Source organism: Mesocricetus auratus, unplaced genomic scaffold (assembly GCF_017639785.1).
Source record: "Mesocricetus auratus isolate SY011 unplaced genomic scaffold, BCM_Maur_2.0 Super-Scaffold_100011, whole genome shotgun sequence".
Taxonomy (NCBI): Eukaryota; Metazoa; Chordata; class Mammalia; order Rodentia; family Cricetidae; genus Mesocricetus; species Mesocricetus auratus.
This window is the reverse complement of record NW_024429195.1, coordinates 27,576,904-27,648,992: the sequence shown is the minus strand read 5'-3', so window position 1 is coordinate 27,648,992 and position 72,089 is coordinate 27,576,904. Positions and strand designations below refer to the sequence as shown.

The following is a 72,089-nucleotide window of genomic DNA, read 5'->3' as shown; positions in this document are numbered from 1 at the left end:
GACCCCAACCCAGCAAGCCCAGCTTCAGGTTAGATTGGGTCTCAGGCGGGGACCGCCCGCCCAGCCCCCATCCCCCTCCATCTTCGGGCCAGCTCCTGGCTTCCAGAAGAGCCGCCCACACAGGAAGGAGATCAGCCCCTCCAAGACCCCAACCCAGCGAGCCCAGTTCAGGTGAGATTGGGTCTCAGGCGGGGACCGCCCGCCCAGCCCCCATCCCCCTCCATCTTCGGGCCCGCTCCCGGGTTCCAGAAGAGCCGCCCACACAGGAAGGACATCAGCCCCTCTAAGACCCCAACCCAGCGAGCCCAGCTTCAGGGAGCCCAGCTTCAGGAAAGACATCAACCCCTCCAAGACCCCAACCCCAGGGAGTCCAGCTTCAGCATCCCCAGCTTCAGCTGCAGTAAGGAAGGAGACCAGTGGAGACGGAAAGACCCCACCAGCACCCACTGGAAGAAGAGATGGGAAGAAGACAGAATAAGAGATCACTCAGCAATAGAAACACCAACATGACCCCACCAGAATCCAGGGATCCAACACCAGCAAGAACTGAAAAGCACTACATAGAGGAAGAAGAGGAGACAGACCTTAAAAATTATTTCATGAAGATGATGGAGACCCTCAAAGAAGAAACGAGGAAATCGCTTAAAGAAATAGAAGAAAAAGCAAACAAAAAAATCCATGAAATGGGGGAAAAAATTCAAGAAATAAACAAATCTCTCAAAGAATCTAAAGAGCACCAAGAAAAATCAACCAAGAAAATTAAGGAAACAGCTCAAACAGTTGAAGGATTGAAAGCTGAAATAGAAACGATAAAGAAAACACAGAATGAAGGGATGCTGGAAATAGAAAAGCTCGGTAAACGGTCTGGAACTACAGATGCAAGTATCACCAATAGAATACAAGAGATAGAAGAGAGAATCTCAGGTGTTGAAGACTCATTAGAGGATATAGAGTCGTCAACCAAAGAAAATCTCAAAACCAACAAATCCTTAACACAAAATATCCAGGAAATATGGGACACCGTGAAGAAGCCAAACCTGAGAATAATAGGTATAGAAGAAGGTGAAGAAATTCAACTTAAAGGTACAGAAAACATATTCAACAAAATCATAGAAGAAAACTTCCCTAACCTAAAGAAAGATATGCCTATGAAAGTACAAGAATCTTACAGAACACCAAATAGGCTTGACCAGAAAAAGAAGTCACCTCGCCATATAATAATCAAAACATCAAACCTACAGAGTAAAGAGAAAATATTAAGAGCAGCTAAAGAAAAAGGCCAAGTAACATACAAAGGCAAACCTATCCGAATTACAACTGACTTCTCAATGGAAACGATGAAAGCCAGAAGATCCTGGTCAGATGTCCTACAAACGCTAAGGGAACAAGGATGCCAACCCAGACTACTATATCCAGCAAAGCTCTCAATTACCATAGATGGAGAAAACAAAATATTCCATGACAAAGCCAGATTTAAACAATACGTATCCATGAATCCAGCTCTATAGAAAATGCTAGAAGGAAAACCTAGAGCCAAGGAAGATAACTACATTCACAAAGACACAGGCAATATATAATCATACTTTACAAAACACCAAAAGAAAAAGGGAGGAGAAACTACACAAAATAACTTCACTAACAATAAATCAAGCGCAAACAAGGATCACCAATCAATGGTCATTAATATCCCTCAATGTCAACGGCCTCAACTTGCCTATAAAAAGACACAGACTAGCAGAATGGATACGAAGACAGGACCCTTCCTTCTGCTGCATACAAGAAACACATCTCAACACCAAAGACAGACGTTATCTCAGAGTAAAGGGCTGGGAAAAGATCTTCCAATCAAACGGCCCCAAGAAACAAGCGGGCGTAGCAATCCTAATATCTAACAAATTAGACTTCAAATTAAAATCAATCAAAAGAGATGAAGAAGGGCACTTCATATTCATCAAAGGAAAAATACATCAAGATGAAGTCTCAATTTTAAACATCTACACCACAAATACAAAGGCACCTACATTCGTGAAAGAAACATTACTAAAGCTCAAAATGCACATAAAATCTCACACGCTAATAGTAGGAGACTTCAACACTCTGCTCTCACCGCTAGACAGGACCTCCAGACAGAAACTTAGCAAAGAAACAAAAGAATTAATAGAAGTTATGACCCAACTGGGTTTAACAGACATCTATAGAACATTCCACCCAAATACAAAGGGATATACCTTCTTCTCGGCACCACATGGAACCTTCTCTAAAATTGACCACATAATAGGAAACATAGCAAATCTCCACAGATACAAAAAAATTGGAATAACCCCCTGCATCTTATCAGACCACCATGCATTAACATTAGAATTCAACAATAACACAAATCGCAGAAACCCTACAAACTCATGGAGATTGAACAATGCACAATTGCACCATCCCTGGATAAAGGAACAAATAAAAAAAGAAAATAAAGACTTCCTCGATTTCAATGAAAATGAAGACACAACATACACAAACTTATGGGACACTTTGAAAGCAGTGCTGAGAGGAAAGTTTATAGCACTAAGTGCTTACATGAAAAAACTGGAGAACAGTCATACTAGAGAATTAATAGCACAGCTGAATGTTCTAGAACAAAAAGAAGCAAACTCCCCCAGGAGGAGCAGACGCCAGGAAATAATCAAATTGAGGGCTGAAATCAATCAAGTAGAAACCAGGAAAACACTGAGAAGAATCAATGAAACAAAGAGTTGGTTCTTTGAGAAAATCAACAAAATAGACAAACCTCTGTCCAAACTAACCAAAAGACAGAGAGAGAACATGCTAATTAACAAAATCAGGGATGAAAAAGGGGACATAACAACGGACTCTGAGGAAATCAAGAGAATCATCAGGGCATATTTTGAAAATCTGTACTCCACAAAATTTGAAAATTTAAAGGAAATGGACAATTTCCTGGATAGATATCACTTGCCAAAACTAAATCAAGAACAGATAAATAATCTAAACAGACCTATAACCCCTAATGAAATAGAAGCAGTCATCAAAAGTCTCCCAAATAAAAAAAGCCCAGGCCCAGATGGCTTCAGTGCAGAATTCTACCAGAAATTCAAAGAAGAGCTCATTCCAATACTCGTCAAAGTATTCCACACAATAGAAGCAGGAGGCTCACTGCCAAACTCTTTCTACGAGGCTACAATTACCTTGCTACCCAAGCCACACAAAGACACAACTAAGAAAGAGAACTATAGACCAATTTCCCTCATGAACATTGATGCGAAAATACTCAATAAAATACTTGCAAACCGGATTCAAGAACACATCAGAAAAATCATCCACCATGATCAAGTAGGCTTCATTCCAGGAATGCAGGGATGGTTCAACATTAGAAAATCTATCAATGTAATCCACCATATTAACAATCTGCGAAAGAAAAACCACATGATCATCTCACTAGATGCTGAAAAAGCCTTTGACAAAATCCAGCACCCCTTCATGATAAAGGTCCTAGAGAGATCAGGGATAACAGGAACGTACCTGAATATAATAAAAGCAATATACAGTAAACCAACAGCTAACATCAAACTAAATGGAGAGAAACTCAAAGCAATTCCTCTAAAATCAGGAACAAGACAAGGCTGTCCACTCTCTCCATATCTCTTCAATATTGTACTTGAAGTTCTAGCTACAGCAATAAGACAACAAAAGGAGATAAAGGGGATACAAATAGGAAAAGAAGAAGTCAAACTTTCACTTTTTGCAGATGATATGATAGTTTACATAAGTGACCCAAAAAACTCCGCAAGGTTACTCCTAGAGCTGATAAACACCTTCAGCAATGTGGCAGGATACAAGGTAAACTCAAAAAAATCAGTGGCCCTATTATATACAGAGGATGAAGTGACTGAGAAAGAAATCAGAGAAACATCACCTTTTACAATAGCCAAAAACAGTATCAAATATCTGGGGATAATGTTAACCAAGGAAGTGAAAGACCTGTATATCAAGAACTTTGTGTCTTTGATGAAAGAAATCAAAGAAGATACCAGAAAATGGAAAGATCTCCCATGCTCTTGGATTGGTAGGATCAACATAATAAAAATGGCAATCTTGCCAAAAGCAGTCTATAGATTCAATGCAATCCCTATCAAAATTCCATCACAATTCTTCAAGGACCTGGAAAGAACATTAATCAACTTTATATGGAAAAACAAAAGGCCCAGGATAGCCAAAACATCCCTATACAATAAAGGAACTTCAGGAGGCATCACCATACCTGACTTCAAGCTCTATTATAGAGCTATAGTCCTGAAAACAGCTTGGTATTGGCACAAAAATAGGCATGTAGACCAATGGAACCGAATCGAAAGCCCTAATTTTAACCCACACACCTATGAACACCTGATTTTTGACAAAGAAGCTAAAACTGTACAGTGGAAAAAAGAAAGCATCTTCAACAAATGGTGCTGGCATAACTGGGTACTGGTATGCAGAAGACTGCAGATAGATCCATGTTTATCGCCTTGTACAAAACTTAAGTCCAAATGGATCAAAGATCTCAACATACATCCAGCCACACTGAAACTTTTAGAAGAGAAAGTGGGAGATACTCTTCAACGAGTTGGTACAGGAGACCACTTCCTAAACATAACACCAGTGGCACAGGCACTGAGATCGACAATTAACAAATGGGACCTTCTGAAACTAAAAAGCTTCTGTAAGGCAAAGGACACAGTCAAAAAGACAAAAAGGCAGGCCACAGAATGGGAAAAGATATTCACTAACCCTACATCTGACAGAGGGCTAATCTCCAAAATTTATAAAGAACTCAGGAAACAAGTCTCCAAAACACCAAAGGATCCACTAGAAAGGTGGGGTACAGAGCTAAATAGAGAATTCTCAGTAGAGGAGGCTAAAATGGCCAAGAGACACTTAAGAAAGTGCTCAACATCCTTAGCCATCAGGGAAATGCAAATCAAAACAACTCTGAGATACCATCTTACTCCTATCAGAATGGCTAGAATCAATAACACCGAAGACAATTTATGCTGGAGAGGATGTGGAGAGAGAGGAACACTCCTCCACTGCTGGTGGGAATGCCGACTCATACAGCCTCTTTGGAAATCAGTATGGAGATTCCTCAGGAAAATGGGAATTAATCTACCACTAGACCCAGCAATTCCATTCTTAGGCATTTATCCAAATGAGGCAGGTTCATACAACAAGGGCATCTGCTCCACTATGTTCATAGCAGCATTGTTTGTAATAGCCAGAACCTGGAAGCAACCTAGATGCCCCTCAACTGAAGAGTGGATAGAGAAAATGTGGTACATTTACACAATGGAGTATTACTCAGCAGAAAAAAACAATGGAATCTTGAAATTCGCAGGGAAATGGATAGCACTGGAAGAAACCATCCTGAGTGAGGTAACCCAGTCGCAAAAAGACAAACATGGTATGTACTCACTCATATATGGATTTTAGATATGGATCAGGATAGTGCCAGTCTGCACTTCCACAGATAGAGAGTCTGGGAAACAGGAAAGAACCTAAAAGATATGCATATATGCATAGTACCCAAGAGAAGAGGATGGAGACAAGATCCTCTGAATGGATGGGGAACACGGCGAGGGGTGGGGGGGAGTGGGACCTGGGAAGAATAGAGGGGGTAAAGAGGAAGGGAGTTGGTCATGGGGGAACAGAAAGTTGAGGGGTTGGGGGTAGAATAGGGGGAAGAGGGAATCATAGGATCGAAGACAGATCAGGCACCAGAGTGACCTCCAGTGATCTAAAGGTATAACACCAATTGGCCAGCTAAGCAATAGTGGAGGGACCACCTCGAATGCCCATTCCTGATAATGAACTTGATGTCTATAACCATCCGGGAGCCTTCATCCTGTGACTGATGGAAGCAGAGGCAAACACACAATCACTGAACTGAACCCAAGGAACCCAGTGACAGAGAGAGAGGAGCGATGAGCAAATTGGCAAAGAATGGGCTGGCAAAACCAGCAGAGACAGCTGATCTGAACAGGGGAGTGCTCTTGGACCCCAGACCGACAGTGGGGAGGCCAGCATGGGACTGATCTGGACCCCCAAATGTGAGTGTCAGTGAGAAGGCCTGGGCAACCTATGGGGCCCTGAGCTGTGGATCAGTGTCTATCCCTGGTATACAAACTGTCTTCATGTGCCTATAGCACAAAGAGAGATGCTCTCTCAGCCTGGACTCTTAGGGGAGTGCCTTGACCCTACCAAGAGTAAAATGACAGACTCTAGATATCCCCTATGTGGAAGGATTTGGCAATAGGGTGGGAGGGAGGGGGGAAGGGGAGTGCGGGAGGATGGGAGGGAGAGGGAACTGGGATTGACATGTAAAACAAGCTATTTAAAATTAAAATAAAAAATGATAAAAAAAAGAAACATACCTCAACTTCAAAGACAGACTTTACCTCAGAGTTAAGGGTTGGGAAAAGATTGTTCAATAAAATGGACCCAAGAAGCAAGCTGGTGGAGCAATCCTAATTTCTAAAAAATTAGACTTCAAATTAAAATCAATCAAAAAAGATGAAGAAACTCATTTTATATTCATTAAAGGAAAAATACATCACAATGAAGTCTCAATTCTGAACATCTATGCCCCAAATACAAAGGCATCCACATTCATAAAAGAAACATTACTAAAACTCAAATCACACATAAAACATCACACACTTACAGTGGGAGACTTCAACATCCCACTCTCACCACTAGGCTGGACCACCAGACAGAAACTTAACAAAGAAACAAAGGAACTCACAGAAGTTATGACCCAATTGGGTTTAAAAGACATCTATAGAACATTCCATTGAAACAGAAAAGAATATACCTTCTCAGCAACACAAGGAACCTTCTCTAAATTCAACCACATACTTGGTAACATAGCAAACCACAACAGATACAAAAAATGGAATAACCCCCGTATCTTATCAGATCACCATGGTTTAAATTTAGAATTCAACAACAACACACATTGCAGAAACCCTACAAACTCATGGAAATTGAACAATGCTCAATTGCACCATTCTTGGATCAAGGAAGAAATAAAAAAAAAGGAAATTTACTAGAATTCAGTGAAAATGAAGGCACAACATAACCAAGCTTATGGGACACTTTGAAAGCAGTGCTAAGAGAAAAGTTCATAACACTAAGTGCCCACATGAAGAAACTGGAGAATAGTTGCACTAGGGAATTAACAGCACACCTAAAAGCTCTAGAAAAAAAGAGGCACACTCACCATGGAGGAGTAGATGTCAGGAAATAAATGAACTGAGGGCTGAAATCAATACAGTAGAAACAAAAAATACAAAGAATCAATGAACCAAGAGTTGGTTCTTCAAGAAAATAAACAAGATAGACAAACCTTTGTCCAAACTAACCAGAAGACAGAGAGAGAACATGCAAATTAACAAAATCAGAAATGGAAATAGAAGGGGGACATAACAATGGACACTGAAGAAATCCAGAGAATCATCAGGTCATACTTTGAAAACCTGTACTCCACAAAATTCAAAAATTTAAAGGAAATGGACAATTTTCTGGATAGATATCACTTACCAAAATTAAATCAAGAACAGACGAGCAATTTAAACATACCTATAACCCCTAATGAAATAGATCGGTCATCAAAAGTCTCCCAACCAAAAATAGCTCAAGACCAGATCGTTTCAGGGAAGAATTCTACCAGAAATTCAAAGAAGAGCCAATACCAATACTTCTTAAAGTGTTCCACAAAATAGAAGCAGAAGGGTCATTGCCAAACTCTTTTTTTAATTTTTTATTTAAATTAGAAACATGAATGTTTTACATGTAAATCCCAGCTCCCTCTCCCACCCTTCCTCCCTAATCCCTCCACCAGCCCACCCAGACCCCCCAATCCCCACATCATTCCCCCAGGGAGGGTGAGGTCCTCCTTGCAGGGATCTCCAAAGTCTGTCATTTCATCCAATGTAGGACCTAGGCCCTTCCCCATGTGTCCAGGCTGAGAGAGCCCCTCTATTTGGAATGGGCTCCCAACGATCATTCATAAACCATGATAAACACTGATCTACCCAAGGCCTCAGTGATGTCTGTGGCCTCCTCACTGAGACTACATTCATGGAGTCTGGATCAGTCCCCCTGTTGGCCTCTCAGGCATCAGTCTGGGATTCCAGAGCTTCCCCTTATCCGGTCTTTGTGGGCTTCACCATCATGGTCTTGACCCCTTTGCTCATCATTCCTCCATCTCTGTCACAAGGTTCCAGGAGTGCAGTTCAGTGTTTAGCTGTGGGTATCTGTCTCTGTGACTGATGGAAGCCAAACTCGTTTTATGAGGCTACTATTATGTTGGTACCCAAACCACACAAAGACCCAAATAAGAAAGAGAACTATAGACCAATGTCCATCAAGAACATTGATGCAAAAATACTCAATAAAATACTGGCAAATCAAATCCAAGGACACATCAGAAAAATCATCTACCATGATCAAGTAGGCTTCATCCCAGGGATGCAGGGATGGTTCAACATACGGGAATCTATCAATGTAATCCACCATATAAACAAACTGCAAAGGAAAAAACCACATGATCATCTCACTAGATGCTGAAAAAGCCTTTGACAAAATCCAGGACCCCTTCATGATAAAGGTCCTGGAGAGATCAGGGATAACAGAAACTTACCTTAACAAAATAAAAACTATATACAGCAAACCAACAACAACATCAAAGTAAATGGACAGAAATTCAATGAGATTCCTCTAAAATCAGGAACAAGACAAGGCTGTCCACTCTCTCCATACCTCGTCGAATTTGTACTTGAAGTTCTAGCCAGAGCAAAAAGACAACAAAAGGAGATCAAGGGGATACAAATTGGAAAAGAAAAAGTCAAACTTTCACTACTTGCAGAAGATATGATAGTTTACAGAAGTGACCTGAAAAACTTCACTGATAAACACCTTCAGCAAAGCAGCAGGATACAAGGTTAACTCAAAAAAATCAGTAGCCCTATTATATAAGATGATAAATTGGCTGAGAAACATCACCCTTTATAATAGCCATAAACAGCATCAAATATCTGGGGATAACATTAACCAAAAAAGTAAAAGACTTGTATATAAAGAACTTTGAGTCTCTAAAGAAAGAAATCAAAGAAGACACCAGAAAATGGAAAGATCTCCCATGCTCTTGGATTGGTAGGATTGACATAATAAAAATGGCAATCTTGCCAAAATGCAATCTACAGACTTAATGCAATCCCTATCAAATTACCGGCACAATTCTTCACAGACCTTGAAAGAACAACAATCAATTTTATATGGAAAAAACAAAAGACCGAGGATAGCCAAAACAACACTGTACAACAAAGTAACTTCCAGAGGCATCATCATCCCTGACTTTAAGTTCTACTATAGAGCTATAGCAATGAAAACAGCTTGGTATTGGCACAAAAATAGACAGGTAAACCAATGGAATTGAATTGAAAACCCTGATTTTAACCCATACACCTATGAACACTTGATTTTTGACAAAGAAGCTAAAGTTATACAATGAAAAAAGAAGGTATCCTCAACAAATGGTGGTGGCATAACTGGATATTGGCATGCAGAAGACTGCTTGTCTATCGCCATATACAAAACTTAAATCCAAATGGATCAAAGACCTTAACATAAATCCAGCTATACTGAAACTCTCAGAAGAGAAAGTGGGAGATACTCTTCAGCAAATTGGTACAGGAGACTGCTTCCTGAACATAACACCAGTAGCACAGTCACTGACATCGACAATGAACAAATGGGACCTCCTGAAACTGAGAAGCTTCTGTAAAGCAAAGGACACAGGCAACAAGGCAAAAAGGCAGCCCACAGAATGGGAAAAGATATTCACTAACCCCATATCTGACAGAGGGCTGATCTCCAAAATTTACAAAGAACTCAAGAAGCAAGTCTCCAAAACACCAAAGGACCCAATTAAAAAGTGGGGTATAGAACTAAATAGAGAATTCTCAATAGTGGTGTCTAAAATGGCTAAGAGCCACTTGAGAAACTGTTTAACCCACAGAAACAGTTGACCTAAACAAGAGGGAGCTCTTGGACCCCAGATTGATGGCGGTGTGGAAAGCATGGGACTGACCCAGACCCCCTGAATGTGGGTGTCAGTGAGAAGGCCTATGTAATCTATGGGGCCTTGGGTAGTATTCATCCCTAGGGTACAAATGGACTTTGAGTGCCCATCCCACAATTAGGGATGCTCTCTCAGCCTGGACACTAGAAGGAGGGTCTAGACCCTACTCTGTATGACATGACAGGCTCTGGAGATCTACCATGGAGGGCCTCACCCTCCCTGGCAATCCGAGTGTAGATTGGGTGGGGGACTGGGGGGCCTGGTAGGGAGGGATGGGGAAGAAGGGACAGAGAGGGAACTGGGATTGATATGTGAAACAAACTTGTTTCTAACTTAAATTTTTAAAAAAAGCAAGAGAAAAAAAAAAGAAAAAAGAATAAATAATGGAGTATTTTCCTGGAATTTGTCATATGCTTATGGAGTAGACATTGTTAATGTACTTATTGCCATGCATATATTGTATATAGTTATTGTACTTATTTATGGAGTTTTCTTATATTAGTTATAACCTTTTTGTAATTTTAGACAAAGAAGGGGATATATTGTGTGTCTTGCTTGTAGAAACAAAGCTTGTCTGAGGGTCAGAGACTGGAGCTTGCTACTTGCTAACCATAGAGGTCTGGAGGTCTGTACAGACAGACAGGAAGTGAGATAGTTGGGCAGAAACAGGATATAAGCAGGGAGAAGAAACAGGAAATTGCTGTCATCTGCTGAGATGCTAAGAAGTTAAGGTGTGCTGTGGCTTGCTCCTCTCTCTGATCTCTCAGCGTTTCCCTCTATATCTGACTCTGGTCTTTCATTATCAAGACCAATTAAGAACTCCATTTACACAAGGGCTTTTCCTTCTTTATTAATTTTTATTTTTTTACTTCAAATTTTTATCTTACCTTTGACTCTAATATGTTCTATTTTTTTTCTTCTCTCTTTTTCCCTACAGGCCTGTTATGTATATATTGTGGCTTCCCATTTAGTGATTTTATGGGATTCCTGAGTATGTGAACAAGTGGGTCTTTGTTTCTTATACCTTCTCTTGGGATCTTTTTCTTCCACTTGTTTTATCCAATTCCTATATATTCGTTTTTCTTTTATTGTAGTGATATATTATTTGTGATTTATTAAAGCTTACCTGGGGAGTCAGAAAGCAAAGTCATCCAGGCACACACCCTTAATCCCAGCAGCCAGAAACTAGGAGATGGTGGTGCACACCCTTAATCCTAGGACTCAGGATTAAGTGGTAAACCAATTTGACTGTGTTCAAGGGCACCCAGGGCTACATGATTAGAATCAGTCTAAAAAAGTAACAGAGCTCACACCTTTAATCCCAGCACTAGAGAGGTATAAAAGATAGGAGCAAGGTCTTCAGCAGTCAGTATCAGGCATTCATTCTCCAGGCACATTGAGGATGAGGCATGCATTCTCCAGGCACACTGAGGATAGGAAGACATTCAGTCTCAGGATTCTCCACCATGCTGAGGAGAGGCAGCAGGATCAGCCCATTCAGACTGAGGCAGTGATAAGAGCTAGTGGCCTGCTACTTTCCTTTTCTGATCTTCAGCTTGAAGTTTGAACCCCAATATCAGTCTCTGGGTCTTTTATTAATTCATGTTACATTTTACCTTATATTATATTTTATTTCATTTTTATCTCTTAGGAACCTGTTTGTTTTCTAATTAGAGACAGGATGGAGGTGGATCTTGATGGGAGGAGACATATGGAGTAACTGAGAGAAATAGAGGGAGGGGAACCTGTCATCAGGGTACATCATGAGAATTTTTTTGGTGTTTTGAGACTGCATCTCTCTATGTAATCCTGTCCTGGAACTCATTCTGGAGACCAGGATGTCCTTGAACTCACAGAGATCTGCTTGCCTCTGCCTCCTGGGTGCTGGTATTAAAGGTATGCACCACCATGCCCAGCATGAGAAAAAAATCTATTTTTAATAAAAGGAAAAACATTCCCAAAGTGAGCTGGGAATGTGGCCTGGTAATAGAGTGCTTACCTAGCATGCACAAGGCCCTGAATTCTATAGCTAGGACCACAGAAGTGAAAAAAGAAAAGGAAGGGAGGAAGGAAGGGAGGGAGGGAGGGAGGGAGGGAGGGAGGGAGGGAGGGAGGGAGGCAACCCACAAAACAGTAGAAACTCTTGCATCTCAGAAATAAAAAGGGAACTCAACTAAAAATGAACACACTGTCAACACTGGACCATGGGAAAAATGGAAAATTTGGATAAGTCCAATAAAAGACATTGAATCAGTAAACAAAAATATCTTCATAAATAAAAGGTGAGACCAGATAGATGGCTGAAATTGTCCAAACACCAATTAAAAAGAATTAATGCCTGTCATCTTCACACTCATCCAAATATGTAGGGTTTCCAAAGCTAGCAAAGAGTACAAAAGCCTGATAGCTGATCAATATTGATCCAAGCTTCTGAAAGAAATACTAGAAGCTGTACCCAACAACAACATGAAGAGTGACACACAACTCCTAAGTGATGACTGTTCTTGGAATTAAAGAATGGTTCATCAGAACAAAATCATGAAAAAGCGCATTAGCAGGGAGGCAAAAAAACAAGATTGCTTCAGTGGATGCAGAAAGAAGTTTAAGCAACTCACCATTTGACTTGCTATGTAAACAAATACAAAAAGGAAGGAAGGGAGGAAGGAAGGAAGGGAGGGAGGAAGGGATGGAGAGAGGAAGGAAAGGAGGAAGGATAGAAAAAAAGTAACACACTCCAATAAGAAGGCTACGTATAAAAACCTAGTTAGCATTACACTGAATGAAGGACGAAACTCAGCTTTTCCTCCAAGATCAAGAGGCAGGTGTTGATTTCCACACATTCTTTTCAAGGACTGAAAACCTAACCAGAGCAATTAAACATCCAAATTGGGAAGCTTATCTGTGTTCACAGATGAAACTGTATATATTACTAGAAAACTCTAAATATCCTATAGTCTGGGGCTGGAGAGATGGTTCAGGGGTTAAGAGCACTGGTTTCTCTTTCAGGAGTCCTGAGTTCAATTCCCAGCAACTATGTGGTGGATCAAAAACCATATTTATAATGGGATCCTGTGCCCTCTTCCAGAATGCAAACATGCTCTATTCATATACATGCAGAATTTTGGGGGGTTGCCTTTGTTATTATCTTTTCAAAATTTGTTTCTTTATTTTATAGCCCTGTTGCAGTTTCCCCTGCCTCTTCTCCTCCCAGACCCTTCTTCCCATCCCCTCTCTGTTTCCATACCTAATACACTCCTTTTTCATTTCTGTTTAGGAAAGGGAAGGTCTCCCCTGAGTATCAATAAAATGTGGCATATCAAGTTGCAGTAAGACTAAGCATCTCTCCACAGTGCAAGGTGACCCAGTATGAGGAGTAGGATCTCAAAAGCCAATAAAAGAGTAAGAGACAGCCCCTGTTCTCACTGTTAGGAGTTCCACAAGAAGACCAAGCTACACAACTGTAACATACATTTAGAGTGCCCAGTTCAGACCCATGCAGGCTCCCTGATTGTTGATTCAGTCTCTGTGAACACTCATGAGCACAGGTTAGTTGATATTGTGGATTTTCTTGTGATGTTGTTGACCCCTCTGACTCCTACAATCCTTTCTCCCCTTCTTTTCTTTTTCTTTTTTCTTTTTTTAAATTTAAATTAGAAACATGCATGCTTCAAATGTCAATCCAAGCTCCCCCCTATGTCCCTCCACCAGCCCACCCCAATCCCCACATTATTCCCAAGGGAGGGTGAGGCCCTCTTTGGGGGGATCTCCAAAGTCTGTAATTTCTTCTAGGGCAGGACCTAGGCCCTTCCCCATGTGTCCAGGCTAAGAGAGCACCCTCCATATGGAATGACCTTCCAAAGTTCATCTGTATGCCATGGTGAACACTAGTCTACTACCCAAGGCCCCAGAGATTTCTGAGGCCTCCTCACTGACACTACATTCATGGAGTCTGGACCAGTCCCCTTCTTCTGCAGGATTCCCTGAGCTCAGCCTAACGTTTATCTATGGATCTGCATCTTTTCCATCTGTTGCGGGAAGAAGCCTCTCGGATGACAATTGGGCTAGGCACCAATCTGTGTGTATAGCAGATTATCATTAGGCATCATTACAGTGGCATTACACTTTTCCTCCAGTCATGTTTGGTTCTAGTCTAGGTCTCTGGGTCATCCAGCCTGTGGGTCCTTGTGCTCCAAGGAGTGTCAGGTATGGGCTTAACCTCTTAGCATGGGTTTTAGACTAGACAAGTCAGTTATTGGTTGGCCCCTCCCAGTCATTAGGTCACTCTTACTCCCGCATATCCCATAGGCAGGACAGATTGTCGGTTGCAGGTTATATGGCTGAGTTACTTTCCCATTCCTTCCACGTGAAGTCTTGCCTGGTCACAGGAAACAGCCAGTTCAGACTACATATCTGCTATCTCTAAGAGTCTTAGCTGGGTCTGATTCCCTCCCACTCTCCCTCTCTCAGATCCCCTGGCTTGGGGACTGCAACCAGGTCTATTCCCCCCCGGATGGATGACCAAGCAACCAGGAGCCTGAGAGAGAGCTGGTCCACTTCCGCCCACACTCAGGGCAGAGGGCAGAGGACAGTCAGCAGAGGCCAGAGAATACTGGATTTGCTTACACCCACCAAAAGGGAACCCTGGTCACCAGCACACCAGGAGAGGAAGAGACTCTTTCTACACCCACTGGAAGAAGTGGTGGGGAAGAGGCAATATAAGAACACACTCAGCAACAGAAAAACAAATATGACACCACCAGAGTCTAGAGATTCTACACCAGTAAGAACTGAACACCCCAATGTAGATAAAGCAGAAGGGAATGACCTTAAAAACACCTTCATGAAAATGATAGAGGCACACAAAGAGGATGTGAGAAAATCCCTTAAAGAAATGGAAGAAGCTGGGTGGTGGTGGTGCATGCCTTTAATCCCAGCACTCGGGAGGCAGAGGCCAGGCTGGACCGACAGCCTCAAAAACAATACAGAGAAACCCTGTCTCATAAAACCAAAAAAAAAAAAAAAAAGAAATGGAAGAAAAAACTAACCAAAAATGCAAGAAATAAAAGAAGACACAAACCAGAAAATCCAACAAATGCAAGAAAGGGAGGAAAACACGAAGCAAAAATTACAAGAAACAATTCAAACAATGCAAGGGTTGAAAGCTGACATGGAGACAATAAAAAGACACAGTTTGAAGGAATGCTGGAAATAGAAAAACTGGGGAAACGGTCAGGTACTACAGATGCAAGCATAACCAACAGAATACAAGCGATAGAAGAGAGAATCTCAGGTGTTGAAGACACACTAGGAGAAATAGATTCATCAATCAAAAAAAAATCTTAAGTCCAACAATTCCCTAACACAAAATATCCAGGAAATATGGGACACCGTGAAAAGACCAAACCTAAGAATAATAGGTATAGAAGGAGGTGAAGAAATCCAACTCAAAGGGACAGAAAACATATTCAACAAAATCATAGAAGAAAACTTTCCCAACCTAAAGAAAGACATGCCAATGAAGGTACAAGAAGCTTACAGAACACAAATTGAGTGGACCACAAAAAAAGTCCCCTCGCCACATAATAATCAAAACCCCAAGCATCCAGAATAAAGAAAGAATATTAAGAGCAGCTAAGGAAAAAGGTCAAATATCATGTAAAGGCAAACCTATCAGAGTTACACCTGACTTCTCCATGGAAACTCTGAGAGCCAGAAGGCCCTAGATAGATATTCTATCAACATTAAGAGACCATGGATGCCAGCCCAGACTACTATACCCAGCAAAGCTTTCAATCAATATAGATTGAGAAAACAAGGTATTCCATGACAAAACCAGATTTAAGCAATACTTATCCACTAACTCAGCCCTACAGAAACTTCTGGAAGGAAAACTCCAGTCCAAGGAAGTTAACTACAACCAGAAAAACATAGGCAACAGATAATCCCACTTTACCAACAGCCAAAAGAGAAAAGGGGTGGAAATCCACATACAATTCCACTTAAGAACAACCATTCCAAAACAAACAAGAACCAGTAATCAAAGGTCATTAATAGCCCTCAATATTAATGGTCTTAATTCACCCATAAAAAGGCACAGGCTGATCCTACTGTTGCATACAAGAAACACATCTCAGCCTCAAAGACAGACATTACCTCAGAGTTAAGGGTTGGGAAAAGATTTTCCAATCAAATGGCCCCAAGAAACAAGCAGGGGTAGCAATCTAACAAACTAGATTTTAAACTGAAATCAATCAAAAGAGATGAAGGAGGTCATTTCATATTCATTACAGGAAAAGTCCTCCAAGATGAAGTCTCAATTCTGAACATCTATGCCCCAATACAAAGGCATCCACATTCATAAAAGAAACATTACTAAAACTCAAACCACACATAAAAGCTCACACACTATTAGTGGGAAACTTCAACACCCCACTGTCACCACTAGACAGGACTACAAGACAAAAACTTAACAGTGAAACAAAGGAACTAATAAAGGTTATGACCCAATTGGGGTTGACAGACATCTATAGAAAATTCCATCCAAACACAAAAGAATATACCTTCTTTTCAGTGCCACATGGAACCTTCTCAAAAATTGACCACATACTTGGCAACATAGCAAACCTCAACAGGTACAAAAAAGTTGGAATAACTTCATGTCTGATAAGTCAGACCACCATGCTTTAAAGTTAGAGTTCAACAACAACACAAACTGCAGGAACCCTACAAACTCATGGAAATTGAATAATGCACTATTGCACCACTCCTGTGTCAAAGAAGAAATAAAAAATGAAATTAAAGACTTCCTAGAATCCAATGAGAATGAAGACACAACATACCCAAACTTATGGGACATTTTCAAAGCAGTACTACCAGGTAAGTTCATAGCACTAAGTGCCCACGTGAAGACATTGGAGAATAGTTACACTAGAGAATAACCAGCACAGCTGAAAGCTCTAGAACACAAAGAAGCAAACTCAACCAGGAGGAGTAGACGCCAGGAAATAATCAAATTGAGGCCTGAAATCAATAAAGCAGAAACTAGGAAAGCAATACAAAGAATCAACATAACAAAGAGTTTGTTCTTTGAGAAAATCAACAAGATAGACAAACCTTTATCCAAACTCACCAAACGGCAGAATGTGAACATGCAAATTAACAAAATCAGAAATGAAAAGGGGGACATAACAACAGACACTGAGGAAATTCAGAAAATCATCAGGTCATACTTTGAAAACCTGTACTCCACAAAATTCGAAAATTTAAAGGAAATGGAAGACTTCCTGGTTAGATATCACCTACCAAAATTAAATCAAGAACAGATAAGCAATTTAAATAGACATAGGAAATAGAAGCAGTCATCAAAAGTCTCCCAACCAAAAAAAGCCCAGGGCCAGATGGCTTCAGTGCAGAATTTTACCATAAATTCAGAGAACAGCTTATGCCAAATCTCCTCAAAGTATTCCATGCAATAGAAGCAGAAATGTCTTTGCCAAACTATTTTTACAAGGCTTCAATAACATTGATCCCCAAGCCACACAAAGACACAACTAAGAAAGAGAACTTCAGAACAATATCCCTCATGAATGTTGATGCAAAAATACTCAATAAAATACTGGCAAATCGGATCCAAGAACATCATCCACCATGATCAAGTAGGCTTCATTCCAGGGATGCAGGGATGGTTCAACATATGAAAATCTATCAATGTAATCCACCATATAAACAAGCTGACAAACAAAAATCACATGATCATCGCACTAGATGCTGAAAAAGCCTCTGACAAAATCCAACATCCCTTCAAGGTAAAGGTCTTGGAGAGATCTGGGATAACAGGAACATACATAAACATAATAAAAGCTATATACAGCAAACCAACAGCCAACATCAAACTAAATGGACAGAAACTCAAGGCAATTCTGCTAAAATCAGGAACAAGACAAGGCTGTCCCCTCTCCATATACCTCTTCAATATTGTACTCAAAGTTCTAGTCAGAGCAATAAGACAACAAAAGGAGATCAAGGGGATACAAATTGGAAAGGAAGAGGTAAAACTTTCCCTATTTGCAGGAGATATGATAGTTTACATAAGTGACCCAAAGAAGTCTAACGGGGAACTCTTACAGCTGATTAACACCTTCAGCAAAGTGGCAGGATACAAGACCAACTCAAGAAACTCAGTAGCCCTACTATATACAGACAATAAGAGGACTGGGAAAGAAATCAGAGAAACATTACCCTTTACAATTGCCACACACAACATAAAATACCTTGGGGTAACGCTAACCAAACAAGTGAAAGACCTGTATCGAAAGAACTTTGAGTCTTTAAAGAAAGAAATTAAAGAAGACACCAGAAAATGGTAATATCTCCCATGTTCTTGAATAGGTAGGATCAATGTAGTAAAAATGGCAATCCTGCTAAAAGCAATCTACAGATTCAATGCGATCCCCATCAAAATCCTAGCACAATCCTTCACAGACTTTGAAAGAAGAATTCTCAACTTTATATGGCAAAACAAAAGACCCAGGATACCCCAAACAGCCTCACTCAACAAAGCAACATCTGGAGGCATCACCATCCCTGACTTCAAGATCTATTATAAAGCTGTATTCCTGAAAACAGATTGGTATTGGCACAAAAATAGACAGGCAGACCAATGGTATCGAATTGAACACTGAGATTAATCCACAACCCTATCAACAGCTGATTTTCGACAAAGAACCTAAAATTATACAATGGAAAAAAGATGGCATCTTCAACAACTGGATATTGGTGCTGGCACAACTGGATATTGGCATGTAGAAGACTGCAGATAGACCCATATCTATCGCCATGCACAAAACTTAAGTCCAAATGGATCAAAGACCTCAACATAAATCCAGCCACACTGAACCTGTTAGAAGAGAAAGTGGGAGATACTCTTCAGCAAATTGGTGCAGGAGACCGCTTCCTGAACATAACACCAGTAGCACAAACACTGAGATCAACAATTAATAAATGGGACCTCCTGAAACTGAGTAGCTTCTGTAAGGCAAAGGACACAGTCAGCAAGATAAAATGGCAACCCACAGATTGGGAAAGATATTCACTAACCCTACATCTGACAGAGGGCTGATCTCCAAAATTTACAAAGAACTCAAGAAGCTATTCTCCAAAACACCAAAGGACCCAATTAAAAAGTGGGGGACTGAACTAAATAGAGAATTCTCAATAGAGGAGACTAAAATGACTGAGAGACAATTGAGAAAGTGCTCAACATCCTTAGCCCTTAGGGAAATACAAATCAAAACAACTCTGAGATACCATCTCACTCCTGTCAGAATGGCTAAAATCAAAAACACCAACAACAATTTATTCTGGAGAGGATGTGGAGAAAGGGGAAAACTTGTCCATTGCTGGTGGGAGTGCAAACTTGTACAGCCACTTTGGAAATCAGTATGAAGATTCCTCAGGAAAATGGGAATCAGTCTACCACAAGACCCAGCAATTCCTCTCTTAGGCATATACCCAAAAGATGCCCATTCATACAACAAGGATGTCTGTTCCACTATGTTCATAGCAGCATTATTTGTAATAGCTAGATCCTGGAAGCAACCTAGATGCCCCACAAATGATGAGTGGATAGAGAAAATGTGGTACATTTACACAATGGAGTATTACTCAGCAGAAAAAAAAAAACAATGGAATCTTGAAATTTGTAGGTAAATGGGCCGCACTAGAAGAAACCATCCTGAGTGAGGTAACCTAGTCACAAAAAGACAAACATGGTATGTACTCATTCATATATGGATTTTAGACATGGATCATGGGAGTGCCAGCCTACAATCCCAGGGCCAGTGAGTCTGGGAAACAGAGAGGTTCCCAAGAGATATGCATTATACCCCAGAGAAGTGGAAAGAGGCAAGATCTCCTGAGCATATTGGAAACATGGGGGGAGAGGAGAGGGAACCAGGAAAAAGAGCTGGTGATAAGAGGAGGTTAGAAGAAGGCATGGGGGAGCAGGAAGGTTGAGTCAGGGTAAGAATAGAGGAGACCAGGTTGAGAGATACCATAATAGTTGGAGTCATTATAACTTTGAGGAGAGAGCTGACCCCAGTGAGATTTCCAGAAATCTACAAGGATAACACCAAATGCAAAACTAAATAATAGCAGAGAGACTATATTAATAGCCTCTACCTAATGATAAGGTTGATGACTTCCTTATATGACATCCTAGAACCTTCATCCAGTGACTGATGGAAGCAGAGACAGATACAGCTAAACACTGAACTGACCCGCAGGAACCCAGTGACAGAGATGTAGAAGTGATAAGCAAAGGGGTCAAGACCATGATGGTGAAACTCACAAAGAAAGCTGATTGGACAAGGGGGAGTTCTTCAACCCCAGACAGATGGCTAAGAGGCCAACAGGGGACTGATCCAAACTCCATGAATGTAGTGTCAGTGAGGAGGCCTTAGAAATCTCTGGGGCCTTGGGTAATAGATTAGTGTTCACCATGGCATGCAAATGAAGTTTAGGAGCCCATTCCACATGGAGGAATGCTCTCTCTCAACCTGGACACATGGGGAAGGGCCTAGGTCCTGCCCTCGATGAAATTACAGACTCTGGAGATCCCCCCAAGGAGGGCAGTGGGGATTGGGCTGGGGTGGGGGTGGGGCTGGGAGGGAGAAGTGGGGGAGCTTGGATTGACATTATAGCATGCATATTTCCAATTTAAATAATAAAAAAGAAAAGCTGGCTAGAAACAAGCCAATCTAAGACGCAGCATTCATAAGAAAAAAAAGTCTTAGCTGGGGGGTCATCCTTGTAGATTCCTTATTTAACTAGTGGTGTTAGGAGAATTGATACTTATATGCAAAACAATGAAATTTTACACCAAATATTGCTTTACATCATATGTGAATATTAAATTGACTAAGGATGTAAAACATAAATCTAAACTTTAAAAATTGCAGAATAAAGATGAAAATATTCATGACTTTTGAGCATAACAGCACACACCTATAATCCCAGCACTGGGGAAGCAGAGACAAGGGGATCATTGGAGCTCAATGGCCAGCCAGCCTCACCAATTACTGATGTCCAGGTTCAGGAAGAGACCCTGTCTCAAAAACAAAATGAGAAGGTGGTTGGAGAGGACACCCAACATTGACCTCTGACCTTTACTACACACACGTCATCAGAAAAGGGGGGGCACAAGTATTCAAGAGACTGGAAAAATGGATCCCCTTGTGTACCGTTGATAAGACTGTACAGTTGTAAAATTACTATAGAAAACCTTATCAATTCCTCAAAAACTTAAAAAATAGAACTACCACATCATCCATTAATCTCACTTCTAGGTATGTCTCAAAGTGGGGTCTCAAAGAGTTATACACCCACCGGGGTTGATAGAAACACTCTTCAAAATAGCCAATAGTTGAAAATCATCTTTAATCTACAGATGCACAAATAGGCAAAATGTAGTATGTGTATATCCAATCTATGGAATATTAGTCAGCCTTGATTAGAAATCCTGCAATATGCTTCAACATGAAGGAATCTTGTGGGCATCATGATGTTAAATCAGCCAATCACAAAAGATAAATATTTCATGATTTCATGTTTATATCTAAAATAGTAAATTCTTAGAAAAAGAAAAGCTAGTATTGACCAGGGACTAGGGGTAGGGAGAAGAGTGAAGCTTTCACATGAGGATAGAGGTTTTGTTATTGTTGTAAACACTGTGTTTATCATGCAGCAGAAAAGGCAGAAAACACAGTTTAAGGAGAATAAGAACACAGGCAATTGTTACCCTACAAACACAACCTCCATCTACAGTAAAATGTCTCTTAAGTCTTTTTGGTCATCATTCCTGTCTTTTTTCCCACATGGAGGTTTGGCCCCTCTGACTGGTTTTGAATGATGGTCTGACTCAGCAGTATAGTGACTGCAGCCATAGTGGCCAGTTTGGTAGCACCAGCTTCCAGCATGTCTTTTACAGCAAGAACTTCTTCCTCAATATCTAATCAGTAACTTTTGTATGCTTGGTGTACTACATAGAGATTATTTCACTGGTCTAAACTCAAGAATATTCTACCAATGCCCATGGAATAGCTTCAACCACTTCAACAACATTCTTATACCATATTGTTGAAATGCAGGACATACATCTCTATATGATGTGATCTGTTTGGCCAATTTAGTTACTGCTGCCCTCCAGCAGGTATAAAATATGCCTTTTAAATCTTAAGCAACACTATATATACTGCACTTTCTATATCACCCATCAGATTATCTCTAGAACCTCAAAGAACTGTAGTCAAAATGGCATCTTCTTTTTCATGCTTAAAAATCATCACCTCTGGGTCTCCAATTTCTGATAATTGTCACAATTTAGGGACAGGGGCCGGTCTAGGAAGAGCTGTAGTGCCAACTGTTTAAGTCTTCTGAGATCTTGGTTTGAGTTCTGCTGGAGGCCTTGTCAGAGGAGCAGCCGGTGGCAACTGACATCAGACGATTGGCTCTTGTCAGAGTCCAGCCTCTTGAACACCATATGTTGTTCACATGATGGAGAGCCTTGTCTGCCACTCCCCCCCCCGTCTATCTGATACCTGCACCAGCGGTAAACCCACATTTTCTTCTCTGTCACTAAGATCCATCAGTTCTTCAGTGGTCTCTGCAAACACTGTCCTTGTCTCTGTATGCCGTCAGAAGGACAAGCATAGACTGCTATTTCCATATCACTGACAGATCACTTCCCCTTCAATTTCCTTCTTAAAACACATGCCATCAAATACCCAAGAGGAATAGATGCTAGAGCCCAGATTTTATAAACACTGAAATTATCAGAATCAAGAAAATAAACTTGACCAGAAAACTTCAATACCATAATTTTACTCATTGTGGAGGTATGACCTAGAGATGATATTCATCAACATCCCAAAGGGGTGTTGCAGAAAATCATAACAATTCAGGGAAGACTTTCAAGGGCTTGTGCAAGATACTTCCTAACCTATGACCTCAGAAACTGATAGGCCAGAATGAAGACTTCTTCAGAAAGTTCCAATAGAGCTACAGCAAGTACTGGAACAAAAATCCATGCCATCTCCAGCCTCTGACTCTTGGATATGAACGGCTGTTGTACAATCATTTCCACAGCTCACTTAAACCAGTTGCTTCATCATGTGTCACAAACTATCTGTCATGTAAAAGTTGAACACAGAGGTTGGATAGTTGGCTCAGTGGAAAAGAGCACTGGTTGCTCTTCCAGAGGACCCAGGTTCAATCCTTAGCACCCACAAAGTAGCTCACAACTGTCAAAAAGAAAACCTAGATTACTGATCAACTGACAGACATAATCACCATAGATTTGTATAATGAGATATAATTTAGTCATAAAAAAGGAATAAAGTATTGATATTTTCCACAGTGCATAATAAGCTGTGGTACCATTATAATAATAAACAAAATAAACTAATCACAAACAACCATGTATTTATGATTTCATTTAAGTGAAATGTTCATGAATGATAGATCTGCAGAGACACTGTATTAGTCATTGTTAGGTAGTGAAGGAAGAGTGACAGCTGAGGGAAAGGAAGAGTGACAGCTGAGGGAAAGGAAGAGTGACAGCTGAGGGAAAGGAAGGGTGACATCTGAGGGAAAGGAAGGGTGACATCTGAGGGAAAGGAAGAGTGACAGCTGAGGGAAAGGAAGAGTGACAGCTGAGGGAAAGAAAGTGACAGCTGAGGGAAAGGAAGAGTGACAGCTGAGGGAAAGGAAGAGTGACAGCTGAGGGAAAGGAAGAGTGACAGCTGAGGGAAAGGAAGAGTGACAGCTGAGGGAAAGGCAACAGAGTAACAGCTAGTAGGCAGCATTTCTTGAGTGGAAATGTTCAGAGATGCTCACCAAAGTGGAGAGGTCATTCAGAACCAAGCGATTGTTAAGTGTGCCACAACAATGGAGAAATTGAAGTGAGAAGTCTCCAGAAGTCACCAAAGATGAAGAAATTTACTGTGCCTGTGACTGCAAGTGAGACAGGCTTTCTGGATGGGTCAGGTGAAATGTATACACCAACCTTAGACTTCCTCATTCCTCTGGAGGGACACAAGATCTCTGAACTTCAGCACTCAGTCCTGACAAACCAACCCACAGACCAAACCCAAGCTGCATCGTTCCCATGAGCTTCTGAGCATCAAGACAGACAGACTGACCGGCCTGAGCCTGCGTTTGAGCAGTAAGTCTCCGGGTGGCCTGAGATAACTCACGGCTTCCTTTCTTGCTGACCTCCTTACAAACCCAGCTTTTCTGCAGGCCCGATGCCGCTCCCATTACATGAGATGCTACCCATTCACAGATTTCAAACAGATGACGTAACTAAGGTGTTGAAATTCTGCCAGTCCGTAGTCAGAGTTCAAGGGATACTCGACTCCCACAAGATGCTCAGCTTTCCAGTACAGGTGTTTCCTGGCATGGAGCCAGCTACACTGGACCACGCCTAAAGCAGACCTGTATACTCTGAGAAAAAAAGAATCATTCAAATTAACCGTGGCAGAATCCACCGTCCCGTGCATACATCACGGTGCTCTGAGAAGTTAAGGATAAAGCATGAGGGGTAATGTAGACTTCCTTGGTTCTTTCGGAAACCCTGTAGAGTATCGATCCAGTTTGTCATTCATTCATTCCAGGTATTAGGACACAGGAATTACCAACCACTTCCCCCTTGCTGCTCAACAGCAATACAGCAGGGAGACCCCTAAATCAAAGGGAACCGAATGTCTGTCTGGTCGGCAGCTCTCATCGGCAGAGCAGCCTCCTGATCCATTGAGAGCAGCGAGGCAGAGCCTGTCGCAGGCCAACCTCTCCCAAAGACCCGAAAGCAGCACAAGCAGTGTAGTCCACTTGAGCGTATCAGTTGGTTCCCACTGCGGGCGGTAACCAAGTTCCTTTATCAAAGATTACAAAGACACAGGTTTTTTAAAAAGGGAACATTCTGGAGGGGAAATTGGGGTTCCTTGTGCATCAACCCTGCACATTGTCAGGAAAAAGCTAGTGGCATACAATTTATATGCTGTTCTAAGGCATAAGACTGTGTACAATTACCTACTCTCAGAGTATCCTCACATCCTCCAAACAAGCCTGTGCCCATTAGTAGATGCTCTTCACGCTCCACCATGCACTCCATGGCTTTGCCTACTCTACACAGGTCTTATATAGGGAGTCACACTCCCCCCCCAAGACTGGTTCTTTTCACTTACCACGTTTTCAAGGCCATCCATGGCACAGCGTCTTATTTCATTGTTTTAATTAGCACACACAGCAGTAATTACAGCATCGCCCCCCCACCTGCTGTGGTTCCCGTTTTCACATCACATGATCTATTTTACCTTCTTCCCCTTCCCTCCTCTCATGGGACCCCTTTCCAGTTTTATAGCTAGCTAGTAGCTACACTCAGATCCACATATATCATGTGTACAAAAATTAATAGCTAAGGTCTGGATATGAGGACAGTTCCTGAGCCTGGGTTACCTTCACAATATTTTCCAGAGCCCTTTCTCTGCACATTCATTTTTATTTACAGCTGAATAAAATTCAATTGTGTATGTACCATATTTTCACTATCCACTCTGTGGGTGTGTCCAGTGTTTCTAGACTGGTTCCATTGACTTGTTTTTGTAAACAGAGCAGCAACAGACACTCTGGTGGCTTCTGTGGTAGGATAGAGCCCTTTGGGTATGTGTCCAGGGTGCACACACCTCACATGGCAGTTTTGTCTTTACTTTTGAAGGGCCCTCTGTACAGATTTCCATAATGGCTGCCCTAGTTTACACTCCTGCCAATATTGAATAAGGATTATTTCTTATTTCCCTACAACCTCACCAACATTTGTTGAAATTTGTTTTCTTTATGACAGACTAGAGTGAACATCTCAAAGAGTTTTATTTTGCATCTCTCTGATGGCTAAGGATGGTTTTTTAAGAACACTTTGAAAATTTTTATTAGCATCGTATATATTTCATTCCTTTTTGTTGACAAATACCATTGAACTGTGCAGGACATATCTTGTTATCAGGTGACACTTGCATTGCTTCTGCATTGTTTTTCCATTCCCTTGTGTAGACCTTGGAAAATTCTTAGCTCACATGCTAATTCTGTGTTTAATGTATTCAGGAAAAGCTCATCTTTTTCCTAAAGCCAGTGTAAGAGGTTACAACCCCACCTGCAATGTCCAAGGGTTCACCTCTTCACAGCCACAGCAACAATGGTCCTTCTCCTCCTTCGGATTCTTCTTCTTCCTTTCCAGTGCAGAATCAAACCCAAGGTGTCACATGTGTAAAGCAGCTACTCTGCAGACTTACATTCTTCTATAATGGTGTTGGATGTTTTTCCTTATGCTAATTGGACATTTAGAGACTAAGAAACTTTAGAGAAATGTTAAAATCTAAGAATCCCTGGGCCAGTGAGTAAAGGCTCTTGTAGAAGCCTAATGAATTCAATCTCTGGGACCCACATAAATGTGAAAGAACACATCTACAAGGTTGTCCTCTGACACACACACACACACACACACGCCATGGCATGCATACACACATACATGCACATATATATCATACTCACATACAATAAGTTTTTTTAAAGATGAGTCTATTACATTTTCTGCATCTATGACATTGTTTAAAGTTTGCTGACATTTCACTAGCTTCTTATGCCATTTTATTAATTTTCAATGTGTGTTCAGGTTCAGATACATATTTTTACTAAGTAAATTAAAATTTCACCATAAATTTGAAACTGCATATAAAAAATTAAAACCATGGTAGCTTTCTCAAATGACTCTGTAAGGTATAGGTGAAGAGACTGGATCCTGTCTAAATACTGACTCGAAATGCTGTGTAAGGGATTGTAGTTTACACACTGACTAGTTACTAATGTTAAGAAGCTACAGGGAACTGCATGGAAAAACAGAACGTGATGATACTTAAAAATCCTTACACTGATAGAATTACTAGCTAAAGAATTGCTTTCTGGGAATTGTTTCAAAATAAACCAAGGTCCCAGTCATAAGTGGCATGCATATAAGAGGGCCTATGAACCAAGCATGTTGAAATGAACTTGTTATACTATTTTTCTTTTCTGGAAAATTTCATTTAAAAAAAGCGTGACTGCATAGAACAGCACAAGCAGCATGGTTGTTTTACTTGTAGTAATGGGCCTGACTCAGGGTCTCACATGCTAGACAAGGACTGTCTGCAAGGCTAAGTTTTGCCCCCAGTGCTACACTGTCCTTTAACCTGGAACCAGGGACCACGTTAGGCTCAAGCAACCTCATGTAGCTGCACAGACAACTCAAACAGCAGAGTAACTAAATCTTTAAGAGTTTAACTAAAATCTGTTACCTCAAAAGTAAAAGACCTGAAAAACTTACTGAAATGATAACTGCAGTACTTCATGCCATTTTAATGACCCTCACCAGCCAGAACATCAGTCACCAGCACCAATCCTCACTGAGTCGTCTTCCTAAGCAGAAAACACTAGTAGCTTCATGGAGGAGCACAGTCCAAACTGATTTCACTTCTTTTTACCAATTCCAGAGCAACTTCCTGGGCCATCTGAGGGTCACCTGGATTGTACATCTTGTAGATAAGAATGCTAATTTGAAAAACATAACCCCCAGTACAGACATGTGTCTGAGGGACTGACAAGGATGTGGAGAAACAGCAATACTTGTGTGGTGCAGAACATTTCTAAATGGTACATCCACAATTCCAGTGCTAAGAATGTGAGAGACAGAGGAACATCCACAGCATCATCACTTTTTAAAAAGTAGACGCATTAAGTGTGTACCACAAATGAGTACAAGGATGGAGGCGGGTCTATTCCACAGTGGAAGCATGCAGCAGTCTGCCGACCTGAGCACATGTATGGAACAGAAACAGCACACCACAAGGACGATGTAAAAGTCTACAAACTGAATGACTCCTCTAAAGGGAAAATGTATGGGGGCAGGAGATCAGCTGGACTGTCTAGGAAGGGACAGGAACAGCTCAGGGGACATATCCAGTCAGGTGACGATGCCCTAAAACTAGTCTGCTGAGACACTGTCCTGCTAATGACAGTTTTACAATGCACAGATTATTCTTTAAAGGAGTCATTTCTGGTGTCAGCAGCACTAAACTTACCTTCAGCTTCTTGAAGAGCAATGCAAACAAAAGCTTAGGAAGATTCTCTTAAAACTCTGGCTGGCAATCCACAGATTCGGCATGAATTCTAATACTATAGGACACAATTCACACTTGCTTTGCATCTCTGCATCCTGTTCACAGTGATGATTACGGTCTTCTGAGCCACAATGCAGCCTAGGATCCTCCGCCACTGTTCATGACGACAGCGTTTTGGGCAATTACTGAGGTCTTTCACTCTAAACCTATCCCCAGGCTCTTTTGCTATTTACTTTTTGAAAATTTCCTGCTTGATGTAACCCAATTTTTTCATTAGACAAAAATATTTCCCTGAGTAATAACTGGAAACAAAAACTTGGTATTTATATTGAATATGCCTTTAAATGCAAACATACTTCTAGATGTTTAACAGCTGTTCATTTTTGCCTTCTGTTTGCTAATTAAGCTGTTCTTTGTACACGTCAAACACTTGTTTCAAATCAAACTTTGTTTTCATTATTTTGGTCCCAAACTTGTCTATTTCCTTGAATGTGATGGACTCTTTCTTCTGGAAGGGCTGGATTTCCTTTTAGTCTCCACGTGGCTGGCAGCTTTGTCAAGAGGTAAAGTTACGTTTCCTTCTCAGCCAACTGATAACACATCCTAGGGACAGGGTTTGTAGCTCAGTTGGTCAGGCTTCAGGAGGCCCTGGGCTCCTTCTCCAACACTGCATACCAGACATGGGGGTTCATGCCTGTGATCCCAGCACTCAGGAGAAGCAGGAGGGACCGGAGTTCAAGACCGTCCTCAGTTATACAGTGAGTTCAAGGCCAGTCTTGGCTACATGAGATCATCTTAAAAGCAAAAACAAGCATTAAAAACTAACCAAAGGAGCTGGAGGGATGGCTGGTCAATTAGGAGCACTGGTTGCTCTTCCCTGGGACCTGAGTTCCAGTCCCAGAAGCCACATGGTGGTTCACAAGCAACCCGCTGCAATCTCATGGGCTCCACCGCCGTCTTCTGGCCTCCGTGTCCACAACACAGACATACATGAAGGCCCCGCACTTGTAAAATAAAAGAGGGGGAAGAAAGACAACCCAAGCGGGGCATGTCACCACCTGCCTTCAATCTCAGCATTTGGGAAACTGAGAGGGAGAATTAAAAGTCTGAGGCAACACTTAGCTATTGCAGTGTGACCCATTTCCAAAAAAACACAAAACCAAAACAAAGTTAAAAAAATCCAGTCCTAACAAATTTCACACACAACATTTATAAAAGAGAAAAGCAGCAGTAGGTGGTGGTGCACACCTTTAATTCCAGCATTCAGGAGGCTGAGGCAGGTGGGTCTCTCTGAGTTCATGACCAGCATGGTCTACAGTCTGGAGACCCTGTCTCAAATCAAAACCCACACTAACAAAACAAGCAAACAACAACAAAGCAACCCACCCACAAAAGAGAAAGCGTAAGTGTAAGGCTCTAAATTAAGCAGGGATGTCTTTATCCGATGGCTCAATCACCTTGTATTATAGCATACAAAGCAAGTGCTGAGTGTGAACTACCTGCTGATCTGGGAACAGCACCACTGCAAAAAACAAAAACAAAAAAAACAAAAGGCAAGTAACTGATACAACTCACTTGTGAACGCAGAGAAACTTTGTATACACTTAAACATATTTTGAAGATCTCAGTATAAAAGAGCTAGGGGATATGGCTCAATAGTTGGTACAAGGCTTGCCTAGCACACACAAAGCCAGGGTTTGATCCCCAGCCCCAAATAAACCAGGTGTGGTGGTACACATTTATAATTCCAGCACTAAGGGCAGCACTCAGGGGATGGGGGCAGGATGATCAGAAGTTCAAGGACATCGTTGGCTACATAGTGATTTTGAGAACAGCCTGGAATACATGAGACCCCCTCTCAAAACAACAACAACAAAAGCAAATGTGAATAACTACAAAGTAATTCTCTTTAAATCATCCTAGATAAAACCAATTACCTTGTAGGTGACAATAAAGGCTGTGTTCTTTTCACCGCAATTTACTTATTTACGTGAGTTTTAGAAAATGAACTTGGGGCTGCAGAGATTAAAGTATGCTTGCCGGTCCTATGAGTTCTCAGCAGTCACATGAGGTGGCTGCCAGCTGCCTGGAACTCCAGCTCCTGAGGATCCATGCCTTCTTTTGGCCTCAACCAGCACTGCACTCACGTGTACAGTCCCTCACATAGTCACATAATTCAAAGTGAAGAAGCATCTTTAAAAAAAAAAAGTCAGCCAAAGAGAAGTCAAAAACTGCATTAGCACCAATTTCTGAGTCCAGGGCAAAGTTGTTAAAGAGTTGGTCAGCAGGAAATGACAGTTTCCAAACAGGTAATGCAGAAAATATGCCAAGAGAGCTCTGAGAAAAGCATTTGTGACAGTTCTAAGCTTGTCTGTATCTGCCCCCAGAGTGTCATACAAATAAAGTAAATTCAGTTAACCAAACGGAATAAATGGGAACCAGAAATTAACTTCACTAAATTTCTAAGAAATAAAAAATATTGCTATTATTATAAAAATGGAAGCAATAAAGGGTTGAGAAATACACTGAAGTTTATAATCAATTAAATGGTGAGTCATAATTTGACCCTGTTCATCATCTGTTATATAAAAACCACAATTCAGGTATTAAGATATATGATAAATAGTTCACATTTAAAAACATTTATCATTACATTATCAAATTGGATAAACTCTTATCAAAACATCTCAGCATTCAATATAAACCATATTATTAAAAGTTTTAAGGTAACAACATCAACAACAAAAAAACCCCAGGAGGTGTCAGGTAAATGTTTCCTAAACACAAATTCTCACTAAAAACTGATCCAGTTTTACAAAGGCAGACTTTGTAAACAATTATAAATTTTCCCAACACCATTTTCCTTTTTTAACTCCAAAGTTACTTCTATCAGGTCAACTTGCTTCTATTTGTATGTCAGAATTACAGCCTTCCAACCAATAATCCTAACAGCAACATACCTAAACACCTAAGCAGGGTGAGCACAAAATGACTCAGATCTCTTTATCATCAAAGAAAAAATCAATAACTCTTCACTTACATCTTTGAGAAAATAATAGTATACCTTGTTTAGGAATTGCTGAGGGGAGATATTACATAAAAGGCTTCTGATGTTTTCTTTCACTGAGAGAGTTTTCTTTCACTCACCAAAACTTTTAAAGTGTACGATGAAGGATGCACACACAATGCTACAGTATACAACTAGCACAGGTCATAAACAAAGCATCTGGGTACAGTTGTAAACATTAATGTCATAAACACTTGGCTTGTCTTCTCGTCCCCTAATGTGCCATTACAATGCTCTTCCATGGATAATCACTCTTCCCAGAAAAGACTTCAAGTATATTTTAGTTTTGTGAAAAACTAAAACACTGAAATAATATGTGAAAAGATTTACTCATGGCAATTTCACTGAAGCTTTTATTGCCTCTGTTGGTAGTATGACAGGGATTGTAAAAGACACACTTGAACTTACAGAGATATGCAGATGATATTCATTGAAGATAACCTTGATCTCAAGTATTTTTATATGTGGGTACTTCTCATTTTATACATTTTACTATTTAAAAAGCATTACATTTAAGAATGTGTACCTGTTCTGACATTTGGCAAAAAGTAAACTCTCCCTATGGGTTTCTCTGGAAAAAAAAAAAAGACTCAGCATGGAGACCTGGCGCAAAGACTGAAACCCCTGAACCCAAGCCGTTACACTGACTGTGTGCGTGCCCTTTCTCTCCAGACTCATGAATGTCCCTCCCCCAACAGTGTAAGCATTGCTAGTACACAACATTCCCTCTAACCAGACATTTGTCCTCACAATAAACACAATAAATCACTTTTCTCTTTTGAGCCCTAGGAATAGTTTTGTTTAATTCTAAGATGCCACCACAGTGAACAACCTTAACTTTTTTGCTACATAATTATATTAAAGCTTTATATATTTTTGTTTATAATTACACAGTAATTGTAAATGTTTAGTACCAAACTGATGACAAAGTTGAAAAGTCTTGCATTTAAAAATAAAATCTGTAAAACTCAAAGCATTAGGCCACAAATGAATATTAAGGTTTTATAAAGAAAAATTTATGAGGTGGGGGAGAGAAACTAATGGGCTTTCATTTGAAAACAAATCATACTTGAATCAATCAATCTGAAAACAATACCAGAACTCAAAATGTTCCATGTAGGGGATAAACAATATATGTCAGCAAAACTTTAAAGATATATATATATGCATATGTACATATATATATCTTTAATTTTTCATAATTGAAGTTCTTCATATTTACAAAAATGAAATCAAGAAATACTGAAAACAGCAAGATTCTTTTTCTTTTAATAACCAATTCCTGTAACGTGAATAAAAATTTACTCTAAGCTTTCCTTTTGGTATTTGAAATGTATTCCTAAATTAATGATTGGAATAATGATATATCTATAAGGTAAGCTTTCTATGCAATTTCCAAATCACGTGACTAAAAAGCAGTTTTAATCATTTCCATATCAGCATAAAATGTTCTGGTCTCCTAAAGTACATTCCTTTGTGCCCTGAAAAGGACCTGGACACATGCAGCAAACTCTGTCCCTATTGAAGGCCAGTCATCCAACATCTAGACTCATCATTTTTAACTTTCTCTTGTAGATATTTATGGACACACCCTTTCACATGTCAGTATGTTAACAGAGAAACACGCATTTTCAGCAGGAGAGCAATTCATGGGTCCTGTCATGAAAAAATAAAATACAATCCAGACAGTGTTCTGCTTTGATGTAGAAATAGCAAATGCGAGTGAGAGAAACGCTGTCAAAGGTCCAAATAACGTATAGAACAGAAGCCATTGGTATTCTGCACCGGCACTCGCTTGTTTCAGGATCTCTGCTCTTGGAGTAAAGATTTGGCAACCACAGTGATTTAGCAGTAAAGCCATTTGAACACAATAAGAAGTCTTAAGGGCTGGAATATTGCCTGAAAGAGCAGTGCCTATATGATAAATATTGAACTTCATGGCTCATCACAACCACTTCTAAAATGTAAATCCTACTATCTTCTTATAAATTAAGTGAACTGCATTGTGTTCCAGAGTGCGATGACAAAAAATTAAAAAAACTAAACCCTCATGCCTAAATTTAGAATATTGTATTGTATAGCAATCCAAAACATTCAAAACAAATGAAATAGTTTAACTTATTGGAAAGGCATAGAAGCATTTCAAAAGCATAATGAAATCCAATTATGTGGTGTGGTGTGTGATGCAGACGAGGTGGAATCTAACATTGCATCCCATCACAGTATCTCCTAAAGAAGAGTTCCCTGCAACCACTGTGTATAGACGTGGGTAAGACAGCCACAGGCGGTTTTGTAGAACCTTTGTGAAAGTCTGAAACACAAGGCATATTTCAGGTAGTCACCAAGTTATCCTAATTTTTTTTCATGTGTTGGTTATTTTGACATTTCTTTCATCAGCTATTCCACTCACGTCAACAGTACATGCCGTTTGTCAGGAAAGTGAGATTCCCTAAAACCAAACACCATTCCAGATCCGGTCCACTCAGATAAATCACTCTCATTTGAGGTGCTACCAGCATAGTCTTTGCTACTAGCCCAAAGCATATACTTAACAAGTTTTTATAAATTGTTGTGGTGTTCATTATTATGTTTAATTCTTATGCCAAACTGTTTTCGGATGAAGACAGCATTGTGCTTTATGCAAGAATGGAAACCTCAAAATAATCACCATCAAGCTTCTATGACTTATGGGAAGACAAACTAAGATGGTCCACAGGTATAAGATGAAATCCACAATGTTGGAATTATAAATGTTTAGAGTGGCCCAGACTAGAAGACAAGCCCAAACCACCAGTAGAAGAATGGAGTACGATATGGTCCAAGATGTATCCTTAAAGTTTTGTCTCAACCCTCGGTTTGAACTGTGAGGATTGATCTTCAGTTCGGTCCAGCCAGCAGAAATTGACTGTGCATTTTTCCGTTGTATTTATTGTACAGACTATGTACATTCTAGAAGGTCCCTTTAGTGCTACACTGTTGTACTTTTTGTCCCAGCAATTTGAGGGCGTGCAAATTCCACAAAGTCATCAATAAGAACAGGCCATGCTCCTGAAAAAAAAAAAAAGGGAAAAATATGGGAGGAATAGAGAAAAGCAGGCTAAAAGCTGATATTTCAATAGAATCCAGGTTTTTGCAGCTTCCTCATAAGAATTAAAATGTTACTCTTTCTTCTTCCTACTGATGAATCTTCAAGAGACTCCATCTTTATGTCTTCTGCTAATGTATTCCTGTGTTCTCTCTAACCTATTATTCTAAATGGGGTTACTGCTTCCTTAATGAAAACACTTCTACTGGGCAATAAATCACTAATACATAATGTGGTTTTCAGAAGGCTTTATTAGAGTCAGGCAGCCTGTCTAATGATGTGACAGGGAATCCTGCGGCCACTCAGGAGCACTTCTCACTTCTTCGTGAGGTGATGACAGTGCCAACACAAAGAAGAAAGAGACTGTGGATGACTAAGCCACAAGGTCCCAAGGTAAGGAGGTAAAATAGATGGGAGATTCCTTCACTCAACAATCTCAACAAATTCATAGTTGCTTCTCTGGAGGAACTAGGCAACTACGAAGAATTAACTGGAAATGCTGCTAGGGAGGGCATGCTGTTCACACAGATGGAGAAACGACAAAGGGCATTTAATGGATAGTGGCTGAGTGCAGCTAAGACCACCAGGCAGCTGAAGTCATTTCAAATTATACAAAACTAGCATACTTCATGAGTTTACAGACAAGACTAACAAAAACAAAATTCAATCCCTCTGGATTCAAATGAATATAATACATTAAGAGAACATAATTCTTACAGTAAATTGAACATGTAAAATGTGGGTGAATATTTCTTATGCCTTTCTAGAGGACAAATACTGGTAAGATTTTTTTCCCTTTAATTATGCAGTGCTATAGAGTGTGTGCTATGATTTCACCCCACCCTCCTTCATGGCAATTGGTAAAGAGGAAAAACCAAGACTAGGAACTTGGATCTACTTCTGGGTTACAGCAGGTGTTTAGCAATTAAAGGCTAGGTTCAATCTCCAGCACACACACACACACACACAGAGAGAGAGAGAGAGAGAGAGAGAGAGAGAGAGAGAGAGAGAGAGAGAGAGAGAGGGAGGGAGGGAGGGAGGGAGGGAGGGAGGGAGGGAGGGAGGGAGGGAGGGAGGGAGGGAGGGAGGGAGGGAGGGAGGGAGGGAGGGAGGGAGGGAGGGAGGGAGGGAGGGAGAGAGAGAGAGAGAGAGGGAGAGGGGGAGAGGGGAGAGGGGGAGAGGGGGAGAGGGGGAGAGGGGAGAGGGGGAGAGGGGGAGAGGGAGAGGGAGAGAGAGAGAGAGAGAGAGAGAGAGAGAGAGAGAGAGAGAGAGAGAGAGAGAGAGAGAGAGAGAGAGAGAGAACAAAAGCTCTAAAAGGAAGATCATTGCCATAGAAACAGTAGATGGAAGTTCAGATAAGGCAAATATTTTTTGCTACCTTCTTCATCATAATTGGACATGTCATCTGCAATCATTGAACTGAAGTCTAACAGAAGATTCCATGTGTCTTTTGGTATTGATCGTTTATGATGCTCCTATTAAAACACCAAAAAAAAAAAAAGCTGTTAAACCTTGGAAACAGTTGGGAAAAGTTAGTATAGCTATTGCTAAACATAGTAAAATGTAACATTTGCATAATGAAATTCTGGTAATCAAATTTCCCATTCTACATCCATGATATAGTCTGAAATGAATGATGCCTTGAAATAAATATTTAATTAAGTACAGCATAATCTTACAAGAAAACAGAAAATGTTAACTTACCAACAAAAATTTATTCCATAAGTCTAAGAATTTAAATCTTCCATTAAGCACTAAGTTCCAATAAGCAATGGCCATTTCTAGATCTGTAATATTAAGAATAAGTTATGAACTTTAATGCTTTGAATATATGTCCCTGCAAAAGAACAGTGAGTAAAACAAAGAAAGCCAACTGCATTCTGAGCATCATAGATGAAATTTTTCTTAAAGACCCAAGTCCACATTTGTAACCTGATTCTTTCCAATGAGCTCCCGCAGCCTCTGGGGTAAGAACAATGCCACTTACCTTCCCAGGGAGTTGACACTGAAAGCAGATAGTAATGCACTTTGCCGCTGCCACGTACTAATGTGTGGAGGTCCCCAGACTCAGCACAGAACCTCCCAATATTCTGAGCCAAATAACTATTTGCTACAGGAGCTGTGTATGCAACATGGGCCACTTAGCAATACTCAGGTCTTTATTATCTAACACCAATATGTCCCTATATAGACAAAGACATTCTTAGGAGCAAACTTGCCCCAGTTAAGAATCCTAGATGCACATCAACTGGTTGAAATGCAAAGGATTGCTCAATTCCCAGTCCTAAAATTCTTACACTCCAACAGCTGATGTCTAGCTTGTCCTAACTACAAGATGCCAGAAAAATATTGTGGATTATTTGTTTGTGTGCATTTCTAAGCACAAGTCTGCTGATCTTTTGGCTCAATGCATGGATTTTATAAAATGCATGTGCACCACAGGGTTCATTCCCCAACACCATGGAAAATTAAAATTTAAAAATTAGATGGTAATAATAGTTAAATTTAAGATTTTTTTTTTACAGTCACCGTGTGCCCATAGCACAAAGAGGGATGCTCTCTCAGCCTGGACTCTTAGGGGAGTGCCTGGATCCTACCCTGAGTGAAATGACAGACTCTAGATATCCCCTATGCGGAAGGAATTGTCAATAGGGTGGGAGGCTGGGGGGGATGGGGAGTGCGGGAGGAGGAGAGGGAGAGGGAACTGGGATTGAAATGTAAAACAAGCTATTTAAAATTAAAATAAAAAAAATTTTTTAAAGAAATTTTTAAAAAAAATTTGCCAAAGACATTAAAAAGGACTTAGTTAGACATGGGTCAGAGAAAGCTAAAGAAGTAATCTGGTCAACACCCACTGTGACAAATTCTAGACTTGTTTTATGACAGAAAAGACAAGTTGGATCTTTTCAAGGAACTCAAGTAGTTGAAGCTGCCTAGTTTTCAAGAGAGACTGACATGCCTTGGGCAAATCACACTACAGGAGCCTTAAAAATCCTGTCAAGCTGTGAAATCAAAACCATGAGACAATCTGAGGGAGCCCAAAAGACAAAGACTAAGATGGACAAATGTTGGTCAGACTTTTAAAAATAATAAAAAGAAATCCAATGCTTATTCACTGACAAAAACCACAGATGACTTGTAAGACATCAATAGAAAATTATAAATCCTAGCGAGCTGGAAGGATTGGTGGTGTTCTGAATGAAAACAGCTGCCATGGGCTCATGTATGTGAGTATTTGGTCCCTAGTTGGTGGGAAAGTTTGGGAAGGATTAGGAGGTGTGGCCTTGGTTAAAGGTGTGTCACCTCAGTTAGCTAGCCCATGTCATTCCCAGTTAGCTCTCTCCCTCTGCCCTGTGCTGTGAATCAGATGTGAGCTTCTCAGCTACTGCCCCAGTGTCTGCTGCCGCCGCCGCCGCGCTCCTCACTTTGATGATCAGGGAATCACCCCCTCAAACTGTAAGTCCAAGTTAAAGGCTCTCTTCTATAAGTTACCTTTGTCATGATGGTTCATTACAGCACTAGAAAAGTAACTAAGACAGCATCCTTTAGTAATTAGAGAAATACAAATTAAAACAACTTTAAAACTTTGACTTGCTGAACTCAGACTCACTAAGACTAGGAAAATAACCTATACAAGTGCTGGCAATACTTGGGAAAAGGAGAACCCTCATTCACTGTTTATAGGATTGCATCACAGAGAATTCTCAAAAAACTAAAAATAAGTCTACCATATGACCTACTCCGCAGCATATGCCCAAAGGACTTGTGACTTGAATAGGAAAGGTCTCCATAGGCTCATAGATTTGGATGCTTGATCATTGGAAGTTTGAATAGGAAAGGTCTCCATAGGCTCATAGATTTGGATGCTTGATCATTAGAAAGTGGTGCTAACTTGACTAGGATTAGGGAGCGTGGCCTTGTTGAGAAAGTATGTCTCTGGGGGTAGGTTTTAAGGTTTCAAATGCTCAAGTCAGGTCCATCTCTCTCTCTCCCTGCTGCCTTCTGATCCAGATGCAGAACTCTCAACTACCTCAACACCATGTCTGCCTGCACAATGCCACGGTTCCTGCCATGACTATAATGGACTAAGCCTCTGAAACTTTATAAGAGTTGCTGTGGTCATGCTGTCTTTTCACAGCAATGGAACACTGACTGTCAGAATAAAGTCCATGAATGAAGCTGGGTGAGGAGAATTCTGAGAGTCTGTGCAGTAGCTCTAAGGAAACAAGAAAAGTCTTTTAACCTGTTTCTCTATAACATGGTTGTTCTTCAGATGTACTTTTGTGCCTCTCCCAGGTGTAGTAAATAGGAGTGGTTACTTCAGATACCTGTCATATGCTATTATCATCACAATGCTGTCTCCAAGCATGGGTTGTCCTCACAGATGTATGGTATAACACAGCTTGAAGTCAAGTGAACTTTGCTCATTTGATCTTACTTAACCCTCAGAATACCGCCAGAATAGAAACTGTCTAATACGCTAGTAAAGTTAGTTATTGCATGAAACTTCAGTTTACCTCTGCTCTCCCACATTCATGCTGCCAACTCGAGTGGTAACACCTGACTAAGAAAGAAGTTGGTACCAGGAGTGGGGTTCTGCTGTGACAGGTCTGACCATGCTGCATGTTGGCAGAATGTGAACTCTGTGACTTTGGATTAGGAAAGCAGTTGAATGCTTTAAGTGGGGCTAATGGGCCATGCTAATAGGAGCGAGGAAGACAGTGGCACTGAGTGCAAAGTAGATTATGATGACCCAACTCAAGTTTCAGAAAAGAAGACTATTAATAAGTAGCCTAAAGATCATTTTTGTGATATCTTGTCGAAAAATATCTTTGTTCAAAAAGTCTGCCTGAGGCTAAACTAAAGTTTTGGATTAAATGGCATTGGCAGAGGAGATATCAAGGCAGTCTAATATTGACTCTGTCCTGTGGCTATTAGTGATTACATTTATGCAGATCTATAATGAAAAGGAGCAAGCTGAACAAAGAAAAACACAAAATTTACAGTTTGAGGAGAAAAGGAGCACCAAGAAATGTAATAAACTAAGTGTAATAAAGCTAAGAGAGAAAGTTTAAAGAAAGCCTGATCCTAAAAGGAATAAAGGGAGTGCTAACCTCCGGGCAAGACCCTATCCAGCTAAGGTTCCAACTTGTGAAAAGGAACTAAAGAAAAGCTTATCCAGGGAAGGAAGCCACTGAAAACAGAAAGCTGATGCAGATGTACTCCATAGATACTTGGTCTATTCACAATAGCTAGGAAGTGGAAACAACCTAAATGTCCTTTGACTAATGAATGGATACTGAAAACGTGCTACATATACACTATGAAAAGTTGTAAAGAAAAATTAAATTATAAAATTTGCAAATGGATGGAACAAAAAATTTTTATTGAGTGAAGTAATCCAGACCCAGAAAGACAAACGTCACATGTTCTCTCAAATCCATAGTCTGTAGTTCTAAATCTTCATATATAACATATAATGTAGAGTAACTGTTTAAATCAGGAAAGGAAAAGGGGACCATGGGTGAGAAAGAAGAATTAGAAAGGGGGAGAACAGGATACTGGTTATATGAAGGGAAACATGGGAATAGGGAGGGAGGAAAACAGAGCAAGTAAAGAGGTGGGGGAAAGATGACTAAGGATATTTGAAATAGTAATTTCAGGGAATTATACTGTTTTGTATTTACTTAAAATTACATATAATATATATAGGTCAATGTGTACATGCATAGACACATTAAGTGAAGTTATGCTACTTGGGGTGCTAATGCCTATCTCCAGAGCCAAAGACTGAAAACTTAAAGACTTAAAACAAAACAAACAAACAAACAAACAAAAAAAAACAGCAGAAGGCCAGGCTTGAGAAACCTCCTTTTGATGTTGGTAAGGGAATCCAAGACTCCCAACAATTGCCTTTGGTTGCCTCCAAAAGGTTAAAGGAAAGTTCTATTGCTGTATTTGGTAAAAGTCTTGGAAGATTTGAGCTGGATCTACCTGAAAGCCTTCTCCCTGAGGCCTAGTTCTCATAGTACCAGAAGATGGTATACACATTGTATAAGGAGGAAATCAATCAATCTTCCTATCCAGATGTGATGTCTATGAACCACAATAACCAACATGGCATGATAACCCTACCAGTGCAATTTTGGCATTCGTATCTCCACAGTAACTAACAGCAGTCTAAATGGACTTAAGGCTCACCGAACATGAAGAAATCATGCCTAGTACTGTAAACTTAGCCAACCACCTGTGGCTAGTGAAGTCATGGATTCTACAGGAGAAACCGCTACTTCCACTTCTATGATTTGTATAATTCCTAACTGCACTTTAAATACTTACTTACACACACACACACACACACACACAATCAAATAAGCCTCTTTTTGTATGAGACAAAGAGACCATTACAGTCACAACTGGTCAAAATGTAGATAGCAACTGATGTGGAACATTGTGGAAGAGGAGGATGGTAAGATTACAGGAGCAAGAGGACCATGAAATCTATGTCTTCTAGAACATGCAGGGTTTTGTTTCCGAGGTTGTGTACTTGGCTTAATATTATACATTCTAACTCCATCATTTTTCTGTACATTTTATGATTACAATTTTCTTTGGTTTTATTTATTTTTTTTTACATTTTTCTCTAGATTGAATAGTCTCATCCACTCACCCCATCTCTTTCGCACTCTTTCATTTGTTGATAGACAGCTAGGCTGGTTGCAATTCTTTGTTACAGTGTAAGATTAGAAACTAGGACCCACAAATGAGAACATACATTAATTAATCTTTCTGGGTCTGGGTTACTTCACTCAGTATAATTTTTTATCTCTTATTTTATTTTATTTTGTTTCTCAGTACAGGGTTTCTCTGTGTAGTTTTGGAGCATGTCCTAGAACTCTCTCTGTAGACTAGGCTGGTCTCAAACTCACAGAGATACACCTGCCTTTGCCTCCTCAGTGCTGGGATTAAAGGCATGTGCCACCACCTCCCAGCCAATATAATCATTTCTAGTTCCGTCCATTTACCTGCAAATTTCATTTTTTTTTTACAGTTGAAGAGTATTATTTAAAAACAAAAAAAATCTTGAAAGTAAAAATCTCACACCAAAATAAACCAGATCCAGTCTACATACCTCAGTGAATTTCTATACAGCTAGAATTTCCTGTTCTGAAGCTCTAGAGCTTCACATTGGATTGTACATTTTGACTGCTGAATATATTTTTATGCACTTAACTATCACCAAAAATGAAAAATCCATGACAGAATAAGAACTAGAAAATAATTAGCTTTATATTCTCTTTTATAACTCATGTCCCTTATCTCCATTCACTATATTCTTTCCTCTTTTCTGTAATGAGTTCACATGTGCATGTGTGTGTGTGTGTGTTTTATTGGCTGGGTTCCACATATGACAGAGAACATGTGCCTCAACTCTCTTGTGCTCTGTGAATTCTGGCTGCTCCCAGTGTCATTTTCCAATGAGAGTGATCAGTTACCCTCCCACAGGAACAGGCTTACTCCCTTAAATCACTAAAAAACACTTGCAAATTATGTGTAATTGGTGCAGACAACATGTAGTCTGTGAACACCTGCCGCCATCTAGCTCCATCACTTCATCTTTATTGCTGTCATCTACTGCACGTCTAACTGAAATCCCATGAACTCGCTGACGTCTCTGGACACCTGCTTTATGGTCTTGCTTGATACCATGTTCTGCCATCAATTGGAAAGTCTTCAACCGTAGCCTACTAACACTGCACTTGCCTCTGTTCTAATGAAAACCAAAGTCCTCTAAGAGACTCACTAAAGACTATTCAAATGCATGAAAAAGACTCAGTGAAGTTGTGAGACCAATAGTGTTTTTGAAATATAATAAAGTTGTTAAGAAAGAAATCATGAAGACAATCCTATTCATTGTACCACAAAATTAAATCAATAAAGTTAATCACAGAAGAGAAAGGCCTCTAAAATGAAGATTTATAGACAATGATGAAATTGAAACAAAAAGATGAAAAGACCTTCTGTGCTCAAGCATTAGAAAGATTCATTATGCTAAAAATGTCCCCAAACACCTAAACAATGTACAGAAACAATGACACTCTTCAAATAACTAGGAAACCCAATCTCAGAATTCATGTAAAACATCCTGAACCAGGGGCTGGGCATCTACCTCATTGGCACACCATAGTCTGACATGCACCGGAACCAGGTTCAACCCTCGCACCACAAAACAACAAAAAGAAAAGGCAACAATGAAAAGAAAATCAGAACAGCTAAAGCAATCTTGAACAAAAACATTGCACTGGGCCAAGTAAAGCACTCACTGACGAGCTGAGTTCAAGGCCCCAAACCCAGGTAAGCACGGAGAGAGCCCGCTCCTCAAAGATGCCCTGCATTCACACATGCATACACACAATAATAAATAAATTAATAAACAAACACATTGAAGACCTCAGTGTAGACATTGATCTTCTAGATGAGACCTCAAAAACACAAAAAGAAAAGCAGATGTTTTTTCCAAACCAGGAAGCTTCAGCATCATTACGGAAATAGAGTGTACCGTCTATAGAAAATGCTTGTCAACTGTTCATTTGATCAAAGACTAATTACCAAACTAAATAGAGAACTCAAAACAATAGCAACAAAACATTCCAAGAAATAAAAATGGGCAAAAGGTCTGAATAGGTATTTCTCAAAAGAAGAAACACAAATGGCCAACAAATAAATGAAAAAAAAAACCTTAATAAATGTAAATTGAAACCACAATTAGGAAAGACAAATCAGCAAATACCTGAGCTTGAAAAGATGGCTCAGTGGTTAAGAACATTTTCTTTCAGGGACCCAAGTTTGGTTCTTAGTACACAGTTGGGAAGCTCACAACCTCCTGTAACTACAATTCCAGGAGATCCAATGCCCTCTCTGACTCTGTTGTTGCCCTCACACACATTGCAAATACTCATGTACACATACTCATTTAAAAAAAATGAAAAAAAGAAATCAGTGAATTACTACAGTCATTACAGAAACACAGCAAAACTCCTCAAAGATAAAAACGGGAGCCGGGCATGGTGGCACCCATCTCTAATCCCAAAGGGTTTGAAGACGTTAAGATCCTGTCTTAAAACAGAAAAGAAAACAAAGAAACAAATATATCTACCATATGAACCATCTATCTTCTAGGGCAACAACTGTATATCCAAAGAAAATTAAACAAACCTACCAAAGAGACAACTGCACTTTCATGTTTATTGTAGTGCAAAATCAACGTAAGTACAATGACAAATAGAAAAGAAGATGTGGCACATTCCACAATAATGAATTCCTATAGGACTGAATTAGAATAAACTCAGTATAAGAACATTTAATTATAGGACACAAATAAACTACCTAAATTCAAAGAGAATACAGACAAATGTGTTCTATGCTCTGAAAGTAACTGAGATTATTATATCCTGCAAATTATATGGCATGATTAATGGAAAAGGACAAACCTTGCATGGGAAACAAACTGATACAATCTATGAAGACTGAGCCAGTATTATACAGAAGATACCTGAAGAAGTTTTATGCACTGAAGAAAAATATGTATATGAGAATATAGGAAAGAAAACCCATGATGGAACAGTAGATAAGCCAATAAGGAACATGAGAAAAGGGGGGGAGGGTCAATAAAATGATGGGAATTAATGCACACCCTTCAACAACAATTGCTATAATCTCTAACACAAGAGACTTCAAAGCACAACTAAAACACATCAATTCATACTGAATAAAGGAGTAATTCAAAACAATATAACCACTTAATAAACACATGCTTTTTACTTATTAACTCAGCATACAATGCACTAGATATCACAGCATTTTCAAGCAAAGTATATTTGGGCAGGTTTTCTTTTCCTCTTCTCTTCCCATCCATCTTCCTGGTACCCTAGTTCCCCCTTCATGACCGCTGCTACCCCAGTCTCTTTCTCTTTCATTCTCACGGTCCTTCTGCCCACTCTTCATCCTTCCTCATCAGCTACTTTACTCTCTCTGGTGGTCTGAACGAGAGCAGCAAGACCCATGGATGTACAGCACCTCCGCTGCAGGACGCGAGTTCTCCTCTGAGTATATGCCAGCTGTACAACAGCTGGGTCACATGACAGTACTTTTAAGATTTTGAGAAACCTCCATACTGAACTCATAGTAACTCTACTGTGTTGTACTCCCACCAGCAATGAATTAAAGTTCTTCTTTCCCCCACATTCTCCCCAGCATGTAGTAATAAAAAATGTCCCAACCAGAAGCTGCTGAGATGGTACCTGCCATCAAGCCTGATGATCCCAGAAGGCAGAAGAGCATGGACTGTAAGAGAGGACTCAACAGTACTGACTTCCCAGGGCTGTGATAAGGGCTGAGTTAATACACACAAAGGCCTTACAACAGTGCCTGCCAAACAATATATGTATCATTATTTACTCACTTTAAAATAGTTGCATTCTGAAGTCGTGTGGACCTTGAAAGTGGTTCTCTCCTGCCACCTTGTGGGATATCGGGGTCTAATGTCAGTCCATTATCAGGTCTGCACTTTAGTGCCTCTGCCCACTGAGCCATCTTACTGCCTTTTATTCTTTTATATTACTGATTTTATTCTAGCAAATGTTCAATATGGTCCTTCAAATGACAGGACTGTCACTGAGCGTACATAAACCCTGATCAAGTGAGCAGAGTCAGAAGTCTCCAGCAGTGCACTGTTCAACCACCTTCTGAAGACCGGGTCCGGATTTTAATGCTCGACTATGAAAGAAAGCACAAGCCTGGGAATGTGCTTGGGGAGGCACACCAGGAGCAACAGACATCTCAGATGGAGGACAGTTAAATGAGCTGCAAGGACAAGGGCTGAGCAGGGTCATCTCGAAATGGCTACACTTCCTCTGTTTTAAACAGGAGGAGAGACAAGGGCAAACTCTGTAATAAACAGTAAACTCACTCTGAGGGGACAGCACGACAGCTTCCTAAAGCAGCACACGCCACACCTTGTTTCCAAGGCTAGTGCTCTAGGTCGATTAGACTTCATGCAGGGCTTACAAACATCTCCTTCATATTTAAGATGCACAGACTAAGCTGAAACTGCAGGTGACTGGAGCGGATGGTAGAGACGGGACACGGGAGGGCAGGAGCAGAAGTGAGAAAGCACAGTTCTCACTGCACCAGCACAGCTCACTGCCGCTACTCTCTCTCTTGTCAGCATTTTGGGACTTAGATGTCCTCCCATAAATGTCACACTTGGGAACCCTTACAAGCGCTGTCATGAAAACTCTCTGTTAATTAAGCTCTTCAGTGACATAAGTCACTGGAAAGCACCTTCCTTCCTCCCCCTTCTGCCTGCTCTCCCTCCCTCCCTAAGTCCCTGTCCCTCCCACTGAGCTCCTTCTTCACCCATCGGTTCCTGCTGATAAATGTATCAGAACAACTGATATATCCACACAGATACATTATTGTTAACAAACCCCACATTCCACATTAGGGTTCATTTCACTGTAAATGCTACAGTCTGGGGAGTTTCATATTTGTGGATGCATATACACGGTATGGAATTTTCCTCTACCTAAATATGTAAAACGTGGGATGAGCTCATGATTAAGCAATCTCCTGAATACTCCTTTTACAAAACAAACTCTACAACCATCGAGCAATACATTTTTTAAACATAGTATTAGAAAATAACTATTTTTCAAGATGTTTTCACATAATTTTCTCAATTTTTCCTAATCTAAAAGTTCTAATTTAACAAACAACCATAAAATGCTGCTTTTCATTTTAATATCAAACTATATACTTACTCAAAATGCTATTTATTTTATATATATCTTGTAAGTGGCAGGAATGTAGTAAAAAAAACTGATTCCTTTAAATCAATTTGACATCCATAGTACTGTGTGATCTTATCAAAATACTGTTACATTCCTAAATACCACAAATTAATAATCAAACTGAAATGCTTTAACCAAATTTTTACTTGAGGGAAGGAAAGAGAAAACTAGAATAAGAAATGTCTAGATAACATGCATCTAATTGCATGCATTGTAGCTTTTCTGCCTCATCCTGAAAGGGAAGGCTTCTGTATAATAAAATCCATCCAGTCTGATCATTTTGTACTGTAGAAGTACACTGACATCACACTGTACCCTACTAATTGTATAATTATGTGTTCATTTCAAATGCATTTAAAGAAAAGAGTAAGATCCAGCTTACATTGAACAATCAGTTCATTAGAATTTCATTTTACAAATATTTTGAACATCTTTAATCAACTCAGTCCTATTTCGTCTCTCTTTAGGCTAATTCTCCATTACACGCACACATTTATCCCGTCTGCTCTATCTTTCAGTTGCTTCCTTGGTCTAATTCCTAGTCATAAAACTGATCTGTTTCTTAATGTTCAATCTAATGTACAAGGCAAGATACCAAAAGCCTCATGAGCCTCCTTCAAAGGCAAACCATTGACTGGGGTGAGTTCAGTGATGGAGCATTCCCCAGTGGAGGACGAGGCTCAATCCCTACCAATACAAAAACTGCAGAACTGAGCCTGTTTGGGAGTCTGAGGCAGGAGGATTCAAAGTTCAAAGTCTGCTTGGACAAAATGAATTTCAGGCCAGTCCGATGAGCTTAGTGAGACCATCAAAATGAAGACTGAGAAGAGCGCAGGGACCATGACTCAGTAGGTGGAGCACTCGCCTAGCGTGTGTGAGGCTCTGGGTCAATCCGCAGTATCACAAAAGCAAAAACCAACACAGCCTCCCTTATTCTTTAACTTTCGGGGCTAAGTTTGCAAATTAAGAACAAAAAAATTTACATTCTCCAACTGTGTATGTGGTACCCAGCAGGTAGTAATTTATTGAATGAAAGAATAAAACTCTTCAGCATTGTTGGAGCAGTGTGTGTGAAAGACTTAGCACACTAGCAGGCACACTAAAAGCTCACATCAAATAAGACTGTCACTGCCCAAACTTTCAGTGTGTCCTATTTCTCATAACAACCAAAACATTTTCAAACGAGGTCTGTGGTTATTAATCAGCCTTACACACTGTGTCTCCAATGCCTTCTCTTGCAGACTCTCAGCTTATGTCTATGGTTTGGAGCCCCACACCCCATTACTACCTTTCTTTGTCCAGCCCAATAACAAAGTTTTGGATTCTTACCTCGCAAAGCCCAGAAAGCCCTTTCCAATCTCTCTGGCTTTAGTCACCCTTCCTCTTCTTGGAACCCTGTCTTTATTTATTTTGTATTATCTACTGCTGTCCAAGCTTTTGACAAACTTCATAGATTCCATTTCACCTTTTATTTTCATATCCCTAACTGGCCCCAAAACAAATGGATGCATACTGCATTTGTAGAAAGTGGGTGATCTGAACTTTAACATGATGCGGTGACACAGGAGGGCAAAGGTGCGCTACCCTGTTAGGAGTGATAATCATCTTCTTTCTCACCCTTTCTGACAGTCACCAGGCATTCTAGGACTCAGCAATCTTAAAACTGTTTTTACAGATCCTGAGACCCTAAAAGCGTTCTTGAGCATATAGGAACAAAGAATGCATAGACAGATGTCAGTGAAATATTAAGGGCTACTTATTTTCTGTATCTATAGTTTTGTGTTTTAATAATTCTGTGTTCACGTGAGACATCAGTGACCCTCTGCTGCACTGTGCCCAGTGTCCCCTAATTAATATTTACTGCTCAGTGTTTTCCGATAACTGGCATTTTCATAGCGTTATGTTCAAAGCACATGACTTTCTATTGCAAAAGTTATACTATCAATGTATTTAAATATATGTAAAACACCAAATATAATTTTAAAATATTCTTACCTAATCCTTTTTGTCCTGGATTCTTTGCAAAATTAAAAGTAAACTGGTAAAAATCCTTAAATCGTCCTGGTTCTTTCAATTCTTGTTCCATCTTGGGTATTTGGGCCTTTAGTTTTTCTATGCTGTCACATCTACATTATAAAATTAAGTTTGTACACGGTTAACTTTTCACTATAAATTAAAAAAACTTAACTTAATTATTCCTATGAGGGCTAGCACTTGTTTCCTAGAACTTACTTTTTAAAAATCAGATCTATGGGATTTCATCTTTTTACACATAGTAAGAAGGCAGTCTGCCTCAGTCACAGGGGATGTAAGTCCCTCACTGGTCCCTGAGACTTTGGTGAGCGCCATGCCTCAGACATTTGCGGCTTCTTCTTGCACATATACAGCTATGATACAAAGTGTAATTTATAAATGAGACAAAGCAAGACATTAACTGGAACTAATAATAAAATAATGATACAGTAATGAAAATGATACGCATGTATCCTCTATCTACTTAAAAGGAAAGCTTCTCAGGCACATTTTAACTGCCAGCATCACTACTCCTACACTGTAGGACCATTGTGAAGTAAAGTAGGGCCGCCTGAACACAAGGACTGGGATAGCAATCTGGTAACTGAGAACCACTAAGTGACTACCACACAGTCAGGGTACAGTGAGGATCTGCTGGACAAAGGGGAAGCTTATACTTCGGGCAGGACAGCAGGATGGTTTAAAATCTTACCTCTTTACTCAAAACGATGCCCAACTTAAAACTTAGGGATTTTGTTTTCTTCTGGAAACTTTCAACTAATAATTTGGAAGCATAGTCAACTATGAGTTACTAAAATTTCAAAAAAGCTGCAGATAAAGGATGACTCTTGTCTAGAGTTAGCTTAACGAGGACAATGGAATGATGAAATGTTAGAATTATTTCTTCTAAAACAAACTGGCTGGTCTTTTTATACTATTAACTTACCAAACTCAGCACACTGACTGAAAGACTCCACTTGTGCTCAGTGAATACATAGCTAAGAACGTGCACAATCAGCCCTCAGCCATCGCGCTCACAGTGGTCGGCACGGCTGGCACCACAGTGAGTCAAGGGTCTAGCTTCCAAACAACTACAAGGTCTCTTGCTAAGGAAGCATTCTTCTTGAACACTTGCTTTTAATAATGCTAGCTAAAACTTGTACTGCCTTCAATCGAATTATTTAAAGGAGGTATTGGATGTTTCTGTTTACAAAACTTTCAAAGAGCAAGGTCCATGTACCACATTAGTTTCCTCATGACAATGGCCTTATGATGGAAATGTCCCATTTCTTAAAGGTTCTACAAGCAAATCAACCTGTTCTGTCCTCTAAACATTTCTGCTTTTTATCTTCCTTCTATATTCTCTATAACATTTCAGGTCGTTTTTTATATTACATTCTCCAGAAAGAGTGACATTGCTTTTCCATAAGTTCTAGTCCAGCAGGTTCGAGTTGCACTGGTTTGGCTATAAGACAGGGTGTGGGCACACTATCAATTTATTGCCTCTCTGTGTTATGTCCACCCTTCTCTGCCCTGCTTTTCAGTGATCAGCCACAAACCATTGGACATTGCTTTTCTTGCCAGGTAGCCTGATGCCGGGGTCTACTGACAGGGCTAAAAGGCCAGGAGAGGAATGGAAATGTTTACCCAGGTTGTTGTCAGTAGAGGAAATGGTTTTAGTGTATGAAAGGTCCCAGCAGTGTCTACCAGTGGTGACAACTCTCATAGCACCCACCCATTGGTCTCTAAGCAATTTTTATCCTGCATCGAAGTAGCTTTTGAGCAGGCACCCTGCTCCTGCAGCCCTGCCTCTGCCTCAGGGACTGAATTCCGGCCTGGCTGGCTGGCTGGCTGACTTCATGCTGGCCCAGGAGTTGCCACCTCTTTACACCTTAGGGTTTTCTTTTACACAGTCTAGTGTTTCTTTACATGTTCTATGGTCAAATTACTGGTGAGGCTGTATCCTGACTGGGCCCAGTTCTCCAATGTCCCTCACACTCAGTAAGCGGAGTCCTGCTTTTAGTCCTGAGTGGAATACCACCTGGTTTTATGATGCTATGGGTCAGTAAATTCTTCTCTCACAGAAGTGGTTATAAAGAGGTAGGCAAAGCAGTTACTGGGATGAAGCCATGCTCTGTTAATGTGAGTCTATTCTGTTTTGTTATAGTTTGGAGACAGGATCTCACATTGCAACCCAAGCTGGCCTTGAGTTCCTATGGGGCAAAGGATGACTTAACTATTGAGCCTTCTGCTTGCCGAAGGCTGGGGGGTCCTCGGGCTGCCCACCTGGTCCAGCCTTCAGACTATTTCTGCAGTCCCACCAAAGAGACTGTCAGCGAAACTTTGACCTCTGACTTTTCACCCTACCTATTTAAACACATTCAGCTAAACCAGCCAGCAAAGCACTAAGAGCAAAAAGCACTCAATACTCTCTAGTTTTCAAATTCTACATTCTACTAGTTCAGAGTACACAGACTCAAATTAAGAAATTCTTTACCTGCTCATTTCATTTTGCTATAAATATTAACATCAGATAATTTGAATATCAGTGGCTCTGTCCTAGGAACAAATGATTAAAGGGCAATGTAGTTAGAGGGGCTATAAAATTATACAGGTTATTTGGGAAACCCAGAAAATACCAGAGAAACAACCTACTGACTCAATACTGTTTGTGGGCTAGTAAAGACAAACTTCCACTTAAAACAGATGAAAACATGCGCTCCACCATTGTCATAGCTGGTGCCTCATCTCCTATGAAATCTATGTACTCACCCTAACTCTGTCATGCCATCCATGAACTCCTGTTTGGAGAACTCGCACTGTGTGGCTGCCCTGAACTTCCACGCAATGATCAGCACACTGATGCTGGCAGGATCGAGGGCCAGGTCATCACAGAACTGCTGTATACCATCTATTCCAATTTTATTTTCATCTTGAGGATCTTTAAAATACCGATACAACATAAAATTAGTGCCATACTCACTTATAATGTTATGTTCATAACAAAAAGATAGTTTTAGTTTCTATTTTAAAACAAATCACAATATACCAAAGACATGAAGCAGTATTGTTTTTATTGATGTTTCCCCATTTGGGGGGGGGGGTTTCAAGACAGGTTTTCTCTGTGTCTTTGCAGGCTGTCCTGGAACTAGCTGGTCTCGAACTCACAGAGATCTGCCTGCCTCTGTCTCCCGAATGCTGGGATTAAAGGCATGTGCCACCAAAGCCCGGCTGATGTTTCCCCACATAAAGCAAAAGTCACTATTAAAGTATACAGGAAAGTATAAAAAGCGTCATTTAATTTTTTTAAAATCCCACGTATGGAGTCACAGGCTTGGTGCCACACTCCCAATACTAATGAGGCAGAAGCAGGTGAATTTCTGTGAGTTCAAGGCTAGACTGGTCTACATGGTGGGGTCCAAAATACCCAGAGTTACACAATTAGGTCATAACAAGAAACCCCACCTCACTTATCCATGTGAAAATGTTATACACACATACACAAATAAAATCAGACAAGCTTATATAAAGACAAGGGATTTTAGGTCAACACACCCTTATTTTATTTAGTCAGGCATTCAAAAGTAACAATATTAAATAAGAAAACTTTTATTCTTAAAACAAAATTCATTTTACCACAATCACTTAAGTTGTAGTAAGACTAATATACAACTCAACCTTAATCTCAACTAAGTATCTAATGTTTAAAACAGGAAAACTATAAAGTTTTAAGAAAGAGAGTCCCCTATACTGCTACCGAATATGATTTGCTAAAAGTCCAAAGTATCTGGTAGTGACTCTAACAGTTACGATGACACCTATCAGACTGGGTGGGCAGTTCAATGGTAGAGCACTTGCCTGGCCTGTACTATGGTAAAGCCCTGGATTTACTCCCAGCATTACTAAAAATCACAAAACAAAGAAAATCCTTCGAGCACAAATTTTACATATAAAAACATCTGGGGGAAATTTTGAAAATACCTCTATGTCTGTGTAAACAAAAGATAGGCATGTTGGACTATTAAATATAGGTTACCCTCAGGAGAATAAGGGACAGCTGAACTGCAAACTTTTTTTGTTTTGGGGGGAGGTTTGCTTTTTCTCCCTTTCAGTGATGGTCTTAGAATTTAGGACAGGCTAACCCTGAACTCCTGAACTCTCAGTCTGACTGTCGCCGTCGCCTCTGCCTCGCCTCTGCCTCTGCCTCTGCCTCTCTGCCTCTCTGCCTCTGCCTCTCTGCCTCTGCCTCTGCCTCTCTGCCTCTCTGCCTTTGCCTCTCTGCCTCTCTGCCTCTGCCTCTCTGCCTCTGCCTCTCTGCCTCTCTGCCTCTCTGCCTCTGCCTCTCTGCCTCTGCCTCTGCCTCTCTGCCTCTGCCTCTCTGCCTCTGCCTCTCTGCCTCTGCCTCTCTGCCTCTCTGCCTCTCTGCCTCTCTGCCTCTGCCTCTCTGCCTCTGCCTCTGCCTCTCTGCCTCTGCCTCTCTGCCTCTGCCTCTGCCTCTGCCTCTGCCTCTGCCTCTGAGATATAGGCTTGTACCATTAGGCCCAGCTATTCAAGTGTGTGTTACATTACAAAGAGTTATTATGCAGACTTTCTTAAAACCTGGCTCAGCAAATTTTACAACACAAGCTTAGGAAAAATTGCCTCTAATCTTCCATTCTCAAACTAGAAGATGGGGGATAGGGGATGGTGCAAGAAGGTATTAAATACAGAGGAGAGACACTTCTAAGATCTTTCTAGTCCAGGGCCTACTGCAGCCCTGCTGCATACACGGAGCCCCAGTCTGTGGAGCTGTGTCTCAGACAAGCCCTTCACTTAGGAAAACTTCACTCAAAGCATGTAAGTCATGTGGCACTTACCTTTGTATCTATTGTAAAGTTGTTCTAGCTTCTTCCTGTCCAATGATCCTTTTACACTCTCCCGTATATAAAGTTCTGGATTTTGAAAAAAATTATCTGTTGCAACATCTAACTTCCAGTCATTTTGAGAAAGACAACTCACTGCAGTTTTCTCACTAGATTGTGTGAAGATCATAAACTGACGAACTTTATCCTTCTGCGATGATTTCAACTTGTTCTATGAGAACCAGAAAACAAACTGAAACCGGATAAAAGCATACATCACCCCACATTCAAAGTCATCACCATTAGGAATGTTTTTCTTCACAAAACATGGGAGCGCTTTTTTCTAGGACTTATTTGTGGTCTATCATTAACCAGCCAGGCAATTTAAAAGGATCCGAAGCACTACGTGTGGCGCAGTTCTGGAAAAGGAAGCCAGCGTAGACAGAACAAGAGTAGTCAGCCTCCTTGTCAAAGACACCACAGGATCTAAGTCAAACCGCCATGGGAAGGAGAACTGAACAGGTATTGCTGCAATTGGAACCATCGAGCACTACCTGCCTGAGTCTGTGCTATTTTCACCAAATGCAGCAAGGAGATAGAATACGAACAGACTACCTTTCTCCTAGATGGTGCTTAGGAAATGCATAATTCTTACTAGGATTCCTGCAAAGAAGAAGCAGGAAGTATCCTGCTTAGATACTTCCTTTAAAAAAGTTCTTTTAATTATATATTTATTTAGGTAGCATGGTGTGTGCATGTGGTTTTGTGCATGAATGTGCACAAACTTATGGGTACACACATGTCAAGATTGCCAATGTGGATGGCAGAGGACAATCTGTAGGAGTCAGCTCTCCCTTCTCCCTTTGATGTCCTAGAGATAGAACTCAGGCCGTCAGACTTGGTGGCAGGTGGGTACCTTTGCCAGCTGAGCCATCTGGCTGATCCCTAGACACGTCTCACCAGCAGTCCCTTCTCTTTCCCTAGAAGGAATCATCTTTTTCTTTGCTTGTGCCTAAAAGGTGTCAAGTTTTCACTTCTCTGACTTAAACCCAAAGCCAAACGAGACAGGGCCATCAGGGTTTCCACTCTCTCCTGCTGTTAGACTGTGAGTGCTCTCTCTCCTTCCCTCTCAGAGACTGAATGCTGTCTCTCTCTCCCTCTCAGAGACTGTGAGTGCTGTCTCTCTCCCTCTCAGAGACTGTGAGTGCTCTCTCTCCCTCTCAGAGACTGTGAGTGCTGTCTCTCTCCCTCTCAGAGACTGTGAGTGCTCTCTCTCCTTTCCTCTCACACTGGGCAAGGTGCACACTGTGCTCTTCCGCTTTTAAGACCCAATTCAGTTTTCTCAGCAAAATACTTGGACCCTTTTAATGCTACAATGTAAATGGAGGGCCAAGCACATTAAAGATACAGTATTCTGTCTTTTAAGCAATACAGCTAAGACCCCACCCCCACCCCCAAGCTCTGACTTAGTCCAAACTGGTGCATCCCAAACTCCAGTCTCTGACTGAACATGGAGGAAACAGACCCAGCTTGTGCAGGAGAAATAAGGGAGGAACAAAATAGCCTTACAAGTTCAAGTCCTGGCAATTCTCTAGGGGCCCCCTGCATGGTGGATATTTTAAAACCTCTTGAGAACCTCAGAGAGGCTATCAAAGGTAAATAAGCATTACCACTATTACAGAGTAAAAATAAGACTGTAAAATCAAGTATAAAAACAAAGTCTTTCTCTCAGAACATGAAAAACAATTATGCCCATGAGCCTCATCTGTCACTCTCTTCTCTCTTGGCAAATGTTAACGTATGAAGTTCAGATTACAACCCCAACCACTATCCTCCACTGAAACAGAAATTATAAAATACACTAGCTTGATAACCCTACCACCTCTGGATACCACCTAAGTTATAGCCCATTGGTTCTCAACCTGTGGGTCATGACCCCTCTGATAAACCTCTATCTCCAAAAACATTTACATTATGATTCCTAACAGTAACAAAACTGCTGTTATGAAATAGTAACAAAATCATTTTGGGTCACCACACCATGAGGAACTGTATTAAAGGGATGCAGCATTAGGAAGGTTGAGAACCACTGCTCTAACCTACCACATGACATACATCTCTCAAACACCCAGGATTATTCTTATCCTTGAAATGTATTATTCAATGACAATCCCAAGGAAATAACCAAAAAGGAAATAATTTAAATTCTTGAAAGTTAATTAACTGAAAGCAAACAAAAACCCATTTTTAACCTTGGAAAATTATTCTGAAACACAGCATACCATCTCCCTAGAACCACAGGGTATCTGACATGTTTATACCCCTTTAAAGTAGCTGAGTGTCACTGTGATCACCACAGCTACCAGATAATCTAGAAAGTGAACCTGGAAACTATTTTTGAATTAACCCTGATATAATAACTTCTCACACAGTCTCCCCCCATCTTCTAAAGTTACAGGCAGCAAGACAGTTTGGCTTATCTGGGATTTTAATCAAACAGTATTGAGTCCAGTACACTGCTCCCTGCTTAAGACAGGAGCTAAAAAGCAGAGTTTAAACTAATTCTACAAGCCAAGAGCTGTTCACTGCATTGGTGACTTCCTGACAAAAAGTAGGCATTAGAGGACAGTGAGGGAAAGATAAAAGACTGTCTTGTCTAACTAAGCAACAACATTATACTAACTACTTAATTTTAGGTCATACCACTTAGTTTCTAATACAGTAACTATTGTGCCTGCTCCAAGTATACACTTCTGGTCTGTGAGGAAAATAAGCACATTCTTCAAAAGCAACTAGTCATCATTTGTAACCGCATAAACAACTGGGCAGCACGCAGCAAAGAACTGATAGCAGAGAGGTGGAGATGGGAAGGGTCAGCGATGGCCGCTGTCAGCCTGCCCCTGAGGTGTCTGATAAGCACCGCCACTTCTCACGGTGGCTGCCTGTCACATTGCTCTCAGCTCTGCACCCAGGGCAAGTTTTAGTGTCCATTTCCCCCTGGGTGATGTACTTTCTGCAGACCACAGGGTTCTCCTGGGTAAACTACATCTGCCCTCTGCTCAAGCTGGTTAGAATCTCACACGCCCATTCCCTTTTCCCAGGCTACACAGGTGGTATTGGGCAAGATGTTCCAATTCCAAAGGAGAATGGCATCAAAAGTTGGCCAACCTCAGAAGAAGGGTCACTAGATTAAGCAGAGTATTACTGAGAAGCTGAAGATAAGAGGAACGATTAAAAAAAAAACTGAAGAGGAAGAAAAAGCAGATTTTTCTCTCTTAAATTTGGTTTTTTGAGATAGTGTTTTTCTGTGGCTTTGGAGGCTGTCCTGGAACTCACTCAGTAGACCAGGCTGGCCCCAAACTCAGAGATCTGCCTGCCTCTGCCTCCTGAGTGTTGAGATTAAAGACATTGGCCACAACACCTGGCTGCGGGTTTTCTCTATTTCTATTAAAAAGCTAGTGGAGACCTTTTTCCATGAGATAGCCTCAAAGACTTAGCAGTCAAATGTGTATATTAGATTTCCTTTACTGTGTATTGAAGAGGACTACAACAGAGAAGCTGGTAAACGGGATTAAGCAGTAAACCTTCAGTCTTCTCGTGTCAACGTCACTTGGACATCGCCAACTTTTCAAGAGAAGTCAAGAGTGGTAAGCATTCAAGGACTTAGTACTCAGGCTGTATTAAAATTCTTAGTTCTATTCTAGATTTAAAGACAGAGAGAGAAGAAAAGGGAAAAAAGAGGAATGGGGGAGAAAACCCGGAAAAATTCCATAATCTCAACAATAAGACTCATCTATTTGCTTTACGAAATAAAAAAATGCCTAGATGTGAACTCACACCACTTTGTACTTAAATCTTCCCTCCTTTTTTAACTCAATAAATTTAAGAATCACATTTTAAAAAATAACTATTCTAAGAAGATGGTGTGGTTCAGTGGTAGAGCAGCTACTGAAACTTCAATCTCCAGTACCAAAATGAGTAGTTTATCTGAAAAACCTCAAATACGATGTCTTGGATCTAGCATATTTTACTGCTGAACTCACAAAACAATGACTAGGTTAACAGATTGCTCCATAGCAAAACATAATAATGACAGGAAAGTCTTCCTATTATGTTCCCCAAGACAAATCATGTACATGGAAAATGACCTCCTGTTCAACTAACACTTCAAATTTCCAATACAGAAATAACTTTACTGAGGAAATGACACTTGTAAAAAAAATTCATTCACTTATTTTCACCCACAATGTTCATCTTCCTACCTTACCCCTAAGCTTCAACTTCAATCTCAACAGCAGAAAGACACTCAAGTCCACAGTTCTGTAGTTTCTAAAGTGAACACAAGTGTCTCCCTGCAGGCATTCGGGCACATTAAGTGCCTGCAATCCCTGGGTGAGGGAGGGCAGCAGATCCTCTGGAACTGGAGTCACAGAAGATTGTGAGCCGCCATGTGGATATCTAACCTGGGGCCCTTGTAAGAGCACTGTCTCTTAGATTCTGAGCCATCTCTCAGCTCTGGAATTACTTTTTGGAATGCAATTTTAGTTAGCTGATATCTAGTTCACAAAAGTCAATGCTTCTAAATACCAGAGTATCTTAATAAGGTCAGGTAGTGGCACAGAAGGCAGATCTATATGAGATCAGGTCATCAAGGCTAGCTAGGGCTACTTAAATTCTGACTCAGAATAAGAATAAAATAACCTTAACAACCATGTGTCACTTTCATTAAATGCTCTGAGTACAGCAGGTGCCACTGAGATGACTCAGCCTGTAGAGGCATTTGCTAGCAAGTCTGATGACCTTAGTTCAATCCCCAAGACCCACATGGGTAGAAAGAGAGAACTAACTCTGACAAGTTGTCCTGACTTCCAAATATGCACTTTGGCACAAATGAAGCCCCACACATAAATACATAAATGTAATACATTTTTTAAAAAGCTGTGTGGCTAATGTGATTAACATTTTCAAATTCCTATGAGATTTATAAGAGTTAGCTTTAGTCTAGCAAGCTATGTTTTCTTATGTAAGACTGAGTCCGCTGTTACCCATACTCAACCACCCAACTGGCCTTCCCACAGATCACAGGTCGAAAGTGCAGGAAAAGGCAGTTCGATGAGGTGACCTGCTGCAACAGAACACTTTTACCTAGGGACAAAGTTCTACTCCAGGGAAGTCAGGCTAAGGTAAGAGTGAACTGTCCACATCTCTCCTTTGGCTGCAGAGGTGCACTATAACATGGCTTGTTGAAACTCAAGTCTCCTCTCAGGTCTTCCAGGCAAGGTTTCCATTCCACTCTGCTTCAGTAAACAAAGTTTTTCAGTTCTAGACATTTAACTTAATTAATTTAACCTCAACTTGTATGTAGTAAGAACTCTTAAAGGTCCATAAATTAAGCAGGAATAATGGGGGGGGGGGTGACAAAACAAAATTATTTAAATGGTAAGTGAAAAACAATGACCATGATAAAACAAAAACAAAAACAAAAAAACTAACAGTTTGTATTTATTTGAGCTACTACCATGTGTCAGATCTTATACTGGCCAACTTTTCCTTTTTTGGGGGGGGGCACCATGGGGAAGAGACAGATTCTCCCTTTGTGGCCACAGGCTAGCCTGAAACTTGAGAGATAGTCCTGCCTCAGCTGCCCAAGCTGGATTCAGAGGCAACAGATCTTCTTGATTTATATGCACCAACTCTGAAAAGTGTTGGCCCATCTTCATCTCAGGGTAGGATCTACTACACTCACCAAATAGATCTACAGTACCCAAAGCATGGCCTGCCTTCAAAGAATGCCACCTTCCCATTACTCTGCACAGGTCTTCATGGGGACAGGAAAACAAAGGTTACAAAATTACTGATTCAGCAGAAAGTGCAGGGGAGAGGAGGGGGGCATTCTTCACCTACTCTAATAGAACCAACTTTTCCCTTCTCAAATGCAAATATCAGCATTGTAACTACAAACACTGGCTCCCCATCTAGTCCCCAGGCTAACACAGGGACTGGGATGGAACATCTATTTAGGGCTTTGCTGAGGGAGTAAGGGGATAGGTTATTTTTAAGACAAGTAATAAAACAAGATGAAAAGTATATTTATGGTTCCATGACAGTCTGTTTTTTAAACAGATGACAATCTATAGCTTTGAATGAAGAGATAAGAAAGACCTACAGCTACTGGAAGTCATGGTTTCCTTTTCCAAGGAAAAGGCTCAACACAGAACATATAGCCAGAACTTAAGGGTCTAGGTACAATTTCCAATAAGAAGCTAAAAGAAATAGAACTCTTATAATATTCTTTTACAGTTTAATCTACAGTGTAGAATAATTACTAATAAGGTATTAGGCCAGTGAAGCTTATCATTCATTCTTTAGTTTTCTGCCCCATGAATAATAGTTCAAATCATCCAGGAGGTAGGCAGTACCCTGCAGAGCAGAAAGTCGAGAATGCTGTGTAGTTACTATGTACAATGACATAATCAGAAAGTACATCTATGTGATCCAAAATGGTTACAGAGAGTAGTCCTCACAGGTTGTTTGAGCAGAGTCTCCCCCACCCTGTAGTGCAGGCTGGCCTAGACCTTGCCATGCAGCCTTAGTAGTCTTGAACTCAACAGCAATCCTGTCCCACCCTCCCCACTGCCAGCATCAGAGGCATGAACAGTCACTTCTGACCCTCACAGGTTCGTAACCCCTCACAGGTTCACAACAAGTGTTCTATTCACAGACATTTAAACAATTTTCTCTTCACTACTCCTCAAAATTGTTATGTTAGCCAAAAGATGGCTGTTGTTGAATTCCTACAACAAGTGTCTGACTACTTAAAAGTTAGTTTTGCTAATTTCTAGTTAAATATGGTAAGAGGACAGAAACGAGTTCCTTCAATTTTATTTTTGTTGGTCACTTTTCAGCAGATCTTCCCTAGCTTATGGCTTGACCATCTAAGAAGCAGTCCTAGCAGGTAACTTGCTTCAAGCTGAGTGCAATCATTACTGCCTCAGCCACCTGAGAAGCTGAAGCAGAAAGATCAATTGAGCCCAGGAGTTGAAGACCAGCCTGAGCAATCTCACCGAATGAATGAATGAATAAAAAGAAAATTGCTTTACCCTTTCCATAAACATTTTTCTGCAAAAAAAAATTAAGAAAAAGAAAGAAACCAAAAACAACAAGAACCCAAAGCACTGTATATTTTTAAAGTTTCATAGATAACTACAACGGTTAGTGTTCAACAGTCAACACAATATTTGTTTCATAAAGATCCTTAAAAAGTGGGGTCTAGTTTTAAGATTTCTTACCTACTTAAACCTTAAGCAATATTCTATTAATGTAGTAAATAATCTAAATGTGAGACAGGGCCTGCTCATGCATCCCACACATAGCTAAGGATGACCTTGTGCTTCTGAGCCTCTAAGTCTAGGCCCCTAAGGTGCTGGGATAATAGGCATAACCACTATGGCCAGTTTATAGGGTGGTGGGATAAAACCCAGAGCGTAATTCAAGCATTCTACCAACACTCCAGCCCCTTAGGAGTTTATTAAAATTAAAATATATCAACCTAACAAGGGGATAGGTTGAATATACTTTCAGCAACTGATCACTGTGCTCAGTGGTGAGGGATTTAAATGTATAATTCAATATAACTCTTTAGAAATTTATTATTTGAGCAAATCCCTTAAAATATACTAAAATTGGAATGATACAGAGATTAGCATGGCCTCTGAGCAAGGATGCCTCGAAAATTCATGAATCGTTCCATAGTTTTTACAAAGTTTACAATGCAGACCTGCAGTTTACTGCAGATATACATCTAGGCAAAACACCAATGCAAATAAAATAAAAATAATAAATCATTAAAAAAATTTTAAAGCCTAAAAGTAATGAAAGATAGCTTTCTTTTCTTGGCTGGGGGATACAAACTTAAGTAGTGAGGTAAATCAACCATTTACCTACTCAATAACTTGTTTCCATCCACACAGCAATTGAATTCTATTTAGAATGATTTGTCTTCATCAACTGTCAAGGCTGACTCCCACATGACCTGAATACCACATGGTGCTATTTCTCTTTTTATTGTTTTGTTGTTGTTTGCTTGTCTTGAGGTGGAGTCTTAGCATATAACCCTGGTTGTCTCTGAACTCATTCTGTTGCCCAGGCTTGCATTAACTCCCCCCCCTTGTGATCCTCCTGCCTTAGCCCCAGGCATGCTGGGATTACAGGCACCTCCATACCCAGAATCTCACATCCTGTACTTCAAGGAGACTTTCTTGGGGGGGGGGGTGTAGCACAATGGGAGAGTAGTTGTCTACCATGCACAAGCCCTTGAGCTGTTGCCCAGCACCTCAGATTTCCTCTATGCATGCACCTACCTAAGAGACTGGAATAAAAAGGCTCATGACTCCAATGAGTCCTGTTCCTTTACAACTTACAAAAAACAAAACTCACACTCAGTTAATTTTATCTCCAATGTTCTTCACTATATACCAAAGAGTTTTAATTTTCAATTACATATTTAATGTTTACACCAGACCATTTGAATTAATATAGAAGCAATGTGGTTGCATTCAATATAAAAAAATAGAGTCAAACTAGCAAGAGATTCCATACTAGTATTGAAATATTACTTAATTCTCTTCTCTCCCTCTTTCCCTCTCTCCTTCCCCCTCTCTCTCTCCTCCCCCCTCTCTCCTTCCCCCTCTCCCTCTCCCTCTCCCCCTCCCCCCCCTCTCTCTGGAAAACTGAGGGCTGGAGGAGGAATCCGTATGGAATCAAGACCCACCAAGATGTTTGCCAGCTTGGCTGACAGGTGGTGGTAATACTACCTACTCCACAAGTGGGAGCACTAATACATAGATATAAGCTGTCAGACAAGCCTGCGCTACATTCAATAAATCTCAATTTCTTCTCTCCTAAAAGACCCAGTTTTCTGCAGATAGTCATTGATGTACATACCAATCACCAAAACAACCAACAACTTAAGAAAAAAAATTTTTTAAACTAACCTTTGAACAGCTAGTGGGAAATGTTGTATTTAAAAACTCTGTACATATAAGCTACATAAGAAAAAAACTAGCGGGAGTGAGAGTGGCAGATGCCTTTAATCCCAGCACTCAGGGAGGCAGAGGCAGGTGGATCCCTGTGAGTTCAAGGTCAGCCTGGTTTACAGAATGCATTCCAGGACAGCCAGAGCTACACAGAGAAATCCTGTCTCAAAAAAACAAAACAAAACAAAACAAACAAAAAAAAACCAAAAAAAAAAGGAAAGAAAGAAAGGAAAAAACCTTTACTAAGAGTCTAGTATGGAAAGGACTGTCTGAAAATACCATATTGTAACAGGACACCTGAGACAAAAGGAACACTGCCATAGCACCCAGAGGGTAGCGGGGCTTCCCGCCTCTCTCAAAAGTAAAGCCTGCTATCTTTACAATGTTCACCAAGGCAAAGCCTGAGTTCCCTCTCTCCCACTCTAGTGGCCTCTTCCATACACTTCATTGCTCTCCAGCCACCAGTCTCGCCAGCTCTTCTCCACCCTACTGCGTGAGGCAAGGCTTATTCTCTCAGCTGGCACTTCGCTCTTTTTCTCTCCTCAGCCGGGCAGACACTGTTTTGCTATTTTGTATCCCACTTCCACCATGGCCGGGTGCACCTCTAATCATCCTCTAATCATCCTCTGCTCTAACAGTGTCTCTTCCCCATGACACCTTGTAAACAGTAGCGGGAAAATATATACAATGTTTACTTCTTGACTTTCCCTAGACTTATGTCTGACTTCCCAGGTTTCTGTCTGATAGATACAGATATATCTCAAGGCTTAGGACAGTGCAAGGAACATAGCAGATTCCAGATACTTAATGAACGCCCAAAGCAGTCAGGCCCTCCTTTACTTTCAGCTATACAGAAGATGTGCAACAAATCCCAAACAATCCAGAACAGATTTACATACTGCATTTTTAGGACCTGCTATTTGCAGAAAATATATATACATTTCAAAGTCCATATATTTTAAAGCCATTAAGAACAGTAATTGACAACATTAACTACCCATTAATTTAAATTTTGCTACTTAACATAATTATTGTAATACTTATTTTCCTATTTTCAACCATTTTTGGCTTGATTTAAAAAACTTATTTACATGTATCACAAATGCCAGGAAATGACAAGCTGGGAGAAAACAGTTACATTTTTATAACCATCTTACAAACCTGAACCTCAAAACCTTCCTGAGCCTGCATTTCTACTTTTGTAAAAGGGAGGGACAAGTCAGATGGCCTCTTAAGACACCACAGGTCTAAATCCCTCTGGTGATTTATAAAAATCAAATAGGTTATGCAATCTACATATATCTTACACATTTAAAATGATCATTAGAATCATAAAATTATTAAGCTCAACAGAACTTGAGAAGTTAACAAACCCAGTCCTGCCTGATCTTATAAGGAGAAAACTCAGATGGTTTGAATACTTCTTAAAATACACTTGCCTATCAGGCATGAAGTCCTGCCTAGGTTTGATCCCCAGCCCGGGGTTATTTTTGGTCTCTCTGTGAGTGTGAAAGACAGGTAACTGAATTTTTTTCCTTATAGAAATATTTCAGATATTCCCTCATTTATGTCTTTCCTAAAACTGACAATAATTCATGTTGTAGAAATTAGCTGTGGCGCCCCTACCAAAAACAAAACAAAAAACTCCTAACAGCCTAAACCTGTGCTAAGAAAAAAAATATAAATTTATAATGAAATAAATTTACTGTAAGATCCTTATGTGCCCATACTGACTTTCTAAACCAAGATAGTACGAGTGACATGAAATGAGTTAAAGCATAGAAGGTGTTTTAAGTTCAGGGCATCTTGTCTCAAGCAGTACTTCATGACTTAATGGCTACATTCCAAAATGAGCTAATTTAATATTAACCAAAGGGACAGAAGGCTACAAGCCCAAACCCAAAGTGAGCTCTCATCTAAACAGCATGAATCCTGCATTCCCAGAGCACTAACAGGCAGTGGATTCGAGAGGAATCCGATGTGGGCTGTTTAAGCTGCACACGTGCACTGGATGGTAAGTGTTCACCGCAGACCCGCACTTCAGTAGGTCAGCCTGCTACAAGCACCTCAGTCACAGCGTGGAAACTCTTAGGGGCTGTCCATGAGGGATGTCCAAGGCCTGCCCAAGAACAAACTGAAGACTCTCTGTTGGGTCTCTGAACGTAATCTCAATCCTGTACTTTACAGAGACGCCTTCTTACAAATACAAAGTTTTACGAACTTAGCACAGAATAAGAAATCTTGAATATGTGGGACCAAACCACACAGATCACACATGAGACCAAAGCAGCTGGAGGCTGGGGCCATATAAGTGTCATTGAGCGAAAACAACCCCCCACAACTGAAGCCTGGAGCACACACCAACCTCCCCAAAGAGGCCCTGCTGCTCTCCGGAGCAAAAGGACTCTATCACTTTTACTATTCACTCAGCAGTCTGCCTGGAACTCCAACAAGGTGTGACTGTATCCTTCCAAACCGAAAACCAGTGTCCAGCAGCGCCAGGTACTTAATGACAAAGGAGTCAGCTCACTACAGCGTCTTCCAGCTTCCGTGACTTTTTCTCACCCTCCCCCCCAAACAAAAACCAGGAGGGGAGCAACTTGACAAACTGTTTTTTAAGAATCACAAATGATCCCTAACTGCTATAATAAAGCAATTACTCCTCCCACCCCAAGCAAACAGAGCAGGCGCTCGGAAGGCAGCAGGTCTCGGGTCCCCCGGCTGCACTTCCGTCCGCAGCCCGGAGCCTCCCAGTCCTCGCGCTGGGACCGAGCCTCTGCCGAGCCGCCCCAACTCCCGGGCGCCGGGCGCCAGCGCGTCCGGACTGGGAAGGCCGATGCCGGCTCGCCCGCGGCCGCCAGCACCGAGGGGCCCGGCCGGGACCAGGCAGCGCCGGGCCCGCTGCCCAGGCGCCGCCCGGCCGCACAATGGGGCGCGGGCCGTCCCCCAACGCCTCCGCGCCCGGCGCCCGGCCCCGCTCCGGCGACTAGGCCCCGCCGCGCTCCGCTGCCCGGCCCTCGCGTAGCGGCGGCGCCGGGAAGGGACCGGCCGAGTCGGGCGCCGGCCGAGCAGTGGTAGCGGAGCGCGTCCGGGTCGGGGGCCCGGGCCGGGCGGCACGGCGCCGCGGTGCCTCACCATGTTGGTGTCCTCCGGACCTCTCCCCTCCTCCTCCGGCTCCGCAGCGAATGGACGGCGGCGGCGGCGGTGGCGCCTCTCACGGGCTCGCCGGGCTCCCGCTCATGCGCAGTGCGGCGGCCCGCGGAGCGGCCGGGCCGCGGGAGGCGGAGGGCGCGGGCCCCGGGGTGGGCGGCCTGGCCTGCCGGCATCCGTGGCGCGGGCGGCTGGGCGACCCGGTCGCCCGGGCTGAGGTCATGCGCCGAGACCCGCGCGGCGAGCGAGCGGGCACTAGCAGGGCGCCGGCCGGCTCGTCGGCACCGGAGGCGGCGGGGCCCTGTGTGCGCCCCCACTCAGGGCTCCCCGGTCACGGCCGCGTCCTGTCCGCGGTGAGCTCCTAATAGCTCCACATCAGAGTTCCCGGGTAAGTTTTGGGAAGAATCCGGGAGACTATTGCACCTAGAGTCACTGTCATGGTGGGCTGTCCAAGCTCGACCTAGCCTGGCTTCTGAGCTGCGGTCCAGAGGACGCGCGCGTGCTGCAAGGAGAAGGAAACACAGTGCTCCCTGCAGAGGAAGGAAGTAAAACAGCAAGTATGGCTCTTTAAAAAGCTGTCCACGACTGCCCAGGTTTGTGTTTGTCACCCAACAGTACCATCTGCATCTTCATTACCAACCTGGGTCTGTCTCCCTTCAAGACAGGCATACAACACCAGATAAGCCCTAGAAGTTAACAGCCTTCCAAGTTTCTACCAAAACAACTTTTGTAACTCCTCAAGGCCTCCTCCTACTGCTTAGAACTAGCCACGTGTTGGGAGCTCCCAGAGCCCTACAGAGGCAGATCTTTGGCGCTACAGACTTTCCACTCATTCATTCTCGCCATCAGCAGCCTGTGTACGCTGATGTGGCTAGCTTCTTGCAAGGTCCTGAGAAAATAACACGTAGCAAGCTGAAACTGGATCATACCTGTGGATATTCCCTAGGAATTCAACCTAGCAACCTAAAATATTAACGAAGAAGGCTGTCTCTTGCTGCACTCCGTTAGACTTTATTGCAGAAATAGCTTGTAGATTTTCTTAAAGCTCTTTTTCCTAAGTGCCAACTCCAAGGCATGATTCTTAGTTCCGCTTAACCTCTTTCTCTCCTACATTTAAGCCCTTCCTCCTGGAATTCCCACCATTTCCCATGACTTGATTTACTTGTAGTCTTGCCTCCTCTGACCATTCTTTGCTAGCTAAACTCTTTGATGTTTCAGTGATGGGCTTTCCAGAATCAACCCCGAATTTCTTCATATATTGTACTTCCTCGGCTCCTGTCCATATCCCCAGTGTGTCGGCAGTGGTGTGAACTAAACACCAATTCTGTTCATTCCATGGGCCTCAAAGCAGGCGCCCTTTCCCCCTGCTTTTTCATCATGCAAGCTAAACCATCCACAGTGGCTCAGTCTCATTTCCCTTAGTCTGAACTTGCCAATTTTATCACCTGAACAAGCCTGCATCCCACCTCTGTCCCTTAACCAAGAGTCTGCTGTCTCTCACCAGTAATGTCTTCCCGCCATCCCTTTCGAGATGCGGGGTCTGACACGTGTGTCCCCTATCCTATCTTCTCAATACTTTCCCTTCTGTACCAGAGTTGTCTGCAATGCTGACTGGAATCTCTTCCTCACTGCCTCCAAGAACTATCCAAACACGAGCCTCTCCGGAGTCACGGGGTTTTCTCTCATCTCTCCATTGCCTTTGTCACGTCTCTCCAGACAAACGCAGCTCATATTTTAGTGTTTGCCTGCTAAGCACTATATACCTCATGTTTCCTGACTTGGTCCTAATTTGTCCCTAGCACAATAGCTAACATGAGTGAGGGCTTCTCGTGTATCATTGCTAAGCCCACAAGACTCAGTCCAGGTCTGTGGTGTGCCCATTTGGTGGGGAGCACCTAAGCACACAGTGGGTAAGTAATATGTCCAAGGTTGCACAGCAAGTAATACAGCTAGGACTTAAACAGACGATCTACTTATAATATGTTCTCTTACCTACCACAGTTTATTTCTTCCTCTGGACTTCTGCAATTGGGCATCTCATTTTACATCTCAATGACCCCTGGTGTATACTGTTAGATTAAGACATCGTCTGCTAATCATTTGCCTCTATGGCCAGGACAAAGACCTGATACATGCATCTTTGAGGGAATTTTGTTTGTTTTGTCTGTAGGTGGAGTCAGTGATGCCATGGCATTTGTATGGAGGTCAGGGACAGCCTCGGGTGTCACGCCTTCAACCTTGCTTACAGTGGGGCTCCTGTTGTTCCACGTCATATGCCAGACTGGCTGACCCGTGGACTCTAGGGGTTCTCCAGGGTCCACCTCCATCTCCCTGTGGGGTACTAGGACTTCAGACACATGAACTATCTGTTGTAACTTTCCATACCTTCTGGAAACTCAAGTCTTTGAGTTTTTAGTGTTGGGTGAGAAACTGGCCCCTCTGTCTCTCTTTGTGTGTCTCTCTGTCTTTCTGTCTCTCTCTCTCTCTCTCTCTCTCTCTCACACACACACACACACACACACACAGGGTTGGGGGAGTAACAGTTAGATAAATTAAAGGAAAATAATCTGATAGCTCTCCATGGGTCTTAAGACTGCATAGGATTGTGGGTATATAGCTCAGAGGTAGAATGTTTGCCCTGCACTTCAAAAAAGTCCCAAACTACTTACAGTAATAACTGGACTAGATGTGGTGGCACATGCTTTTAATTCCAGTACTTGTTAGGCAGATGCAAGGGGAGGCCAGGCTAGTATGCATAGTAAGTTCCAGCTCAGCTGGGGCTACACAGTGAGAGCCTGTCTCAAAACATTATAATAATAATGTTTGTTATTGTAGTAGGTGCTCATGCTCTTTGGCAGATGCATACTATACACGTGGTCTTAGGGTAAACGGAATAGCAATAGTACCCATCACTACATTTCCGGGTTACAAAACTGAATGTGAAATTATTGTGGGAGATAAACACATTTGTGAAAATTGTCCTGGTTATTTTTTTAATTTGCAGGTTCTTGAAGATAACACATAAGTTACAACATTTGATTAATAAAAGGTATTCATTAATATGTTGTTTCAAATGCTTTAGTTTTTTTCAAATATGGAAATTTGTGTATGTGATGTGTATTTGCAGGTGTGCACAGAAATTTGTGTGTGTTTGTGTGTCTGTGTGTGTGATGTGTATTTGCAGGTGTGCACAGAAATTTGTGTGTGTTTGTGTGTCTGTGTGTGTGATGTGTATTTGCAGGTGTGCACAGAAATTTGTGTGTGTTTGTGTGTCTGTGTGTGTGATGTGTATTTGCAGGTGTGCACATACCTTTGCACACATGTGGAGGCCAGTGAGGAGATCAGATGTCCTGCTGTGTCGCTCTGTGCCTCACTCTTCTTACTGAACCTAGAGCTAGGCTAGCTTCCAGCAATCTCCACTGATCCTCCTGCCTCAGCTCCACCCCCACCCCAGCACTGGGGTTACAGGCTGGCATGCCTAGCTTAGTATGTGGGTGCTGGAATCTGAACTTGGGTCCTTGTCTTTAAGCAGCAGACTCTCTTACCTACTGAACTATCTCTCCAGCCCCTCAAATCCATCATTTTAAAAACTATTTTTATAGCAGTCATCTTGACACAGTCAAAAGAAATAAGATGAAAACATCCAGCTGAAATCCAGTATTGCATACACACATTCTTTGTACACCCATAGCTATAATGACATAGTATTTGTAGACAGGTGACATTCCAAGGTAAACCCATTTGGAAAATGTTGCTGCAAAAGCTTACGTTTTTCATGTTAAGGTACATATTCATTGATAAGAATCATTGCAAACCTGTTTAGAGAAACATGGAAAACCAAAGAGGCTATAATTCTAGAATCTGTGTTTGGCAGCAAGAGAAGAACTCTGAAAAGACAGATTGCTAGAATTTCTGGTGGTTCACTTAGCTAAAATGAAGCCTGCAGGCTAGCTGTGTATATCCAGCTTCAGTTTCAAGGCATGGGTCTGAGAGATGTGGCCACCAGCCTCTCAAAACTCGGGTGGATACCGTTTAGTCCTGCGTTTATATAAAATGTGTTTATTGGGCCCATATTTTGCAACATATTTTAGCCTGAATAAAATAACATGTAGAGCTTATTGATGCAGAATTATAGCGTGTTTGAGTCTGTGTATGCTGGAAATTGAACCCAAGGGCTCATACATGCTGATCACACCCATGCCTCTGTACTTCACTCTCAGCCTCCAAAGTAGGACTTTTAAAGGAGAATCCTTTTGTAAGAGTCAGACCTTATGGCCCACGGGAAATCTATGGGGACCACAGGCCCCAACCCACACCAAAGTAATGGGAGTGGGCTTAGAAATACAAGCCTTCGCTGTCCCCTGCCCCAGTAAACATTACCAGTGAAGCTGAAGTAATGACTGCCTGGGACTCTTTCCTCCACATTCTGAACCATTCGAAGAGGAATCCTTAATCAGGACAAAGGGAAAAACCTCAGGGAATCAGGCATCATTATCCACTTCATCACAAACACGTAATACTGCAGTGGGCCGCCTTCTAAATAGAAAATAGGAATATTCACCAGAGCCAGCCTGTCACCTCAAGGTCCATGCGGATCTGCTGATTTTAGCTGTTTCACACTCATGGTAGAGGAATGGGCTTGGAGCAAGTAACAGTGTGGACTGGGAGGGTCAGCTATAGGAAACTCAGAGACCATCACTGCTGAGGTCACAATGTCCTACTGTCCCAGAGTGAACCCACCTCTCTTCCCAAGCAACAGTGTGGACTGGGAGGGTCAGCTATAGGAAACTTAGAGACCATCACTGCTGAGGTCACAATGTCCTACTGTCCCAGAGTGAACCCACCTCTCTTCCCAAGTAGGCTCAGTCCTTCCTAGATGGGATCCCTTCTGCTCAGGGATTTGTCCTGAACAACTCCGCTTTCAATGGATGAATTCACTGGAGAAAACACAGCCTCTGTTGACAGGAGGCCACAGAGCACTACTGTAAGATATAAAACTGCCTTTCCAGGGCTTGATAATCTCAAGTACAAATGAAAACATTGTGCTAATTTTTAATAAAATTTCACAAAAATCCTGTTTGACTCATTGCTAGAGAACAGTCCCCTAAATCCTGGAAATAGCCAAGTTTGTACTCCTGTAATCTCAGCATGGGGAGACTGAGGCAGACCAATCTTGAATTCCAGGCCAGCATGAACCATGAAGTGCAGACCCCTATCTCACAAAACAGAAAGAAAAAAAATTCAAGGAAATACAATCATTTTCACCTTTCTCTCTTGAGTGTGTGACATTTACAGGTCACTTCTGACTAATGCCACAGTGTAGGCAAATTGGAAACTATTAAATGTCCTCATAGTGACATTTTTGTTTGTTTATTTGGTTGGAGTTTTTTGCTTGGTTTGATTTGGTTTGCTTTGGTTTTGGGTTTTTCAAGACAGGGTTTCTCTGTACTGCAGCTTTGGCTGCTCTGGAACTCTCTTTGTAGCTCAGGCTAGCCTCAATCCTCCTGCCTCTGCCTCCCAAGTGCTGGGATTAAAGACATGCACCACTACTGCCTGGCAACATTTAAAGGTTTTTAAAAGACATCTATTATTTAATCCAGATATATATATATGTATATATATATGTATATATATATATATCTCCAATGTAAAGTACTATTGAGATGTTCTATATTCTGTTTTCCAGATAGGATTTATGTTAGGTGAATACTCACACCTTCAGTTTACCCTAATTCAAAATAGCTACATTTTCGGCCCAGTTTCTGGGAGCAGCTCCCAACTCAGGTCAGCTCAGGCCCAGGCAGTAGTTGGCCTGAAACAGAAAAAGAATACTTAGTGTTCTTTTAAAGTTATTATTATTGAATTTTTTTAATTTTTATTTTATGTGTATGGGTGTTTTACCTTCAAGTGTGTCTGTGCACCATGTGTGTAGTAGTACCCTTAGAGGTCAGAAATAGGTATTGAATCTCTTGGGACTAGAGTTAACAGGCCATTGTTAGCTATCATGTGGGTGCTGGGAATTGAACCCAGGTCCTTAGGAAGAGCATCCAGTGTTCTTGATCACTGAGTCCCCAAGTTCTTACCTCCAGTCCGAGTTCTTACCTTTTTAGAAATAAACATTTCCGAGCTAGAGGTGTAGCCCAAATAATGATTGCTTGCCTACAGCTACACAAAGATCTGGTTCATTCCCCTAGCAACCATAACCCAGGCATGCTGACACACCTTCTAATACCAGCACTCAGGTGGAGTCAGAGGAGTCAACTGTTTATTGTTGTTGGCTGTATACTTAGTTGAGGACAGCCTGGGCTATATGAGAGTCTGCCTCAAATGTGTTTGTGTGTGTCTAGATGTCTGCCTTGAATACATGTTTTTAGTATGTGTAGCAGTTTAGAAAAACCACATTTACAAAACTTATTTTGAGGTACTTGGAACTGAGCCTAATGTCTGTGTACACCAGACATGCAAGCCCTCTACATTGAACTACATTCCAAGCCCTCTTTTTACATTTTAATTTTGAGCAAGCCTCCCTATGTTACTGAGCCTGACCTTGAACTCACCCCTAATTGGCCCCATCACAGTGGGTAGTAATTTCAAAGAAATTAATTTAGGATGAACGAGAAGAGTTTCAAGAAAAAAATTCTTTGCCATTATTAGAAAACTGAGGAAATATAAATATCTGAGTCAGGCTAGCCTAAATGAATGAGAATAACAAAA

The 72,089-nt window shown here is 41.2% G+C and overlaps 1 protein-coding gene and 1 non-coding gene across 6 annotated transcripts; one reads left to right on the top strand and one right to left on the bottom strand.

Annotated features, from left to right (window-relative positions):
- Positions 1-31,734: 31,734 nt before the first annotated feature.
- Positions 31,735-70,049, bottom strand: Dcun1d1 (defective in cullin neddylation 1 domain containing 1). Of its 5 annotated transcripts, none has more exons than XM_040754503.1 (7): positions 69,937-70,049; positions 53,206-53,422; positions 51,122-51,290; positions 48,332-48,462; positions 36,189-36,271; positions 35,863-35,959; positions 31,735-34,447 (listed from the first exon to the last, which is right to left on the bottom strand). In XM_040754503.1, exons 2-7 carry the CDS (start codon positions 53,378-53,380, stop codon positions 34,368-34,370), a joined length of 735 nt encoding a protein of 244 aa, XP_040610437.1. In that variant the 5' UTR covers positions 53,381-53,422; positions 69,937-70,049; the 3' UTR covers positions 31,735-34,367. The 5 variants fall into 5 exon arrangements, with proteins under 5 accessions (XP_040610437.1, XP_040610435.1, XP_040610436.1 ...); XM_040754501.1 differs by lacking the exon at positions 69,937-70,049 and adding an exon at positions 69,756-69,823; XM_040754502.1 differs by lacking the exon at positions 69,937-70,049 and adding an exon at positions 65,361-65,507.
- LOC121143422 lies at positions 60,843-60,946 on the top strand. Its single transcript, XR_005880611.1, has one exon. It is a non-coding gene; the product is annotated as a U6 spliceosomal RNA (small nuclear RNA).
- Positions 70,050-72,089: the final 2,040 nt, after the last annotated feature.

Excerpts from the sequence above, each read along its gene's own strand:
- Dcun1d1 (XM_040754501.1), bottom strand. The coding sequence starts at position 69,800 with ATGTGGAGGAAAGAGTCCCAGGCAGTCATTACTTCAGCTTCACTG. Across the intron at positions 51,291-53,205 it reads ACTTTACAATAGATACAAAG|ATCCTCAAGATGAAAATAAA; the intron begins GTAAGTGCCACA and ends GGTATTTTAAAG. Across the intron at positions 48,463-51,121 it reads GATGGCATGACAGAGTTAGG|ATGTGACAGCATAGAAAAAC; the intron begins GTGAGTACATAG and ends TTTATAATGTAG.